Genomic DNA, 58735 nt, shown 5'->3' with positions numbered 1-58735 from the left:
TTTGCCTGGACACAGCCTTCCATTCAAAAGAGCTAGGTATCCATGAACAAGCCTTATCTCTCTGGTTTCAGCTCCTCATCTATAAAATAGGGATGGTCCTCCTTGCTCACTCTATATAAGTTTTTGTGGTATACAGGGTTGTGAAGATTCTTACAAAAGAGTGCACCGTGAGGGGTTGCTAAGCTCATCGTTAGCTGCCGAACCTCCCTGTTTCCGGCTGACTTCTACCTGACTGTCAGCGTCTCAGGGGGCACCAAGTCTGATTCTGTGTCTAGGACCTAACATAGAGAATTAACTGGCTCAGTGACTGGCTCTCCGACTAAAGTGTCGCTCTGGTGTTTCTATGCTTAATTATATAATTCTTTGTAAATCAATGATCAACGCCAGGGTTACCGAGAGAGCTAAAGGGATCTATCGCATTTTGAAGTTACTACTCTACAGTTCGTGGTGCTAGCCCCACATTTTAACATATTCTTACTTTCCTACTTACATTATGCATTTGTGGGAAGTTCTTTCTTTTCTTTCTTTTTAGTTCATTGATTTAAAATTTTTCTTACCTATCTCTCTATCCCTTTCGTTTGGTGCCTTCACTTTCCTTTGTTGATTGGCTGCAAATTGTCTTAACGTGATTGGCTAGAGCAGCTGCCCGTTATCTTTCCCATGATCCGATGGGGAAAATGGGGGGAAAAAAGTGTCTTAAACTCAGCTGTTTTATTGGCTCCGGTGGGGACTTACGGCGAGGCCGTGAGCAACTCAAATTTGTGATTGGCCCTAGTGTCCGTCAGTCACGGTGCCGGAAACCAGTTCTATTGCCCATTCTATGCCCGATTGGCTGTAGGGGGATAGGCTCGAAGGGTTTTCATTGGTCCGGGACGGCCCAGCTAGCAGCCTGAGCCCGCCCCCTGCTCGGTTGCTGTGGTTGCAGGCCCTGCCCGCCTGCGCGCCCGCTGACAGGGAGGCTTAGGGCGGAGGGAAGCTGGTCCGTTGGTCTGTCGGGAACGAGGCTCCGGCGGCCAAACCAGCGCGGAGCCGTTGCCATGGCAGCCGCAGCCGGGGGCGCGGATGAAGAGCCGCGTTCGGGCCGCTCTAGCTCGGATGGCGAGTGCGCGGTGGCGCCGGAGCCGCTGACGGGCCCCGAGGGCCTCTTCTCCTTTGCTGATTTCGGGTCCGCTCTGGGCGGGGGCGCAGGCCTCCCAGGCCGGGTGTCCGGCGGGGCCCAGTCCCCGTTGCGCTACCTCCACGTCCTGTGGCAGCAGGACGCGGCGCCCCGCGATGAGCTGCGTTGTAAGATTCCCGCCGGCCGGCTGAGGCGCGCCGCCAGGCCCCACCGCCGGCTCGGGCCCACGGGCAAGGAGGTGCACGGTGAGGAGCGCGGCGGGAGGCGGGGCTGGCCCTCAGCAGAGAACCGGGCCCTGACCTCACCCGCCCGCTCAGGATGGTGTCCTTCGACGTCTGAGCCACGGGCCCCGAGTGACCCCTGAGTCTCCTTTCAGGACTAATAGTAGTAGTATACCTGCTAAGGACTGTGAGTTTAAAAAATGTCTTCCTGCTCAAAACCAGTCCTGGAGGCTTTTTACGTTTGGTAATTTCTGAATAGAAACTTTTCCTGACTCCACGTGTTTATTTGTAGAAAATAAATGGGGTACTGGAGAATACTTTCATATCAGAGACTGGAGGCCAGAACCTTTAGCTAAGTCCTACCAACTTCTTTAAATGCACAGACCTGGACTGGACTTTTCTATCTCATTGAAGCCTTGGGCAAACTATAGAACCTTTCACTTTAGTTTTCTCATCTGTAGAACGGGTACAGTATGCTTTACAGGGTTGCTGCCAGAGTTAAGTAAGGTGAAGAATGTATAGGTATTAGTCTGCCTTTGTTGTGTGCCAAACACTGCTGGGTGACATGTGATCACTTCTAATCCTCATAATAATTCATTGAGATCCAGATACTGTTCCCATTTTACTGCAGAGGAAACTGAGGCTAAAGAAATTGTCTTGCTCCAAACCACATAGCTAAAAACTGGTTGTGCTGGTATTAGAACCCAGGTCTGCCAGACTCAAACCCTTACTTTGGTACTTCTGCCATATTGTCTCCTACATTTTATGGATGCCATGGAAACCAACACCCTGAAAGATTGAAGAATGGGGACTTTTAGGGTCCTTCTAGAACCTACTAATATCTTAGTGGTGTTATGAAGATTAAATGAGAACTTGAAAGTGCTGTATAAACCATAAAGTGCTGTACAAATGTAAGGAATTATTATGTATATGAATTGCAATTTTTGACCATTTCTCTGATGATGAAGGCATTGCTTTATATTAGCCACTAATATAGAGGCAGTGCCATTGTGGAGAAGAGAGTTTCTGCATAGGAACTACCAAATTTAAGTTAGTCATTTGGGAATGGCCTGTTTTGAAGGAGAATATAAGATTATCTGTGTAACACAGCTCACAAAGAGCATTCCATGTAAATCATCTCATTTTGTCTTTGCCACAACTCAGGGCTGTCAGGACGGAGCTCAGCCTTGTTTTGCAGATTATAGACCTGAGGCCCAGGGGGCTTAACTAACTTGTTCAAGGTCACCCCGCCACAAGTGGCAGAGCCAAGATCTGGCTCCAAAGGCCTTGGAGGATTTGCTACAAAATGTGGCTTTTGCACTAGCTGCGTCACATTTCAAGTTTGTCCTCGTTCCCAGGGTAGTGGCTCCTGTATCCTGACACCTTTCTCTCTTTAGATGCTACTGTTGCTGAATGGTGGGTAACTAGGAAGCCATCGCTTTCTGCTTCATCATGGCTGTTGCTGTTTTTTGTTGTTGTTTTTTTTTTTTTAATTGGCACTCTTCTTCTTTTCACAGCTCTGAAGAGGCTAAGGGACTCAGCCAATGCCAACGATGTGGAAACAGGTGAGTGTGCAGAGCGAGTCCAGCTCCATGGTCTGGTCTGGGAAGGAAAAATCCAGGTAACCAATACCTGGGAAGACAGTGCTTCAATTCTGCCAGCTCACCCTTTGGACCAGGCTTACTCTATTTCTTGTATCACTGCAGTCACCTTGCAGACGACAAGTCTGGCTTAGATGCTCACTCTTCCCTGCTTCCCCTGTCACCTTGTACTTCCTGATGTCATAGTGTTTATCACCCCATGGGCTCCCTGATGGCAGGGACCACGTCTGCTTTTGTATCCCTGGCATCCAGTAGCAGAGTAGGAGGTTTTTGGAATTTCTGGTCAGTGGGAATGAATAGTCACCTTGAAACCACCAGGAGAGCCACCATCTGCCCCAAGCCACCACCTTCAACTGCTCACTGAGGCTTTGTGGTAGTTGGGTGACTGGTTCTCAAACTTCAGTTGCCAGAACATCTCAAAGGCATGGGAGGGCTCCTAGCACGACACCACTTTGGTTTTTTTGTTACTGCTCTTCACTGCTCACTAGCTGACAGGGCGGTAAGAGCATCAAAGATCCAAGATAAAGTATAGGAAAATATTTTTAATTTTATCCTCTGAATTCTTTCTGTGAATCAGGAAAAAGTGGTGTATTGGTTTTCTATGGCTGCTGTAATAAATAACCATGAACATAGTGGTGTGAAACAACACTAGTTTATCATCATACAATTCAGTAGGTTGGAAGTCCAACACAGGTCTCATCAGACTGAAATCAAAGTGTCCGCAGGGCCGTATTTCTTTCTGGAGACTCGGAGGAGACTCTGTTTCTCTGCCTTTTCTGGCTGGAAGCCACTGGCCATCCTGGCTCACAGTTGTCTCCCTCCATCTTCCAAGTCAGCAATAGCAGACTGAGTCCTTATGCTGTCATCTCTGGTTTCTCAAGACAGGGAAAGGTTCTCTGATTTTAAAGACTCCTGGGATTAGGTTTGGCCTGCATAATCCAGGATAATCTTCTAGCTCAAGATCCCTAACCTTAATCACATTTGCAAAGTCCCTTTTGCCACGTAAACTAGCATATCCATAAATCCTGTGGACGAGGGTGTGGACATCTTTGGGGGCTGTTATTCTGCCTACCTCACTGTTTTGGTGGTGGGATGCTATGGTCCACAGATAAAAGGTGAGCATGGATTGAAGGCTGTGGAATAGGAGAGCCCATTTACAACAGGTGTGGAGAGATGGTCACTTACCTGAGGGGGCTGGGTGTTCTACCGTGAGCCTTGAAGTGGGTCCCTTATCCCTGGTGGAGCATAGTGAGCAGGCCTGGAAACTGGAGGGCTTTTCAATTCTCTCTACTTTCATTCATGGAGCAGGACAAGTAATATCTTAGTCCAAGTTATCAAGATAAAACAAAAAAAAAAACTCTAACATATTCGGAAAAGAAGAATATAAAGCGACATCATTTCCAAAATAAAACCCCCTGAACAACCAGAGTCATGTGTTAAGTTCTCGAATCAGAGAAACCTGGGTTTCTCTCCCAGCTTGGCCTCCTGTTAGCTTAGGCTGGAGTCTGTCTCCTAGCCTGTAGCATGGACGTGGTACCATGCTGGGTGGTCGAGGGGCTTGGCAGACGTGTACCTGACGCCTGGCTGGTCCTTGGTGTACAGTCCCAGTTACTCTAAAAGAGCGGAGCACGTTAATATGAGCAGGATGAACAGGGCACCATGGGGATACAGGAGAGGGAGTGGCTAACTAACTTGAGGGAGGAGACAGAGATTCATGGAGCAGGACGTATCTGGGCTTCGTCTTAGAAGGACTCGAGTCCTGGAGAGGGATCTAATCCTTTTGAATTTTGCACAGCCCTCAATATAACCCCTTTTGATAAAAAGACCTTTGCTCCTGATTACAGGAGCACTGTGGAACATCTGTAAATATGTTTTTATAATTCCGTGGTGTGCACTCAAACAAAACCAGTCCACTGCAGCTGCTGCTCCATGTATAGGGCCATGGTGGAGTTCAGAAGGAACCTGGGAAGTGGAGTTAGAACAAGCGTCTGTCCCTGCAGGCCAGTCTGGTGGTTCGACCTTTAAACTCATTGTAAATTGCCACTGCCAACACAAGACCAAAGCATGTATCTTGTCAGCGTGCAGCATGACAGCATTAAGGACTGATGCTAAACCTCAAAAAAAAAAAAAAAAAAAGAGAGAGAGAGAGACTAAAATGTTGCTTGCTCTAGGATGATGTTTGGCAGCAATTTCTGCCTTTCAGTTGGACACGTACTGTAATGTAATGCATAATGCCTCACATTTTATAATGGCTCTGAACTTTTCAAGGAAGGAATTTTATATCCATTACTGTTACCAGAGCAGCTCTGGAGATTGGCCAGGCGGAGATTACTCCCATTTTGCTGGTGAACTGGGGCCCCAGTCTAGGCCTTCCTACAGCCAGTCCAGCTCTTCCCATTGCCCCATGTTGTTGGCAGTGAACTCCTTTCTTTTTTGCTTGGCTTAGCCTGGGGCTTTGTGTGGCAGAACCTGTGCTCTGTCCACTCTAGAGGGCTGCCTTCTATGAGCAAATTAAGCACCAGCCAACAGCCTAGCCAGCTGTGTCCAGCCGGAATGGATGTGTATCCACACTCAGGTGGAGAGGTGGGGCCAAAGTCTATGCTGGGGATTTCCATGACTCCAAAATTCCTGACCCTGAGGGCCAAGAGCCTTCTGTGATGTTCTACCTCTAGATGCATAGTTTGAGCACCCAGGATCTGTGACGCTCAGAATCAGTTGTGTCCTCAGGAGAACAAGTCCCTTGGCACAGCAGTCCCTGGGGGGCCAGCATCCAGAAGGGACTAGCTCTCCCAAACATTATCGATGCCTTGCCTGAAAGGGCACTCCTCTCCATCCCCTGGGGGCTGCAGCTTGGCTAACACTGCCTCTCTCTCTACTTGCTCCCTCCGTCTTGGTGGTGTCAGTGCAGCAGCTGCTGGAAGATGGCGCGGATCCCTGCGCAGCCGATGACAAGGGCCGCACTGCTCTGCATTTTGCCTCCTGCAACGGCAACGACCAGATTGGTGAGTCCTGGGGAGTGGGGCAGAGTGGGGCTGGGCAAGTAGCATCACCCCAGAGGCACCGGCGTCGGGAAGATCTGCTGTCTGCCAAACGAGGGGTGCAGATATAAGGAAGGCCAGGCCTGTCTCACTCCCTTAGCCTGTGGAAGTGGCGCTGCCAGACGCCCTTCCAGACATTCCGGCAGCGTTTACTCAGTGCTAAGGGCAGCAGTGGGACAGCAGTCCCCTCCGCCTTTCTACAGAAGTCTTTTTTGGATGTGGTATAACTTATAAACAGTGAACTTTCTGGATATAACCACCGTCCCCAGCAGCCTTCCTCATGCACCTTCCGGTCCTTACCCCAATGTGGACTTTGTTCACCATAAATTAATCTATCCTGTTTTTGAATTTCACATAAATGGAAGCACAGAGTATGCATTCTTCTGTGTCTTGACTTCCTTCACTCAAAATCACATCCTTGAGATTCATCCCTGAAGGTTGTGTAACAGTATTTCGTGTGTTCTTATTGTTGGATGGTGGTGTTTCATTGTGTGACAGATCACAGTTCACCCATTCTACTACTGATGGGTGTCTGTTGTTTCCTGGTTTGGGCTGTTAGGAGCAAAGCTGCTAGGAACATTCTTGTACGTATGACTCGGTGGATAGAAGCACTTACCTGTGTTAGGTACAAACACAGGAGTGGAATTGTTGGGTCACTGGGGCACATGTTCAGCGTTAGTGGTACTACCAGACTTTTCCCCACTTCCATGCCCACCAGCAGCGTAAGAAGTTCCACATCTTCCCACCAATCCTTGCCATTGCTTGCTATTGTCTCTTAAATTTTAGCCCTTCTGGTATAGTGGTATCTCTTTGTGGTCTAACTTGCATTTCTCTGATGACCAATAACATTGAGCACATCTTCATGTATTTTTTGGCCATTTTCATATCCTCTTTTGTGAAGTATCTGCCCAAGTCTTTTGTCCATTTTTTTTAAAAACAGTTACTTATCTTTCTTCTTATTGATTTGTAGAAATTCTTATTATATTCTGGATACAAATCATTGATTAAATGTAGACGACTTTTTCTGAGCTTACCTGTTTGTTCTCCAAATGTCTTTTGATGGATGCAAGTTCTTAATTTTTTATAGATTTATTTTACTGCATTTTTTATTATTTGGGGGGGTAATTAGGTTTGTTTATTTATGTATTTAAAAAATTTTTTAACAGAGGTACTGAGGATTGAACCCAGGACCTCGTGCATGCTAAGTATGTGCTCTGCCACTGAACTATTCCCCCCCAACAGAAGTTCTTAATATTAATGAATCCAATTTATCAATCTTTTCTGTTTTATGGCTAGTACTTTTGTGACCTATTTAAGAAATCTTTGCCTATCCCAAGGTTGTGAAGATATTCTCCTGTTTTCTTTTATAGGCCTAACTGTTTTAGCTTTCACACTTAGATCCCTGGTCCCTCTTGAATTCGTTTCTGTATATGTTGTGAGGCTCAGGCTGGCCTCCTCCGATGAGTTAGTCTGCCTGCAGATCCATCTGGGTGATCGGTGAGCCACGGTGATAGCACAGCCCACCCCTGAGGTGGCCTACAGACCCTGAAGGAGCGGGTGCACAGCATCTTCTGTTGACCTAATTCCCACCGTGGTGCTTGGTTGTGGAGGGAAGAGGAAATGCCCTTAAGAGCCTTTACTAGCAGCCACTGCTGTTAGGAGAACTTTCTTTAACTCTTAAAATTTCTGTTGCCTAATACCTGCACGGGTTAGGGGCCCTCCCAGAACCCTCAGTTCCTGGCCCTCAGGGTCCTGCACATGAGCCTCATGGGCAAGCAAGTGAGTGAACAAGACAACGTAGGGAACTGTGTTGGCTTTCAGGGTTCCACACTTGGAGTGAGTCTCTTCAGCTAGGTTAGGGGTGGGGGTTAGGGTGCTGCCCATAGAAGCCCCCAACCCCCTCTTGGGTTGTCCTGTTTCCAGTGCAGCTGCTTCTGGACCATGGAGCTGACCCTAACCAGCGAGATGGGCTGGGGAACACGCCACTGCACCTGGGTAAGTGCCAGGCAAGCTGCCATGACACCCTTCTCTGCAGCACAGACAGGTGCCTTTGATGGAAAGCCTGGGGTCCTGTGGGCTCCCAGCAGACTCTCCTATTACCGGGAGGGAGCCTAAGCCTCCAGGGCTGCACTCCCCCTAGGCTGTGTCCCATGGCCTTCCCCGTCAGTCACTGGTTGGCTGTGCCCTGAGCAGAGCTGATTTTACAACCTAAACTGGCTTAGCAGCAGCTCTGCTGGGGGAGGTGAGACCTGCAGCCAGTTCCTGCCCCATGGCTGACTCATGCCGTGGCTCATGGGGAGGCAGGTCCCATCTCCAAGCCTCAGTTTCCCCAACTGGACAGGGAGGGAGTTTGATTGCTGAGTCCTGCCCAGTTGCTGCCTCGGTGATGCCTTCTTCGGGGGCATGACCTGGCACCGGGACACTCAGAGCCAGGACACAGCACCAAGCCTGGTGGTCCTGGACTCTCAATCCCTGCCCTTCTTCCTCAGCTGCCTGCACCAACCATGTCCCTGTCATCACCACACTGCTGCGAGGAGGTATGTGGTCCCTTCCCTTTCTCCCTCCTCTCTCACCCACACCCCCAGCATGCTTACCTCTGCCTGCTCCCACAGGCGCCCGTGTAGATGCCCTGGACCGAGCTGGCCGCACACCCCTCCACCTGGCTAAGTCGAAGCTCAACATCCTGCAGGAAGGCCACTCCCAGTGCCTGGAGGCTGTGCGGCTGGAGGTGAAGCAGGTGAGTGCCCACCTTGGGCTGAGCATGCAGCACCAAGCGAGCACTGGACACGTGCTACCCAAACCACAGACACACCAGCCCCGGGTGCCAGGGCTCCTGAGTCACTTCACGCGGGCCCCAGCTGGCACCTGTTCCACTGTGCCTCTTGGCAGCAGCGTTGGGCCTCTCTGTGCCTCCTAGTTAGAAGCCAGCACTCAGCCCACCCTCTTATTTCAGATCATCCAGATGTTGAGGGAGTACCTGGAGCGCCTGGGGCGGCATGAGCAGCGGGAGCGGCTGGACGACCTCTGCACCCGCCTCCAGATGACAAGCACCAAAGAGCAGGTGAGCCACAGCTGCCGGGCCAGAGCCAGGGCCTAGCAGGAGCCTCCGGGCCAGCCCATCCCTGCTCTGCCGCAGCCAGAGCTCGCAGGAGAAAGAGGCATGGCTAGGGGGTGGCAGTCGACTGTGGACCTCAAAGCTTTCCGCTGCCTTTGAAGCAGCCGTGGCCTTTCTCTCTTGGGCAGTCTGAGAATACCCGGCATCAAGGATTAACCCTGGGACAGCTGTTCCGTAGTCATAGTGAAGCCACCACGTGCCCTGGGAGGAGAGTTAGCTCCTGCCTCCATGCCTGCAGTCTTGCCTGCGGTGTTGTGGGGGAGACCTGGGGCACCCCATCACAGAGCCTCGGTTTCACCCCGCAGGTGGATGAAGTGACCGACCTCCTGGCCAGCTTCACCTCCCTCAGCTTGCAGATGCAGAACCTGGAGAAGAGGTAGCAAGAGAGGCCCCCGCCTTCCCACTGCGCCGCTCCCCTACCTGCCCCGCTTTACAAAAAAAAAAAAAAAAGCCCGATGCCTGGGACTTTGTCTGCTGCGGCCCTCACCCCCGCTGCTGTGAGGCAGAGATGCTCACTCACCAAACTCAGAGCCGCTCCCAGCCACGGTCTCTAGCATCTCTGTGGGCCGGGATCACAGCCCCCAGCTTCTTCAGCTCCCGCAGCACCGCAGCCACACCTCGGCTCTGGCCAACATGCACTGTCCTCGCAGGCCTCACTTGTCCCACGGCCGCCCTGGCGCCCTCAGCAGGCCCCAGAGCCTTCTGCGGGTCCCTTCCCAGCCATGGGCTTGTTGCAGCCAGGAGGGTGGGGCTCAGAGCAGGCACCCTCTGACCTCGGGGGCTTCTTGGCTGGCCCTGCACTCCTCACCAGCACTTAGGTCTAGACTTGTCACCTGACTTTCGAGGCAGCATGGCAGTGAGTTTCTCCGATTGGAAGGGGAGAGTTGGTAAAGCCTAGACCTTAGAAATACAAGGTTAGGAAGGACCCGGCTGAACTCAAAGCAGAAAATCCCCAGCCCTTTCTCTCCCGATCACTGAAACAGCAGGAGGGCGTAGCCATTCCGTGGCCTAGTTGTAGTAGGCTGAGGAGTGGCCCCCAAGATGGCCATGTTCTAATCCCAGGAACCTGTGAACAGTACCTTATATGACAAGGGATTTTGCAGGTGTCATGAAGGGTCTTTAGACAAGGCGATCATCCTGGATTATGTAGGTGGGCCTAGTGTAATCACAAGACCTTTATTAGAGGGAAGCAGGAGATAAAGAGGAAGCAGGAGATACAGTGACAGAAGCAAGAAGTTGGAGTAGTGCGGGGAAGGGTCACAAGCCAAGGAATGCAGGCGGCCTCCGGAAGCTAGAAAGGGCAAGGAAATGGATTCTCAGAACTTCCAGAAGGAACCAGCCTGCTGACACCTTGACTTTAGCCCAGTGAGACAGATTTTAGATTCTGACTGCCAGAACTGTAAGAGAATAAATATGCGTTGTTTTAAGCCTCTACGTTTGTGGTAATTTGTTGCAGTAGCAACAGGAAACTAATACGTTAGTGAAGGTTTGAAGACTCACTGCAGAGGAGACCCCCACTCTTCCCCCTCCCAAGTGCAGACATTCCCCATGGGGCTTGGACACACAAAAGGCAGCGCCCCTCCTGGCAGGGCCTGCCACAACGGGAAGCCTGAAAGGAAGGCCTGTGGTCCTCGCCTCTCCAACGAGGCATTTGACTACAGACTGAAGACAGACTTTCTAGATTATCAGTCTGTCCGTTCTGGCTCTGCCCCACTTTCCTTCTCACCAGATTGGAATCCTGGCTACTTTTCAGAGGAGGAGGCCTTGTCCTCCAGATCCCAGCTTGATCAGATCTGAATTGAACTCGTGAGACCTAGGTGTTTCCCGACCCTAAAGAAAAAAGGGTCTCTCTGTGGGTGTGAGATACAGGCCCAGGGCTGCCTCCAGGCCCCTGTGAGAGGGGAAGCTGAAAGCCCCTCCAGGCCCCCAGGATTAAGGAAGATCAGCGCCCCAAGACTGGGGAAAGAAGAGGGCAGAGGAAGCGGTAAAGCATTTCCATGGAACTCAAGCAGTTGCTGCGGTGGCTGCTGGCTGGCTGTGGGCCGGAGTGGAGTGAGGAGCCCGTGGCACAAGTGGGTGGGTTGGGCAGCTTTTCTCCCTTCCTGTCCATGCGATTAGCTCCCTCAGGTGAGCCTGCCCCCTCAGGCCTGGGGCACGTTAGAGCTTGGGGGCTCTGCCCCTGTGCCCGGACACAGCCCCCCTCGGCCCATGGCCCCAGCAGTGGGGCTGAGCAGAGAAGAGTCGGGGGCAGCGGAGAAACGGGGGTGTGGGGGACTGGACCTCAAACTCGCTGAGCCCCTTCCCTTGGGACTTGCTTCTCTGGGCCTCCCCCATCACACCCCTGGGGCTGATCACCTGAGAGAGGGCTGAAGCAAGGTTTCTCAGTCTCAGGTCTACGGGGTTCAATTATTGGGCCCTTAGAGAGAGAGGTATGAACCCTCTGAAATGATGCAAGGTTTTGTGTGGGGAGTGTGCATGTGTGTTTCTGATAAAAGGGTTTATAGCTTTTATTCTCAGCAGAGTTCATACTCAGAAGAGGTTAGGATCTCTGCTGCAGAATTTTAGGAGCAGATAGGTGAGGGGCCTGCCCAGGGCATCCTGGGGACCTTCTGGGCATTTCTGGGACCTGTTATCAGCTACAGCAGGCTGCTTTCTATTGGGAGAGCTGAAGGGGTGGGGCATGCTGGGACTCTGAAATCACCCTGAGATTACTGCATGTGTCTGCAAGACAGCCTACTACAGAGACTCACTGGCTAACTCCTAACAAGTCCTTGGCCTGGACAAAACCACCCCCACCTGGAAAGTGGGGCACATCCCTGCAGCATCCTCCGTCCCTGTAGAGGATCCCTTATTCCTGGCCCTATAGCCATGTAACCAGGAGAAGGGCCATTGGGGCAAGCGAAGGAGCTAAGGTCAGCCTCCTCCCTGGCCGTATAGACAGTGAACAAAGGGCTTGACAAATGAAGGTAGCTTAGGGGCTAGTCATCAGACACTTGGCTGGACAGCCAGGCCGCCAGCCAATCACCCTTGCCCCATTTCCAGCCAAGATTTTTCTTGCAACCCGAAATCTGTCTGAAGAGCTAGCCAGTTAAAAGTCAGCCTCAGACATTAGGGTGAGTCAGAAAATACACAGGTGGGCACTGAGCAGGCTGGGCTGGGCCAGGGGCAGGATGGAGGACTCCACAGAGGTTGCCCACACAGACCGGTTTGCTGGGGGAAGCAGGGAGGGGGGCGTGGGTGGCAGGAAGAAGAGATCCACGTTGATTGAGTTCACCTTCTAGGCAGGGTCCTTTGCTTTATTCATTCATGTTTGAAATACCTATCGGGCACTTGCTCTGAGCTCGGCAGTGTTCCAGGTGGGAATATAGCAGGGAGTGAAAAAAAACAAAATCTCTGCCATTGCCCATGGCAGACGGTGGTAATGCCTGGAGAAGAATATTCACAAGTTACTAAACCATCCTGTGAGATAACTGGCCTTGCTGCTGCCTTGGGTAGGTGAGAAAATGCAGTTTTCCCAGCGTGATCTAACCAGGCGGCTGGGCTGAAGCCTGGACCCAGCCCCACAGCTCATGCTGTTTCTATCACACCTGAAATGAGAACTTTCTCAGAAGCAGAGTTTCCTAAAACTGAGGCAGTGACCTTTGTTGAGCTCCTACTATGTGCCAGCAGGCCCTTTATCCAAGCCCTTTGATTTAGTGTTTGCAGTCAAAGGGGAGCCAGCACTGTTGCTCCCACTATTTTATAAATGCAGAAGATTGAGGCTCAGAGAGAGTAACTTGCTTGAGGTCAGATAGCAATACAGGGCCCAGCCCACCCCAGTATTCTCTGCCAAGGTTCCCAAAGCACCAAGTCCCCAGTGCTCCTTACTTAGTAAACGTCTCCGTCCCCGTGAGCAGTCTTGGGTGTGGGGAGGGGCGAGCCCTTTCCTTGCCAGCACGTGGTACAGTGTGCTTGGTGGACAGGCACGCACTTGGTCACCTGGGGGAGAGAAAGGACAGTACGAGGTGATGCGGCTGAGCTGGGTCTGCAGTGGTTCTTGCTCATCCTCGGCGGCTGCCCAGACTATTATAGGCCTTCCAAGCAGCTGGAGAGCTGGGTGGGTGGGAGGAGCAGGTGTGAACCAGGCCTGGCGGGTGGAGGACAGGCACAGGCTGGCTGTGGGACCAGGAGACAGCTTGGAAAATGTTGGGCCCAGAGCGAGAGGGGCTGGCCAGAGAGGGAGGTGAGGCTAGACTGCAGAGATCCTGAGGTCTGAAGATTTGTCTTAGCAACAGAAAGCAGGTGAGGCAGGCTGTCACCTCCCCCCTGGAGATCAGATGCACCCTTACCCAGAGCAGCTCTGGGGAGAAGCCCCACCAGCTCCCCACACTGTTTCAGGTGCTGAGCCCAAGCCAAGGTTAGGAGGTCAGGAAGCTGGACTGATGCCTGGATAATCCCAAAAAAGTCCCTGGCTCCCTGCAGCTACAGGGCCCAAAGTGAATTACAGCCCAAACCCCCTGATGCTGGCTCTCAAGCTAACAGCAAGGCCTCAGTGCCCGCAGGGAGACAGATAGGATCAGTTCACTTCACCGTTGAGGAAATAGTCTCAGGGAAGCAAAGAAGTCTTGCCCAAAGATCCATACCAGGAGCCAGAGTAGTCTCTGACTGGTCCATGCCAACCTGGTGACTTCCTCCTGCTTTGGAAGCCAAGGAGGATGGCACATGTTATCAAAGCACTTGGCGGTCAGCCCGCCCAGTGGGCAGAGGTGGGTGAGTCGGGCCTCCCCAGCTGGACTGTAAGGGTTTTGATGGAGGCAGGGATCTGCCTGGGAGAGTCCTTGAATCCTTGCCTAGAGCTGGCAGCAGCCAGTGAACAGCCCGAGGCAGTGTGCCAGGGAGGGAACGCGGCTCAGAAGGCTCATTTCTACAGGTTCTGGGGAACAGAGGTTGGAGCCACGAAGTGCAGGAGCCAGAATTCAAACCCGATGGGGTGGCTCACAGTCCATGCCTTGACCCCTGCACTATGCCACCTCTCTGAGTTGACCCTACAGGTCCACTGGATGCCCAGCCCAGCCCTCTCCCCAGTGCCACAGCTGTCCAGAGCATCCCTACGTACTCCAGGCTGGCACCTTTGCCCCTCAACCCTCCTGACCATCCTTCCTCCTGCTTCAGTCTCACCCCTCACAGCCCAGGCCTCTGAAACAAGGTGGCACCAAGCAGAGGCCTCGATAAATCAGTCTTGTTCTCTTAAGCCGGAAACAATTCCACCCCTGCACAGCCTGTCCCTCTGGCCTCATGCCACCTTGGATCCAGCCGGAGATTTGCAAATGAGCCCTGGATCAGAGCTGAGGAGCTGATGTTCATGAATAGGAAACCTCGGGGTGGTTAATTGGTATTTTTGTCCCCAGGTACACACCGTGAAGTTGATAATGATGCTGTTCCTGTCAGCCTTAGGCCAGGAGAGGGGTTGCTTGTGCAGGTGGCTGGGGTTGGGGTCATCTTTGCACGTTCGAGTTCCTCCCTCCCCTTCCAAAAACTCCTACCTGCCTCTCTCCTCCATGAAACTGAAATCAGACCAACATGATTTAGACTCCAGCTCTGTTTGGGCTACCCCTGTGATCTTGGGCCAGTTACTCACTCCCTCTGAGCCTCAGTTTCTCCATCTTCAAGCACTACAGCAGATGAGACATATGTTCCAGGGCCAAGCACAAGGCCTCAAACATAGCAGGTGCCCAGTACACCACTGCTCCATGGACACACCCCCCACCATGTCCCCAGGCTGCTGGTCTCAACATGTTCCAACTGAGCTCAACGTCTCCCTCCCCCAGGGGCCAACCCCAAACCTCTCTCCCCATCATCCCCACTGCCACCCCCAATAGCCCAAGCCAGAAGTCTGAGGTGTCATCTAGGACAGCTCTCTCCACCTCCACGATCCCTCCCTACGTCGTTGTGCTGTTATGTCCACGTCTCCCCACGTGCTGCCAACGCCTTTGATCTCTTCACTTCTCTGGATTCTCACACCAGCCTCCTGTCTCCCTGCCCCCAGTCTCATTCTGTTCTCCCTCCCCAGGAAAAGCCTGCCTTGCAATCAGAAAGAGTTCCCTAAAGAGTAAATACGATCAGGTCACTCTTTTGTTTAAACCCTTTCAGTGGCTCCCCATTGCCGTCAGGTCAAGGTACAGTCTCAGTTTCAGACAAGATTTACCGAATCCTTTGCTGCTGCCCTGCCCCCACCTCTCCCACCTCCCTTCCTGCTGGGGCTCTCCTGTACCTGGTTCCAGGCCCTGGGTGCCTCACGCTGTGCCTGCCTGCAGCGGAAGGACTCCGGGTGGCCTGTGCACGTGTTTCCCATCGCTCCCTTCCCCATCTGCCCTGAGTAACTCCCACTTCAGGACTTGGCTTGAGCATCAGCTCTTCCAGGAAGTCTTCTCTGCTTCCCCAAGCTGGCTTAGGGCCCTCCTCTGAGCTCCCACAATCCCCCGTGCTCTGTCTTTCCTGCAGGAGAACCCTATACTTGATAAGTGCTCAAACATGAATGCCACAGGCCTATCCCTGAGAGGTTTGAACAAACAGAAGGGTGAGGGGGCTGCTGAATTCAAATCTCCCCTCAACTAAGAGGGGCTTCTCCCTGGGAACCCCAGGCTGCCCCAACCCTGGCTGGAGACCTTGCAGGAGGCTCAGGTCAGGTGAATTCTCCTGGGCCTTGGAGGCAGCGGCCAGGGCTCATTCAGTCCTGGCCCCTGTTGCCTCCTCTGGCCCTACAGGACTCACAGCTCTCTCCTAACCAAAGTATTACAACCATCTGCTCTTCTAAGCATTTTCGTTAGCCCCCTGAAGCAGACCAAAAGCCTCAGGGGCCAAGACCAAGCCCAGCAGCAGGCCATCAATCTCCCTGCCAAATCCACAGCAAAAATAATTCCCCAGCCCTAGGCCAGGCTCTTGGTGGTGGCTTTCCTAGCCGAGGGCTCACAGAGCAGCCTCTGGATTGGGCACCTCCAACCCCACCTCAACACAGCAACCCTGGGGGCTAATGGGACCCCTCCCCTCCTGAAAACCTTCAGTGACGTCAATGCCTGCTTGAAGGATGAAGTTCCTGCCCTCCAGCTGGCCTAGGAGGCACACGTGATCTCACTGCACCCTCCCTCCCGGCCTCCCCAGGCCCCACCCGGCCCTGCTTCAGCGGCAGAAGCCCACTTACTGCTCATACCTGTACCTTCCTTGGCACAGGCTGTTGCTCCGTCTAGCAGGTCCTTCCACCTTTTTCCAGGAAAATGCATATTAAATATCACTTTTTCTGGGACTCCTGCTTGGATGGCTCAGGAAGGCAGGAGTTTCCTTCTCAGGGCCCTTTCAAATGCCATCCTTTCTTCTGTTGGTATTTGACGCTATAGCTAGACTGAGAGCTCCTGGAAGGCAGGGATCAGGTCTAACTCAAGCCATCTCTGATTTCCTCTCAAGGACTCGCTTAGGGCCGGCACTCGAATGTTTGAGGGATAAAGGAAAGAAGGAAGGAGTCAAGTCTTTCCTTCCTTGGCATCTCCGTCCTCATGTATCTGCTGTGTGCCTGCTCTGGGCCAGGCTGCATTGCCCTCCATTAGTTGGAGTGTCTGGGCTGCTTTATCTGGTTCCAATGGGCCAGAGAGACGGCTTCAGAAGCAGGAGGCCTCAGGGTCCAGCCAAGGGCCTGGGCTGTACAACTGTCCCTCGGTTCAGGCCCCTGTGGAGGGCTTCTACCGACCAACCCCTCCCCTGGGCCTGGGGTTTCATGCAGGTTCAGACTCTGGCTCTGCCACTCCCTGGCTGGGTGACTGTCTCCCGCCCATCCTAGATGGAGGCTGTTCCCAGTCAGTCACCTGTCCGTGCCCACAGAGGTGACTGTGGAGGGGAGCAGCCCCACTGGGTGGCTGAACTAACCACAGCATAAGTCAACCCTGGGAGGTTTTGTTCCCTATTTCTAGTTCGCAAGCACTCACCATTGTTTGGTAGCAAACTGTCAGATACTCTGAGATGTTTTCCCGATGCCTCCTGGGCTGCCGTGAGAGCCATCCCTCTGGCCCAGTTAGGATCCAAGCTCTGACTCGAATTTGCCACTTGGCTCTGATCAAGCTGCCTCACCGCCTTGAGCCTCAGTTTTCGCTTCTGAAAATGGAGGTAATATCCCTTGCCTGCCAGGGTTAGTGGCAGGCATGGGTGCGCCAGGGGAGGTGTGAGTGGTGGCCACAGGGAGACAAGAGGTCATGTTGGGTGCTGCAGAAGCCGGCGGCATCACACCCCCTGGAAACACTCCCACTGCTGCAGCCTGAGTCAACCAGGGGCACTTGGCAGAGATGTGGGAGAAAGAGCACCGGACATGTGTCCGGCCCCAGTGCTGGGCCCTTGTAGCAGTTGCTCCCACAGCTGGATCTCAGCCTCCCCCGTGAAGGCTGCCTGCCATTCTGACTCCTGGGTCTGTGGCAGGTGGCAGGCATTGATGAGGCCTCAGCAGCTGCCTACTGTCAGGGAGGGCCTTCCCAGGGTGCCTGGCAGCCAGGAGGTGTGCTGGGGAGACACGGAAGCGGAAAGGTCTCAGGCCTCAGCCAGAAGCTATTAAACATTATCGACATACGGGGAGGGAGGGAGGGTGGGAAGTGGGCGGCCCTACAACCAACGAGACTCATTTATTGGTTAATTAGGAGGTTTCACAGCCACAGCCTACCCCAGCTGTGTGCAGGGACAGGTAAGGAGGGGGCCACAGGGTAGTTAGGGCTGCTGAAGGGCCAGCTGCAGCCCGAGTGTGGCTCAGTGTCTCCCCTAAGCCAGAGACTTGATGGCCTCTTGAAGCCCATCAGGACCCACTGTCCTGAGTACCTGAACAAAACTCTCCTAAGGAAGGGGGCTGGGAGCCCTCTGAGGCTACCAGGGCCTCCAGTCAGGCATGGGGGAGCTCCAGGTTTGGGGAAGAGGGCTGATGCAGAATCAGGAAGAACCAAGAAAACGGTGGAAACTATGGGAACTGAGAGCAGAGGCCCCAGAGAAGTAGGTTCTACTGAGAAGAAAAACTTAAACTCCAGTGGGTTTGAATCCAACCTCTGCCATAGGCTAGCTGTGTGACAAATCACTAAACCTCTCTGGTTCCCGAAGTCTACATCTGTAAGGTAGAACTAATTATGCCTACCTTGCAAAGCTGTTTTGATAATTAGATTGAAGAATGTAGCACTGCAAAATACTTAATAAATATTTGCTACATTTATTTTATCTGCTAGTATTATTCAGGATAAGGCTTGAAAGGGAGAAGGGACTTGGTAAAGGGTGATGGACGAAACAGGGCTTACAAGATGCTGACCGAGTTGGAGGGATGGGCAGAGGGACGACCCTCCTTTCTGCTAGATTGGCTATGGTCAGAGACAGAGTCTGGGGGCTGCCCTGCGCTTGGCTGGGTTGAACCATTTTTACCGCCCAGGGGTGTCCCCAGCTCAGCCACTGCACCTCAGAGGGCTCCTGGCTTTAGCCCCATCCCCTAGTAGCGTCCTGCCCTGTGGGAAAGGGGAATGACAGACTGACGGACACCCAGCAGAGTGGAGGTGGGCAAGGTTTATTCCGGTCCTCGGACAAGCAGGGCGCCTCCAGCCTCTCTGCCGCAGGCAGGCTCCTGACCCGGCTCTCCGCCCCAGTCGCCGGCCGCCGACAACCTCCCGCGAGGCCGGGCGTCCCCGGGGCAGCCGGCGGGGTCGCAGGAAGCCGGGCGGACTCGACGGCGGGTGCGGCGGGTGCCTGGGGGGCAGCAGGGGCGGGGGCGGCGGCGGCCGCAGGGCCACAGGCCGCGGAGGCGCGCGCGGAAGTGGCGCGAGGCGAGCGCGTAGACGAGCGGGTTGAGGCAGGAGTTGGCGTAGGCGAGGCAGTGCGAGGCCAGGCGGCAGGCGTAGGTGGCCGGGCTGAAGGCGAAGCGGCCGTACCAGAAGCAGAGGATGAGCGCGTGGTGCGGGCCCCAGCAGAGGGCGTAGAGAGCGGCCACCGCCAGCATGGCGCGCCCCGCGCGGCCCGTGGCTCTGCGCCGGGCCTCGGCCGCCGCCGCGCTCGCGGGGCCCACGGCCGCCCACAGGAAGCGCAGCGTGCGCCCGTAGGCCAGGCTCACCACGGCCACGGGCAGCAGGTAGCCGGCGGCGAAGGTGGCCACGTCGAGGGCGCGGCGGCGCGCGTCCTCCCAGGCGGGCACGCAGAGCTCCAGCGCGCCGTAGCGCACGGTGCCGTAGTAGCTGAGGTAGGGAGCCGAGAAGAGCGCCGCCAGCAGCCAGACCAGGCCCACGGCGGCGCGTGCGTTGCGCGGCGTGCGCAGGGCGCGCGAGCGCAGCGGGTGTCGCACGGCCAGGTACCTGCGGGCGGGCGCGGGGTCAGCGCGACGGGCTGGTGGGCGGCCCGCACCCGCGCCCCGACGTTGACGCGGCTCCGGGACTGGTGGACCGCCGCCTGGACAGCTGCGTCTGAACGGCCGGGGTGATCCCGGCCTTGCAGGCTGGTTGTGTGGATGGAGTTAGCGCGCAAAGCCCTGAGGCGCGCCTGGCACCCAGCGGGGCTGGGCCCGAGGCTCAGGAGAAGTGACCAGTCTGAGGTCATCAGCTAGAGGATGAGCCTGGGTTTGACCCCAAGTTTCAAGCCATGAAAGCAGGTTTGACTACAACCCGGGCCAAGTTGTGGGCAGTAATAAAATATCTGATGAATTCATTCGTGTATTCCTTTTGCCATTCATTTCACGCTTACAGAGCAGCTACTTTGTGCCAGGCCCTGTGCTGACACTGGGGACACGGAGATGTCCTCGGAAAGCTCCCAATGGAGTTAGGGGGAGGGCAGGAGGATCCCCTCAAGCAGGCCCTGCAGGTGCCCAGAAAATGGTTTGTGGGGGCCAGAGAGCTATTCCTTTTCTCCCTCCCCCATCCCTTTTTGGTCCTCCGTTCTCTCCTTTCTAAGGCCAATGAGAATCTGTTCCTGTCTTCCCTCCCAGTCCCAGCCAGGTCCCCAGCACAGCGCACCTGTCCACTGAGACAGCCGCCAGCGTGAAGCTGCTGGCATACATGGTGAGGTAGATGAGCAGGTGCACAGCCTTACAAACGAGGGCCCCAAAAAGCCAGGCGTCCAGCGTGTAGATGGCGGCCTGAAAAGGCACGCAGCACAGGATGAAGCAGAGGTCCGCCACTGCCAGGTTGAGGATGAACAGATCTGTAGTGCTGCCAGGCTCCTGCCAGGCACTCGGGCCGGGCTGCAGCAGCACCGCCAGCACCAGCCCATTGCCCACTGTGCCCAGCAGGAAGATGAGGGCAAAGACCACAGGCACAGCCACAGCCGCTATACTCCCCGTGCTGTCTAGCGAAATGTTCTGGGCATCAGCCATCTCCCCGTCAGTCGGGCACCTGAGGAAGAGAAACTGGAGTCCTCAGGCAGGAGCCCCCATGCTCTGGTCACTTGACTCAGGTGTCTAGTCCCCTACTCTGGTCCTGGACAGGTCTCCTGGGCTGGAAGTTTGTGGGGGATGGGGATAGGAGTGGGGGGACAGTTATCACTGAGACCCACTGTGTCAGCTCCTGGCAGAGTCATATTGGTGTCTGAAGTGGGCTTCTCAGTTTCCTAGGGAAAACTTCCATAGCCCAGGGCACGAAAGACTGATGAGGTAGTTGGTAGACACTTCTAACCAGTGATGCAGGTAAAGGCAGGCAAAGTGGGGTGAGGACATGGCGGGTGGGGGGAGGGGCAGCTGTCACCCCAGGAGCTGGTGTATTTTCCTTACTTTTCAATGGGGATCTGAAACACAAGGAAGACTCTTGGACAGGGGTCAGATTTAGCCAAACCTGGGTGACATCCCTGAGTCACTGGATAGTCCAGTCCAGTGAGAGCACAGCTGGCAGTGGCACAGCTGGGAAAACCATATAGGTCACTGGTCCCTATTGGCACATGAGGAAGTTGAGGCTCAGAGAGGGACACAGGAGTCTAATATGACGAGTGGCAGATCTGGGGCTGTTGCCACCCTGGACCCTGACTCCCAGGCTGAAGCACGCATCTGGGAGACTGTTTACAGGTGGTGCCCCTGACAACCTGCGTGTGTGCCTGTGTGTGTGTGTGCGTGTGTGTGCGCGCGTGCATCTGTGCTCACCCCTCACCCCTGCCCCACCCCATGTCCCACATAAGAAACCACCCGTGAGTCCCCCTGCACGCCTGGACCTCTGGGGTGGTGGGATGAATTAAGGGCAAGGGGGTCAGACAGGGAGGAGGGAAGAAAGGTGAAATCTGTGCTCCCTCCCCCAGCATGCAGCAGGCCCCCCAAAGCCTAGGATAGGCAACACCCACCTCAACCCTGGGCTTGATCCTGGGTGAACTGGCCAGGCTGAAGCTGCCTCCTGGCTCAGTGGCTTCCTCTTGGTGCCTCCCTGCAGGTACAGGTCTGACTCCCACTGCTCCCTCTTCTCCTTTAAGGCCCCTCCTCTGCCGAGCTGGACTTGGGCACTCCCTCCGAAGTAGCCACCTCCTCCTCAGATCCTGATTTCCCCTGAGTGGCATGCTCTTCTGCCTGGCTCCTCTGCCTCTCTGCTTTGCTCCTGCCTCTTTCTGCAGTGAGTAACCCATTGTTCTCGCTCTCCTAGATTCGCTTTGTAGTTAACCCCTCCGTGCCCAGGCCCCAGTCCTTTCCTATCACTCTCACCTCCTGTGGTCCTGACTGATGACTCCCATCCCTGCTCCAAGGAGGACCCGATTCCAAGCTCAGAAAGGAGTCCTAGTCTTGAGTGGGGTGTCCTATGCTAGGAAACCAGAATACGATTCCCTTTTCTGCAGACTTTAGATAGGACTCCTCCTCCTGGCCCTGAGAAATCTCCAGACCCATCAGCTTCCCTAAGCCTGTTCTCAGGGTTCAGTCTGCCTGAAGACTGGAAAGTTTATGTGCCTGTCCAAAGAGTCTGGCTTTAGCCTGAGGGCAATGGGGAACTAGAGGAGGTTCTAGAGCAGGGACAGGACCTCCCCATTTATTTTGTAATGAGTTTATTATAGCCCGGGGTTAAAGGATGGACAGAGGGGGAGACATTTAATGAGTGATCATTTAGGAGCCTTTTGTCCAGGCAAGAGCCAAAGAAGTTACTAGGTCTTGGTGAACAGCTGTACGACTCAGTCATGGGGTTCTGATCTGGATCTCCTGGAGGAGTAGACCACAAAGCCAAATGCTTCCAGAGGGTTAGAGGCTATGCCCTGGGGGGGGGGAAGGTGCATTGGATGTAGCAACAAGGTGGTTGTTGGTAAACTAGATAAGTGGATTGGGGGCAGAAGGCAGTCTGCAATGAATTAGGGGAGACCAGAGGTGGTAGGCACCCTACAGAAGCTGAGAGGGTGGGTAAATGTCAAGGGGATGTCTGTGAGGGGATGCTGATGAAGCCAGGACCTGTAATCAAGGCCTGAGACGCTGGGAACAGACTCTTCAGAACTGGCTTCCTGTAAGCCCCTGGGATTTTCATGGCTTCTCTAAAGCCTGATGTCACCCATTCCAGATGCAGAGCACCCCCGAATTTTTGGAAACAGAGAGGACTCATTGAATTGAAGATATTAGGAATCATACCTAGATTCTCCAAACCTGAATTCAGAGCTGTCAGAATTAAGGAATTAGAATTGTAGAATTGTATGATCTACAAGGGCAGAACTGTAGGATTCTGGACTTAGCACGGGAGGATTTTGGAGTCATTCAGTTGGAGGTCCACAACCACCCTGTATGAAAGTAATGCACTGTTAGACTCTGAGGAAGTCTGGACTCATGCATGTGGCATGGCTGAACCCTGAAAGCCTGAGATCCCTGACACACTGTCCTCCCTCCCCTTGGGAGCCCCCAGCCTGCCATGCCCCTCCTTGCCTGAGGCTGGGCTCTGGGTGCACTAGGGCAGTACCAGGGCAAAGAGCTCCCAGCAACAAGGCTGAGCTGCTGATATGATAGCAGGGGAGGAAAGGAGGGAGGGAAGACGGTGAGAAACCAGAGAGCCCTCCTGTGGGGCAGGCAGGAAGGGTGCCTCGCCATGGCCCAATCCCAGGGAGCCCAACCACTCCTCCCCTTGCTCCAACTGCTGCTCCTGGCAGCTGTGGCCTTGAACCCTTCACCCAATGTAGAGGACAGATGGTGCACCCTGGGAGTGGTCCCTGGCGACCTGGAACCTGCAGGATATGGAAGTGTGGCTTGTCGGCAGCTGGCCCTCGGCCCTATAGCCTGTCTTGGCCTCTGGCGATGACCAGTACGTGCCCAAACCAAGCATGTGCGCCCAGAGCTGCCGCCGCACCTGCTGGCACTTCCAACGACTCCTTAGGCTGGTCCACGGTGTCATGGCGCTACCGCTGCCCAAGCTGTCCCCCGGGAAGCACAATGCCAGTGGTGGTGCCCGGGAGCTGCAGAAGGTGGTGGCACCCCCTTTGTGCCACTGGCTGGTGGGCTTTGCCTCATGCCGCCTTGTTACCCTGCAGCTGCTTGTGGCTGCCCGCTAGGACCGCCGGCCTGGGCAGACCATGCACGTAAAGCTGCTGGCTTGGCCGGGGGCTGGCACCAGGCTGTGTGCACTTGCTCCTGCAGCAGTGCACCTGGTGCCAGGTGCCCTAGCTTGTGGTGGGGGCAGCATGTAAGTGTTCATGCCCCTGATGTGGCCATAGCAGCCCCCTTTCCTGGGGCTGCATCCCCCATTACCCCAGAATCCTGGACCCAGCCTTAAGCTTCTCAGGATCACAGACTATGATTCTCAGAATCCCAGCATTAGGATCCTGCCAGACTGGGCCAGAGCTCGCCCAGATTGCCCATCCCTAGACATCCAGCTGAGGGGCTGAGGGGAGCGCTAGGGGTGTGGGACGGCAGAGACATGGTCCCAGTTCCCTGCTGTTAATGAAGAAGGGCCTTCCCATCCTCCCTGCCCCATCCCCAGCAAACTACGAGCTTCCCAAGGCCGCACCACACTGAGGCTGGAGCTGCTGTGACTTAAAACACCAGGTGCCCCTAAGGCTGAATGGGGAGGGCAATGGAGAGAGAAGAGCCAGGGCCCACGACTGTGGGAAGGGGATCGTCATCTCCAGCAGGGGAGCAGTGAGCTGTTGCTGGGGAACCAGCGTGGGATGACGCCTTGGCAGCAGCAAATCAGCCCTCCTGGTCTTGCCTGCAGGGCAGCATACAAACCACTCAGCCCAAGGCCAGAAGTCAGGGTGGGGAGGTTGGGGGAAAGGATGCGGGTGCGGGGCGCGTCAGGGCCATAACAGCCAGAGCCTGAGCTCGCTGCGCCCCCTGTTGGCCGATCATCAGGCCAGTAGGTCTGGGGAAGACAGAGATGGAAGGGCCCCAGGTACCAACGTAACATCTACTCTTGGCACAGCGGGGTAAACAGAGGCACATGCAGGGGATGGGGTCTGTCCCAAGGCCACAGAGGCAGGGACAAAGTGGGCAAGAACACATGGTTCCAAGCTGTCAGGGGACTCTCCAGAAGTGACATTCTCTCCTTTAGGGCTCAATCCTTTGCTTCTCTCAAACATGGGTTTGGGTGCCCAGCCCCTTCTCATCTGGGCAGCTGTGGGCCATCCTTTGGATGGGGAGCAGAGGACGAGGTGTTCACCAAGGCTAGACTCTGGAGGCTGCAGAGTTGGGGGGGAGGGTGTGGGAAGGGGCCTGCAGGGCTGCTCCTCGGCTGCCCTCTACAGCAGCACAGAATCCAACTGAGCCCAATGGGGGCCCCTGCCTCTACTGCCCCAGCTCCTGACTGATTCTTCCACCAGCCACAGGACAGGGTCTGCTCCGAGAGAATAAAGCAGACCAACACGTCATAGCCCGTTTCCACACTGTTGCTTCACACTCATGGCCACAAGTACAGGCTCACCCCAGCCTGGCCCCAGGACTTTGTCAGAGCCTCTTTGTCACAAAGAGGCCCCCTTTGTCACTGCGGAGCCCTTGGCTCCACTTGTCACTGCCCAGGACTCAAGGCAGTGCCCCGTGCAGCCGCCCCACCTCCACGAAGGCCTCCACGCAGCGGTCGATGTCCTCCTCGCTGTGCACCGCAGAGATCTGTACCCGGATCCGGGCCTTACCCTTGGGGACCACGGGGTAGCTGAACCCGATGACAAAGATGCCTGGGTGGGGAGAGAGGGCCAATCCGGGGCTCACCAGAGCCCGACAGGCTTTGGGGCATGACTAACATCTCCTACTTTTTTTCTGAGGGCCACAGAGGGAAAGGGAGCTGCCCAAGGTCTCTCAGACATGCCTCATGGCCTGCGGTTTTCGGCTCGGACAGACAGCTGGTCTAACAGGGGTAGGAGGGTGGGGGGAAGGAGGGTAGTCACAGTCTAGGGGTTCTGTCTTTTTTTTTGGCCCCTCACATCCCGGCCCTCTCACCTCTCTTTAGCATGTCATCCGCCATGCAAGAGGCCAGCCGAGCGTCACCCAGCATCACAGGGCAGATGGGGTGATTGGCTCCCGAGATGGTGAAGCCAGCAGCCTCCATCTTACTGCGGAATCTGTGGGCACAAGCTGGGTGTCACAGGGAGCTAGGGGGCTGTGGAGCAGTCATACCAGCTCTGATGGGCATGTGACCCAAGGTTTGTGGCCAAGTCTGCAGGAGGGACCAACAAAAACAGAGATGCAGACCCTGAGAGGCAGATGGGGAGCCAGGCAGAGGAACGGGCAGACCAAAAAGGGAGGCAAAAGACAGGATTGCAGAGGGGGAGACACAGGGTCATTGGCAGAGAAATGCACCAGGAAATGGAAAGAAGAGGCAGAGACAGATAGAGGGAAGAGGGAGGTGGCAAGTAGGCAGCCCTCGGCTAAGAGAGCTGAGTCCCCATGCAACCCACTGGGGACATGCTGTGGACAGAGACAGAACCCATACACAGGCAGCCACTGGCCAGCGCAGGCAAAGAGGCAGACCCTCACCAGCTCCTCCGCCCCAGCCTGCCCCACCCCGCCAGGGACCGCACCGCTGGGTCTTGGCCGCCATAGACTGGACAATGGCATTGCTCTCCATGAGCAGGTCCAGGGCCTTGGAGGCAGAGCCGACAACAGCAGGTGGCAGGCTGTTGGAGAAGAGGTAGGGCCGGGCACGCTGCCGTAGCAGGGACACCAGGGCCCTGGGCCCTGTCGTGTAGCCCCCTGAGAACAAGGGCAAAGGTGGGGACAGGGGTGGTTGGTGGCAGTCAGGCCAGGAGCCAGAGCCTCCCCCCAGGCCCCTCCTGACAGCATAGTCCATGCTGTCTTCTTCCCTGCAGCCCCTGGTCTCCCCGCCACCTTCCCTGGGACCCCTCCAGGGCCCTGCATGGGGGTAAGGGGAGCCCAGGGGCCCAAGAGCCTGCAGGCACCTGATGCTCCGCCCAGAGCCTTCCCCAGTGTGGAGTTGATAATGGTGACCTGGTCCATCACGCCCAGTAGCTCATCCGTGCCCCTGCAAGGGAAGCTGCCACTTCCACCACTGGCCACCTGAGCGCCCAAAATCATGGGTTGGGCTTGGGGGCTGGCCTCCGGGTTTCCCACCCACCCTTAGAAGTCCAACCCAAGGTCTCAGGTGCCGTGTGTTCCCACCGTCCTGTGGCCCCCAAGAAGCCAGTGGCGTGGCATTCATCCACAAAGACCAAGGCACCATATTGAGAGGCAAGGTGGCAGATCTCCTGTAGGGGCGCGATGTCACCGTCCATGGAAAAGGCCCCATCAGTGGCCACCAGACGCAGCCGATGCTTCTGCAGGGAAGACACAGACAGGTGGTGGCTGGAATCACAAACTGGGCCAAACCATCCACTCTCTGTGCTGCTCGGGGCTATAAGGGCTCGGGCTGCCCAGTGCCCAGCACAGAGGTGAGCACATAGCCACCACCGTGCTGGGGCTGGTACATCCTCTCCCCATTCTGGGCCTCTCAGAGCCTTATCCTTCTCTTCCAGGGCAGTCTGGAGCCACACTGCACTGGGCGGTGAGAATGCTCTCAGTCTCCCCTCCCAGAGGACAGGGTGGAGTGGGGCCAGTTCTGTCCATAAGCTCATCCCACCCTTACGCCTAGCAGGGGCCTGCCACATATAAGGTGCTTACTAAAACTCATGGCAGCATTGTGTAATGGAATAAAGCTTTGGGTCTGAGGATCTGGGTTCAAATCATGACTGTTTCGAACTTTCAGGCTGTTTGCCTGTGAGGAGTCGGCCTCTGCAAGCCTTGCTTCCTTCACTGAGGGGAGGCTGGGGATAAGCCCAGTCCTTGTCCCTAGAACCACTAGGCCTTGCCCCACCTGGGCCTCCTGCAGCTTGGCCTCCAGATCAGCCATATCCAGGTGGCGGTAGCGGTACTTGTGGGCCTTGCACAGACGGATGCCATCAATGATGGAGGCATGGTTCAGCTCATCCGACAGGACTGCATCCTGTGGGGTCAGCAGGGCCTGGAGGAAGGCATTAAGAGTAGAGCCATCACCCAACCACCTTGGGCTTCTCCCTTATTCCTCAGGACTGCCCCGAATCAATATTTCACTGCCTCCCAGGGCATTCTTCTGGGCAGGGAGGCAAGGAGCCCTCTGCCTCTGTCTGGGTCCCCAGAGCCACAGGACTGGGCTGAACCAGGGGCCTTGCTCTAGTGAAAGCAGGTGAGAACATGTCTGGTGAATGCCTGGCCCCTAATAGTGTCTCAGCCTTTCAGCTGATATAGGTTACCCTGCAAATGCCCTGGAAGCTGACCTCTTTGTAAGTCCCAGGATTCCTCCTGGAGACCTGCTGGCCCTAACTTAACCTCCAGAAGAAGTGGGCATTGGGGCCTCTAGGCATGGCACTGACATCCTGCCCAGTTCTCCTGACTGCTCACTCCCAAGCCTTCCACAGCCGGGCAGTCCTCACCAGCTCCCACCCGTGGCCTCACATACCTCAAAGAGGCCAGCATTGGCATCAAAACAGCTGGGATACAGGATGGCATCCTCCCGCTGGTGGAAGCGGGCTATCTTTGCTTCTAGATCCTTGTGGATACTCTGAAGTAAGCAAGTGAAACAGGTGTTAATGCCTATGGGGCCACTTGGGACAAGTCATGGGGACAGGCTTAGGGCCACAAATAGATCCTCTTCCTTGTTTTTTGCACCACCAGAGCAAGGGTTCACCAGAGCCAACAAGAATCTGGCAGATGGTTCCTACTGAGGAATTAGGGGCCTACTAGGTGCCCCTTCTGGGTTGGGTCTTCATTTCACAATGGGAGTCTGATGGTAGAATTATGGGTGCTAATGTCTTCCTGATAGCACACTGAGTTCCTTTTTCGGTTGCTTAACGGCAAAGAAGATTACAAAAGTAACTCTAGGTTCACTTGGGTCTCACATGTTTTTTAGGGGGCGGGGAGGAGGCTCAAATTCTTAGATTTGAAAGCTGTCCGGTCTAAAGTACCCTGGCTGGGAGTCAGGAGTTCTGCCTCTGACATTCACTTTCACCTTCACTTTTCTAAGAGGACAGATAAAAATAATTACAGGGAATCAAAAGCACCCACTCTTGAATCAGACCATCTGGGTTCAAATTCTACCACAATAGGCTGTGTGCCCTTGGGCCAGTCATTTAACTTCTCTGAGCCTCAGTGCCTTCATCTCTATAACAAGGATAAGAATAGCATTTATCACTTGGGATTATTAGCATTAATGAATTAATATTCATAATGTTCTTAAAACAGCACCTGATACACAGTAAGCTATAGTTTCATGTTTATAAAAGTTCATTTTTATGAAATTTACAAAATAAAATTAATAACCAACATTCATTGAGCACTACTATGTGCTAGGCACTGCTCGAAACCATCTTTCCATGTATTCACTCTTTAATTTAACTCTCTCATTTGGGATAATCTGATCAAGTACTATTATCCCCACTTTACCAATGAAGGCATTAAGGCACAGAGAAGTTAAGACACTTGCCCACAGTAACAGAGCCAATAAATGGTGGTGTTGGGAACCAAGCTCAGGCTGAATATCTCCAGAACCCTCCATCTCAATCCCTGCCTTCTATTCTTCCTTTCCCGAAGAGTAACAGGAGAAGGAGCTCTGTTCTGCAAGGGGGGAAATGGATGTTCAGAGAGGTAAAGTTTCCTGCCCAAGGCTCCAGAGCAAAATAGAAGCCTGAACCCACCCTTTCTGGTGGACCACTCTGGGGTTAAGAGTGGGGCCAGAGTTCTGGGATGGCTGATCTGGCTAAGCTAGCCCTGGTGACTGTGGAAGCGACATCTGGGGTCAGTGCCCAAAGCTGGGAGACCATCCCCCTTCTCACACTGCCCCCACTCCCACTGGCCTGGACACACCCACGTGTACCTGGGTCCCACAGATGAAGCGGACAGAGCTAAGGCCGGCTCCAAACTCCTTCAGGGCCTGCAGACCTGCCTGGATCACCTCCGGGTGACTGCTCAGGCCCAGGTAGTTGTTGGCACAGAAGTTAAGGATTCCTGAGGTGGAGGACAGGGGACAGACACAGCAGCTCAAGGCAAAGAAGGGCTTGGAAAGGTGTCAGTGCCAGGCCCTGGGGACTCAGAGAGGAAATGAATTTGGATTCATCCTTGGAAAGGCAACAACCACACAATATGATCCATTCTGGGGCAGAAGCCACGATGGGGAGCCGAGAGCCCCTAGGAAGCACCGAATCCAACAGCTACAGGAGGGGGAGGGTCAGGGAAGGATTCAGAGCAGAGCCTTGAAGATAAGTTTAAACTCTGACTTTGCATCACACTTCACCCAAAGAGGAACCCAGCCCTGCCACACTGACTTCTCATGTCACTGAAGACCACCAGCAACTCCTCATTTGTGCCCTGGTTTCCTCGTGGGTAAAAGAACAGGGCTAGGCCAGAGACCCACCCTGGTCCCCAGACTCCACACAGTTGACTTTGCTGCTTGGTACAGAACTGCATGCCCAGCCTCTGAGACCTTAACCCGAGTTCTAAAGCCCAAAGTTAACACAGCTAACCTGAAGAGGAAACTAAGGATCTAGAAGTTTACTCAGCTTGGAAGAGGCAAAAACAGGATGAGAATCTGGGTTTCTTCTCAATTTCCCATCTTCTGATCTGCTCCAAGCTCCCTGGGGGAAGGTAGGGACTTCCTGGCACCTCTGTTTTACAAATGAGCACAGCTGCACTGAGGCCTCTATGCTTATGTCCTGGGTAGAAGGCAGGTTTGGGGGCCGTTTGTAACCAGCACCCACCTGGGGCCTGGCACAGACAACATGGGCAGTGAGACAGAAACAGGGAGGCCTGGTAGGCCAGTTCATAACGTGACTTCTGCAGCAGCCCTCAAGTGCCTTGCTCACTGTGATTTTGGCCAGAGAGTTGGCATCTACAGACAGTTGGCTGACCTTCCAGCTCCAATACGCCGGAAGAACTAGACCAAAGTCTGGCTCTGCCTCCAGCTAGGTGGAGACTCTCGGGCAAGCCACTTCACATCTCTGAGCCTCGGCTTCTCTGCAAATGGGATTAGTCACTCCTACGTTCCGGGGTTTGTAGGACTCCACATGCAGCAATTAGTAGAAGCCTGAACAAAGCAGCAACTCCAGAAATGCAGGATTTCTTGCTGCTGCCTTCCCACCACCCTTCCTTGAAGCCATATGGTGGGAGCCAGCTGCGTGTCTCTCTATTTTTCTCTCACGTTCTCAGAGTTGGGTTTCGATCCAGCCCTGTTCGTTGAGCCAAAAAAGTCTTCAAGGGCAAATTACCTCCCTCCGTGGAAACGAGTCTAACCAGGTTAGAGTTAACTGTGGGAAGTCGGCAAGTCTGCCTGATAGATGGGAAAGGGTCCAGTGGCTACGTGTGCAGCTGCTCCCGCCAGCCCACTGCCTCCAGGACCTCAATTCCAGCGCATGCCTCAGAATGACCCTTGAACACCCGGTCAGGTCTGACGATTCCCAGGATGGGGAGTTACCTCCGGAGACGCCGTCCACGTGGATGCGCGGCCCCTGACGGGACGTGATGACTCGCTCGCTTTTCCAGGTACCAGCCCCGCGGATGCCTTCCAGCTCCTCCTCCAGAATGCCACGCAGCTGAGCCAGCGCGGACTGCGCGCGGCGGCCGCGGGGGGCCTGGGAGAGCGCAGCGCGGAGGACGCGGCCAGCCCACGTAGGCCCCATCTCTCCCGAACCCGCTCTGGACCGTGCGCAGTGCGGCCGGGACCTGATCACGTGGCGGGGGCCGGGCTCTGACAGCCAATCGGAGGGAGAGGGGTCCCAGCTAAAGGAGCAGGGTAGGCGGACCCAGGGATGGGCGGGCGGGGCCTGGCGGGATCCGCAGAGGACGAAAGTGGATTGATCTGTAAATTGAGACTGGAACTCTCCGTGTGGGGGAAGGGGAGGCGACCCGACATAGGAAGGCTCGTCAAGGCCCAGCCCATCAGACTCCCCCACCTCCCATTCCCAGGCCATGCCTACAAACACCTCTCCGAAGGGAAGGGTATGCCCTCTGGGCTCCTGGACTCCTTTCTAGGCAGCCGCCTAGTAGGAGGCTGAGGTACGTTCCGTACGCTCCAACCCTAGGGTTTCCGGGGTTCTGGCGAGCTCTTGGCATCCTCCCGTTCTCAGGTGCAAACGCCCCCAGATTTCCCCCACTGCGCGCCCATTCACTTGCTCCACATTTTCCTTCAATCTTATAAGTGAGGAAAAACTCACCGCTCAGGTTTTTTTTTTCCTTTTCCAATTTTATTTTAAAGTTTTAAAATTACAAAGACAGCAAATTCTTCCCGGCACAAATAACACTTGTTTAAAAATAAAGGGGAGGGGGGGCGCAAATGAGCGTTTTCCTATTTTATTAAAAAAAAAAAAAAAAAAGGGAAAAGACTGTACAGGTTTTTTTCTCCCAGCTCCCGGGTGTGAAAAGTAAGTACTAGCCCTAGATATGTATATATACATATGCACAAACATACACACAGACCTAGCTAGCTCTGTAAAACTACTTAGCAATTCAAAGTCGACTGAAGTATGTCTTACTGTCCACTCCCCGCCCCCACCCTCCTTCCCCATCTACAACTACTTACAAAAGACTCAGGAGTATAGAGGTCGGGAGGTTTTTAAGTGGCGGGTGGCAGGGCTGGAGCCCCACCAGACCACCAAGCAGAGCCACCTCTGTACAGGAGGCACCAAAAATAAGGGGGGGAAGGAAAGAAAGTCCTCCTAGGATACAATCCAATTGTGTGGAAAAACCCAAGTTTCAAGAGGGCACACTGAGGCACTTGGCTGACTGACTCCCCACCCTCCCCCCAAAGTTTCCACTGCCCTTTAACAGGAGACTTTTCAAAGCCCGAGATTCCCCAATGGCTAGTTTCCAACTGACAGAGAAGCCACAGCTTCTTGGGCCAGCTGTAACTTGGACCCCCTCCCCTTCCCTAGGACAAAAGGGAGGCCACAGGGGCAGACTGACTGAAGTGAGAAGGAAACTGGATTTGGATGCCCCACTGCTCACCACTGGGAGGTGGAAGTCAGTCCAAAGAAGGTTTTTTCCCACCTCCCTCCTTTGCCATCCAGCTGCTGCTACCCCTCTTCTCTACGCCAAGGTTCTGAAACTCTCACAAGGGGTGTTCAACTTAAAGCTCACTTGCCTCATAGGTACCCCTACAAACCTCACAATTCCTGGGCTCCCTTGCACCTAGCCACAACAAGCTGCCTTGCCCATTCTTCCCCGACTTTTACCTTCAGAGTGAACCAACCATCCAATTAAACAAAACACACAAACCCACCCAAATCCTCAAACTCATAAGTAGATTAATAACAAATTAACAAAACAAAATAGGTACATTCTCATCTTTACAGAGATAAGATCTCTTGTTGCTGTCCTTGCATGATTGGTTAAAGAAAAAAGAACTATTTCCTAATTTCTGAGGAATCCAAATTGTCTCTTCATAAAGTCAGAATAGAAAGGGGCAACAGGCTGCAGATGAGGATCAAGAGAAAAGAAAGGAGAAAAGTATTTACAGAAAATAGGAGACAGGCAGGAGTGTCCACAAGAAAAGCCTCATTGTCACTTCTTCTTGCCGGCCCTCTTGGCACTGGACTTAGCTTTGGGCTTCACTGGTTTCGCCTTCTTAGGCTTGGAAGCCTTGACTGGCTTGGCTTTGACAGTCTTGGGTTTTTTGGTTTTCTTGGGCGTGGCAGCTGGCTTCTTCTTGGCCTTCTTGACTGGAGTAGCTTTGGGCTTCTTGCTTGGGGCTTTGGAGGCGGCCTTCTTGGGCTTGGCTGCCTTCTTTGGCGTGGCCACCTTCTTGACTTCCTTCTTCGTCTTCTTGAAGGCCACTGACCTCTTGGGCTCATCGCTCTTGGCCAGACGGAAAGACCCTGAGGCACCCACCCCTTTGGTCTGCTTGAGGACTCCAGTGGTGACCAAGCGCTTGATGGACAACTTGATTTGGGAGTCAGCGTTCTCACCCACCTTGTAGTGGCTCTTGATGTACTTCTGGATGGACTGGCGCGAGGAGCCAGCGCGGTTCTTCTCCGCCTGGATGGCAGCCACGATCATGTCTGAATACTTGGGGTGGTCTGTGGACTTCTTGGAGGCCTTGGCCCGCTTGGGCTTGGCCGCAGGAGTGGACGTGGAGTTCTCGGTCATGGTGGCCTGACTGGTCCTGCCGTTGAAGAAGGCGCCTTCCAAAGGGCCAGCCCTCGTCGGAAGCCGAGGAAAGCCTGATTCGGGATCTGCTCTGGCGCCCTTGACTCCCAGGCCAGTCCGGAGGCTGGCTTTCGGGGACCTGGCTCGGGTCGCAGGGAAACTCGCTGGGCCGGGTCTGCGTGGCCCAGCCCCGCTGGTCTGTCGGTCGTCCTCGGCGCCCGGCTCTGCCTCCGCCTCCGCCTCCTCTGCCTCCCTTTTCCCAGCTCCGCGTCTGGCGCTCGGGCGGCGCATCCGGGTATTTAGCGGCGGCGGGCGGACCGCGGTGAGGACAGGGCTGCTGGCTGCCTGCTCCCGGCCCGGAATGGCGCCGCGCCGCCGCCATCTGTGTTTCTTCCGCCGAGCAAATCCGACCTTTCCCCCGAGCCCCGGCCTTCCCGCCCCCCGCCGCCGCCCGGGGCCGCTGCCTGGCTCCCTGGGCTCTCCCGCCGGGCGCCCCGCCGACCCGGCCGCCGCTCCCCGCGCCCGCCACGCGCCCCAAACGGAGCCGAGGACCGCTGGCGCGCCGGCACATTTCCCCTTTGCGGGGGGCTGGCTCCGCGGGGCCGTGGAGCCCGGGTGCGGGAAACCCCTCGTAGCAAAGCTCCCCCCTGGGGCTACCGGGGACCCCGCTCCTGGCCCGCGGCGGGTCCCCCCAGCCCGGCGGAGAGGCCGGAAAGCGGCCCCAACTAACACACGCGGCCCCGAGCCGGGCGACTCCCAGCCGGGCCGAGCCGGGACAGGGGGGAGGGGTCGCTCCCCCGGGGTCCGATCACCTCTTGGGGGTCATCCCACCACCGGGCCCCCCGTACCTCTACCCTCTCTCTGTCCATGAGGCCCCTGAGCAAACTTTCCCTGGAAGAGTTGGAAGGGCACGTTGAAACTTTGTCCCTTCCCCCTCTTCTGTCTTCTCTCCCCCATCGCGCCCCCTGACCTCTTTGTTGAGGTTCTCGCCTGAGGCCGAACCCCGAATGCTGCCTGGGTCCCCTGAGGGAATGAGGAGAGGTCTCGCGAGTCGCCTCCTCTCTTAAAAGACCCCCCACATCCCCCATATATCGTAACCGGGAATTCATTTATAGTCCTCCCTCAGCCTAGGAGTTTTAGGGTATCAGAGGCAGAGCTCGCTGCCCCTACCTCTAGGGCCCAGCCTGGGGGGTCCAGTCCCTCTCCCAGGGCTCCTTGAAGGCAATGAGGGGGGCCGTCCTCAATGAAGGAGCTGCCCCGCAGGCTCTAACTACTGTCTTGGGGGCCCCTGGGATGAGGAGAAGCCCTGAGAGCTTTGGGAGCTTGGGGAAAAGGGGCTCTAAGGAAGGGGATCTAGGATGGGGTCGCGTTCCTTGAGTCGTGACTAATCCTCCGAAAGTGTGAGTTGTTCAGGGAGCCGAGGCCAGGACCACGGCCATTTTGCTGGGAAGATGCAAGGTCTTTGTTAAAATGTATACATCTTTTTCAGTGTTGCTTGGCAGGTATAGATGAGGAAAACAAGGGGCCCGACCGTCTGTAGGGAGTCTTGGGGGCTCAGAGAGGCTTTAGGGTCCAGAGGCTAGCAGATGGGACCCCAGAGTTCCTGGGACCCCTTGTCTGTGACAGAGCTACTCACGTGCAGGGTACCACTTGGCAGGGGCCCTGGGTTAAGATTCTGGGATGCTGGCGCTCTGAGCTCCCTCTCACAACAAACCCGCTTTTATTCCCTAATCAAAGAGGCCCGTCACTCTTCATTTAAACAATACCCTGGTAGTAGGGGTTTATAGCTGGTCAGAATGATGAAGGCATCTCTCTATTAGGGTAGGGTCCCGGAGCTGTTTGCAGACACCCGCTGTTGAGGAGGGGAAGGGGGAATGGTTGGAGGGTTTAGATGGGGGGACTGGTCGTGACTGGGACGTCTCGGGGAAAGAGCTCCTACTGGACTTTGGAGTCTTTGAGGCCAAGGAAATTAACGGGTTCCCCCTACACCAAGGGATGGATTAATCCAAATGATAGGGAAGGGGGAGGGGAAGTCCTTAGCCTCGGTGTCGGTATAGGATGACTTCTCCCGGGCTTATCTTGGTGGCACAGGCAGGGAAGAGAAGCCAGGGAGGGCCAGGTTAGTTCAAAAGGTCAACCTTCTTATTTGGATGATGTCAGTTACCCCGAAGCTTCCTGATTTGAAAACACAACATTCTGGTGGGTTTGTTTTGGTTATTTTCAAAGAAAATTCTTCTGGTTTCCACTAAGGTCTGAATGGGAAAATAAGCATCCATATGGACAGCCTGAGGTCCCAGATGTTGTACCACACTGCACTCCCAGAGACATGTCGTTCCCCCGACCCCAGGTCCCTGCGTGTCTAAAAATAAGGACTGGATGAATCCAAAGGCACGATGATGAAATAATTTTATTTGCACAGCGCTCTCCACCCATTCCTTGATCCTTTGCTCCTCTTGCCTGGGGAGGCAATCAACACGATCACTACCCCCAAGACCCTCATTTCACGGTGGAGGCCGCGGGACTAGGAAGGATAGATGTGGGGGCGCACTCTGAGGCTCAGCTTCTGGCCATCCCAGACCTTCGCTACATTTTGTAGCTCTCACATCTCTAATCCCCACCCATCGCAGCAACCTGTGAATTCTTTACAGGAACTGAAGGCAGAAATGGAGGAAGGGTTCGCTTCGGGGTCTCGTGGGCTTTACCGCGATCAGACAGCCCTTCTCCCCGCAAGGCGGCGAGATTCACCGCCCCTCCCCGGCATTCAGAAGAACTGGAGGGGAAAGGGGGCCAAGAGGGGCTGACCCGGAATTGGGTGCAAGGTCTGAGGCGGAGGTGGGCACGAAGAGGACAGGCTGCCTGCAGATTGGCTTGGCCTCACCTCGCCTCGCTGACACTGCAGGGCTTGAGGGGGCTTCTTGATTGCGGCTCGACCCCGCTGCACACCTTGGCAGGGCGCTTTCGGGTCCCCACCAAGCTCAGAGATGTTTACTGGCGGGCAGAATGCAGAACTCCCTCCGCCCCATTTAACGCGAGCCCTTTAAAAGCCCCGGAGCCGCAGAGCTGCGGGCAATTCCTCCTGGGAAATGTAGTTCCTCAATGGCGAGCCCCGCACTGCGACCCGCGCGGGACCCTCGCGAGCCTCGGAACCGCCCGGCCGCCCCCGGCATGGGGAGGGGATCAGACATGCCTGTCCATGCACGTGGGGAGGGATCCAGGCCTCCCCGATGCTTTTTTTACCTTTCAAAAAAAGCCTCAGCGTTTTTACCTGTCAAAAAGATACCTCTACCTACCTCTGGGGTTGGTGTGAGAGTGAAATGAAATCCTGTATGAAAAAGCGTAAATCGCACTAGAATGCCAGGGGCCCTGTCTTTATTAATACGCGTGTGTCAGTGTGCCAGCATTTACTGAGCCCTTAATACATACCATTTCCATTTTTCAGAGAGGAGGTCTACGATGGCTAAATGACTTGTCTAAGATGGGTCAGCCTGGAGGAGGGTGACAGGTGACGGACTCCTAAGCCAATGAACTTTCCCACTCACCATCTTGGTCTCTTGAGACCTTGCAAGACAAGAACTCATTCTGGTCTTTGGAACTCTGAGGTATTCACCTGATAAGTGTCAGGCACTGGGATCAGCACTGGGATGGGGCTCTGAACAAGGGACACGAGATCCCTGCCCTTGTGGAGCTGACATTCTAGTGGAGAAGGCAGAAAAGTGATAGACTAAATAAAGAAATTAATTATGTAGTATGTTGGAAAGCCATAACTGCAAAGACAAAATTAGAATAGGGTGAGGGGGTAGTTAATAGATAGTGCTGAGAGGAGGATGTTTGCAATTTTAAATAGAGGTCAGAGAAGGACTCATTAAGAAGCTGACACATGAGCAAAGAATCAAAAGAGATGAGAGAGAGAGCTATTCTTATTCTTGGAGGAAGAATCTTCCAAGCAGAGGGAACAGGCAGTGCAAAGTCCCTGTGGCAGGAGTGTACAGGGTGGTTGAATTAAGAAGGACAGGAGGAGGAGACAGATTTTTTTTTTTTAAGGTAAGGGCCAGGAAGTAAAGGAGGCACAAGTCATGTAGGGTTTTGTGGGCCATTGTAGGGACTTTGGCTTTTACTCTGAGTGAGATGGAAGCCATTGGAGAGTTTTGAGCAGAAGAGGGACATGGTGGGACCCAGGCAATAGTCAACCACAGTCAACTCTGGCTGTTGTGTGAAGAGGCTGCAGAGGGCAAGGACAGAAGTAAGGTTGGGAGGTTGGGAGACTCTTTCAATAGTCCAGGTAAGAGATCTGGTAGTTTGGCCCATGTGGCAGCAGTGGAGGGGGTGGGAAGTGGTCAGGTCCCAGGAGGATCCCAAGGATTTGGGCTTGAAAAATCAAAGATGGAGCTGTCGTTAACTGAGGTAGAGAAGACCTAGGGTTTGAGGGTTCTGGCTGGGTTAGATTTGAGACGCCTCCCAGATGTGTGAGTGGAGATGTTGAGAAGGCAGGTAAATAGAAGAATCTTGAGTTTGGAGTCCAGGGAGTTTGGGGCCTTAGATGCACACCTGGGAGCTCAGGCAGATGGCTGGTATTGAAAGCCCTGCATGGCTTGACCAGAGTGAGTGGAGGCAGACAGGGAGAAGACAAAATGGTGAGCCTGGGAACACTGACATGAGAAGGGAGGAGCGAAGAGGAGACACCACCAAGGAAGACCAAGTATGAGCAGCCAGGAGGATGGGAGGAAAACCAGAGGAGGGGGTGTCCTTAAGACCAGTGAAGAAGGGAGTGTACCCAGGTGGGAAGGGAGAGGCCAATCTGTCAAATGCCACTGGTCAGGGCAGCAACGGCCATCATCTGTGCTTGTGGCATGGGAGTTGCCCTAACTGGAAAGTGAAGATACTTGACAAGAGGGTCTCCGGGAGCCCTTCCAACCCTCTGGAACTCAAGAGCAGGGCTCTGGGGGCACAGGTTGAGCCCCCAGCTTTTACACACCTAAAATAAATCAGTGTGGAAGTGGCAAAGCGAGCTGTGGGGACAGAGAGGAAGGCCTGGATTTCAGGGACATTCAGGAAGTCAGTCTGACAAGCCTTGAAGAGCAAGATAAGGGAAAAGAAAGCTGAAGGTGTCAGTTGGGGTGTCAGGATGTGGACTGTGGTGAGGAGGGGTGAGGGCCACACTCGATCTGCAGAGCCAAGAGAAGGTGTCTGGAGGCAGCCAGACAAAGAGTCAGGGGCTCAGGAGAGAGGTCTGGGCTAGAGACGGGGAATTGGCAGGGTTTGTAGCAAAGTGTCAGCCCTTCTCAAAGAAAGTGCGGAGAGAGAGTGGGGAAGGGGCCTTGGACATGGGCCCTGGACATGGCCCCTGGGATCCCAGCATTTCAGAATCAGGCAGAGGAAGAGGAGCCAGCCAAAAATGATGGGGAGGTGGGACAAGAGCCCCCTCCTCTGGAACTCCTAACCCACTCAAAGCCCAGCCCCAGGACTGCCTTCTCCATGAGGCCTTGCTGACTTCCACGCCTCCCCTGCTCTGGTGCTTCTCAAGAATTTCTACCTGGCAGTGTAGTTCAGTGGCTCTCAAATGGAGGCAATTTTGTGCCCCCAAGGACACTTGGCAATGCCTGGAAACATTTTTGATGGTCACGACTGGGACAATGCTACTGGCATCTCATGGATAGAGTCCAGGGATGCTGCTGTAACAGCCTACAATGCACAGCGCAGCAAACCACTCCCCTGCCCCCCGCCGCAGCAAAGGGTTATCCAGCCCCAAAGGTCTGTTGCACGATGTAGAGAAACTGTGGCGTAAAGAAAATCTGTGAGGCCAGGAGTTCCCTGGAGGTGGGGGGTCCTGCCTCACCTGCTCTGTGATTCACGCTGAGCACAGTGTTCTCATCACAGATGTGTTACCAAGCCAAACTTGGGTCCGCTTGCCCGCATACTGTAAAGCCAGTCAATCTCCTGACACCGGGTTGTGGTGAAGGAAGGGACAGTATTGCAGGCGCCAAGCAAGGAGTCCAGGCAGCTAGTGCTTCAAAGACCTGAACTCCCTGACTGCTGACTCCTGAACTCCTCGACTTTGTTTAATGGCTGAACTAGTATTATTTTGTCTTGTTTGACTGTTTTCCTTTCTTTCTGCATTTTCTCACTTATCTGATGAAATGTACTCTTTGGAACTCCGGGAGGCCTAGGAGACTAAAGTTTTTCTACAGATGAGAGGAAGACATGGGGGTAGGCGTGGGTCTTTTCCAGAAAGGCCCCGTAGGGTCCTGTTCAGTTACAGATGCTCAGAGGATGTTAACTGATACGTGAACCTGAATGAATCCTACTCCTGGGACGGCCAGCACATGTCAGTGTGTGCCAGGCACTGGCCTGACTTAAGACATTCAATCTTCCTTGTAATGCTGAGGCATGGACACTGTTATTATTCCCAATTTACAGATGGGGAAACAGAAGCAGAGGTGAAGTAACTTTCCCAAAGTCACAGCCAGTAAATGGCAGAGCTGGATTTCAGACTAAGGAATGTCTGACAACAATGTGCTTACCACTTTCTCTGCTGCTCCTTTCTAAAGAACAAATGCAGAAGGAAAGGAGCAATGGATGAAGTCCTAAGGCTCAGAGGACAAAGGCCCTTTAATGTCACTCTTGGAAATTTATCAAATTATAGATTATCACCATTGTCATTAAGTAAGGGACCCTTTACTTATTTTCTTGAACAAACGAATGAATTTGTGTGTCCCTTCCCTTCAAACAGATTGTCCGTATTACAACAAAGGGAGGAAAAAGCCTGCAGATTTTTCTTCCTGGTGAGAGATCCTTCTTCATTAAGGGGGTGCTCACTGCTTTCTAAGCTTCTTTTGCTCTTATTTTTTCAATTGTGATAAAATACACGTAACATGAAATTTAGCATCTTAACCATTTTTAAGTATATAGTTTAGTAGTATGAAGTATGTTCACATTGTTGTGCACCCAGTCTCCAGAATTTTTTTCATCTTGCACAACTGAAACTCTGCCCTCATTAAATAACTCTCCAACCTCCCCTCTTCCAGCCCTGGCAACAACGGTTTTACTTTCTGTCTCTATGAATCTGTCTACTCCAAGGACCTTGTATAAGTGGGATCATACAGTATTTGTTCTTTTGTGACTGGCTTGTTTCACTTAGCATAATATCCTCAAGTTTCATTCACATTGTAGCATGTGTCAAAATTTTTCTTCCTTTTTAATGCTGAGTGATATTCTGTGGCATGTATATACTCCACTTTGTTTATCCATTTATTCACTAATGAACACTTGGGTCGCTTCTACCTTTTGACTACCGTGAGTAATACTGCTATGAATATGGGTGTATTCAAGCTTCCTTTAACAGTAGAGAAAATTTTGCCCCGCAGCCTCCTGGATGAGGTCAGAGAGTTATGCCTGGCTGTCCTGAGGGCTTTCCCTTCTACCCTGAAGAGAGATAGGAAAAGAATGTTACTCAGTGTATAGTGTCCGCTGCTGCTGGACCAAATTACCCCAAACTTGGTGGCTTAGAACAATACGTGCTTATTATCTTACAGTTACTGAGTTCAGAGTCCACAATGGGTCTCACTGGGCTAAAATCAAGGTGTCAACAGGTGTGCACTCCTGGAGGCTCTAGGGAAGAATCTGTTTTCTTGGCTTTTCCAAGTTCCAGAGGCACCCTGCATTCCTTGGCTTGTGGGCACTTTCCATCTTAAAAGCCAGCAATAATTGGGTGAGTCTTTTTTATGATGCCATCTCTCTGGGTCTGACTCTTCTACCTCCCTCTTCCCCCATTTAAGGACCCTCTGCTCTGGCCGAGTGCTGGGTGTGAACAGAACAGACTCAGCTTGGTCTCACAGGGCTCAGAGTCCACTGGGGAGACAGCATTGATATCATTGCAGATTGTGATTGTGTAAAGTGCCGATAAGGACAAGAACCAGGGCCTGGGGTTGGGGGAGAGTCACAGGAGGACTTATGTGGATCAAGTGCCAGGGGAGGCCGTGTGGCTGGATGGGGACAGGACGGGGAGTGTGGTGGGAGATGCCATCAGACTGGAGAGCCCGCTGGAGCACGTGGGGCTTTAAGCCATGGCAAGGGGCATAGATTTTGTTCTGAGTACAGCGAGAAGCCACTGCAGAATTTTAAGCTTAAAATTTTGTTTCTTAAAATAATTAATCCAGTTTTTTTAATAAAAAATTTAAATTATGACAGACACCATCCGTGCAAGAGCATATGCAACCTAAATGCAGTTCTTAAACTAATATGGAAACAAGTGTTTCCCTTGCTCAAGTTAACATAAGAAACGTCATCAGTCCCTCGGAAGCCCACTTTGTCCCCGTCCCTTGACCACATCTCCGTGACCTCTATCCTGAAAATCTGTAAGCAATTCTCTCTTTTTTCTTTATAGAGTTCCCATATATATACTTAACCCCTTACACTACTGTGTAGCTTAGTTTTGCCTGATTTTGGACCAGGTACAGATGGAATCAGATCATGGGTATCTTTTTCTGTGCCTTGCTCCTTTCACTCAGTATATTTTTGAGAGTCATTGGTGCAAGCAGCTGTGGCTCACTGGTCAGCACACGTACTGGTTCTGCAGCGCCTGACGCTTCTACAATTTTTTGAATCCTTTTTAAAAAAATACAAAATCAGAGTATTGGGTAAAAAGTAAATTTATATTTAGATGAAGGAACTCACAACAAATCACAGATTTTTTTAAAGCTGATAAATATCACAAGCATCATGAAATCCAGAAATATATTTTTACCGATGAACTGTCTGACCCACGTTGCCAGGATCCCCCTCAGAGCTTTGTAAGGGACTTGGACAAGGGAGGGAAACCAAGGCTTCAGCAAGGTCAGCTTCCCCGTGAATCCATCCCAGAATGTGGTGTGTTCCACTGTCGGGTGGGGCTGCAGTTTTTCTCCGTTTTTGTGGTAGTTGGCGCCCAAATCTGTCCACGTCCTCATCCCTGGAACCCTTGTGTATATTGTCACACGGCAAGGAAGGATTAAGGTCACAGATGGAATTAAGATCGTTGACCTTGAGATGAGAGAGTACCCTGGATTATCCAGATGGGACAATGTAATCACAAAAGTGGGAGAAGAGGGAGGCGGAAGAGTCAGAACCAGAGAGATGAGACTTAGCCAACCACTACTGGCTTTTAAGATGGAAAGAGCCCACAAACCAAGGAATGCGGGCTGCTCTGGAAGGTGGAAAAGACAAAACCAGATCCTCCCCTGGAGGCTCCAGAACAAACACAACCTGCCATGTGATTTTTTTTTTTTTTAAAGAGAACTTGATGCTATGTGATTTTTGATTTTAGCCCAGTGAGATCTTTTTTGGACTTCTGACCTCCAGAACTGTAAGGTAATAGATTGTTTTTTTCTTTTTTCAGGGGAGGAGGTAATGAGGTTTATTTATTTATTTAATGGCAGTACCAAGGATTGAAGCCAGGACCACGTGCCTGTTAGGCATGTGCTTTACCACTTGAGCTATACCCTCACCCCCAAATTGTGTTGTTTTAAGCCACCACATTTGGGACAGTTTGTTTCAGCAGCCTTAGGAAAACTAATATACTACTGTTTGGGTTGGATATTTGGGTTGTTTCTAGTTTCTTGCTTTTCAGACAGTGTTGCTGTGACTTTCCTACTGCAAGTTTCCTGGAGTAATAACGTGCAGCCTCAGCTTCACCAGGACGAGCCAACTGCTTCTCCCAGGCTGCAGTTGCGATGATGGATTCAGACAAGGCAGGTGGTGAGACCACTGGGGCCATCTCAGCCAGGCAGGTCCTGAGCTAAAGAGGGGGCAGTGGAGGTGGGAAGAATGGGCAGATGTGAGAAATATTTAGGAGGATAAGTCCACAGGACTTGCTAAAGGGTCCCTTGTTGGGGGTGAAGAAGCCACCAGAAGGACTCTCATGTCTCTGGCGCAGAAGCAAGGATGGCGGTGGGTCCAGAGATGGAGATGGCGGGGAGTCTGACACCAGGACCCTGCCTCGCAGACCTTCTTCTTTTCTGCCCTAACTGGTGGCTCTCCTGGTCCCTCCTCATCCTTCACAGCCTCATGCCTTGGAAGCTGACCTCTTACCTGCTTCTCCCAAGTTAGAAAAATAATCAAAATCCCACATGGATTGAGAGCCAAATGCTGGACAGAGAGACAAACACACACTCCCAGGACAAAGGAACAAAAATGCCAGTGACAGCTTCACAGTTAAACTTTAACTGATCTAACTGAACTAAACTTTAGTTTCCTAAGAATGAAAGAAACAAAGACATCACCAAGGCACAGACTGAGGGGTTTGATTCTTAGAGGCAGTTTAACCTCCTGCATGAATGCCATCATGGCGGCTGCATGTGCAGACTTGGGAGGTGTCTATGGTATACCAACTCAGAAAAGCAAGCTGCGAAAAACATGTTGCGGGATCGCATTTTCATAACATAGGGAATTTAGGGACTTCCATACAAGGTATAATGATAGTTCCCATTTACGGAGCAGTTACTGTGTGCCCGGCACTGTGCTTAGTGCTCTCATGATGGGGACTGATGCTTTTGGATCTTTTCCTACTACTGACACTTCCTTTGACAAATGGGGAAGGAATTGTCTAAAGGGGTCTGACTCCATGCTCTTAACCGACTCTTAAAGCTGTCCCTCCCGTAATCTGGGGACTAGGTGGGCAAATGTGGGGCTGTCCTGGGGAGCCCTGGGAGGAACCAGCTCTGGGTTCCCACCTGTCCCTTCTACAGGTCAGTGAGATCAGCTGTCATCTGACCCACTGGCATAGTCCTGACCAAGGTCAGCTGGCAAAGAAGACACCTGTGCCTCAAATGAGGGAACTCACTCTGTGGGAAGAGGGGTGTGGACAGCTGACCCAAGCCCAGGGCTGGAGGCTGGCATTGTGAGGCTGGCAGACACCATGTGCGGCTTGGGCTGGAAGCTATCCTGGACCCACCCATTCTAGCGTCATTCCCACTGCAGGGAGCAAGGACTGAGCTCCTGGTGTGAATGAGAGGGCTGTAACTTGGGGCCCCTGGGCAGGCAGGTTGAGCCTTGGAGAGTGGGCCTGGCCTCCTTTGGATGGAGTGAGCTCCTGGGAACCTCAGGCTATTCTAGAAGAGACCTCTAGAGGGAGACGCTGGGCTTCCTAATAAATGCAGGAGGGTGCATGAGAGATGGTTAAAAAACTACCATGCAGCGATGTGACCAGGAAGTGGTTCTCCAGGCAGGGCAAGTGGGCCAGGGATGCAAGCATGCCCAGGCAGTGTTACTACCGCCGGCTTTCTCTGAGAAGTGGAATTGCGTCCTGGTGGGCTTTTATTTGGTTACTTTTACACTTCTGTATTGTTTCAATTTTTTAAACAATAGGCATGTGTTACCTTTGTAATAAAGAATCTTTGTCAAAAATGTCAAAAACATACATATGAGGAAAAGTCAAAAAATAATATTTAAAAAATCCTTCAGAGTAAATATGATGAACAGTAAATATCCACAGTGTACAGAATACTGTTACAAATCCTTAGGAGGAAAATGGTAAGGCCACAACGGGAGATAGTACCTAAACAGGTCAGTTATAGACAAGTAAATACCAGTAGCTAATTTGGTCTCATATATAAGCAAAGATGTGCAGCTTCAAACAACAGCAATGTCATATTTTTCACCTTTCACGTTAACCTAAGATTTTTAGAAATGGTTACAGTGCTGGGAGTGAGACGGGCATTCCCTTCCCTGGCTCGCAAGAGTGGGCATTATTAGATCAACATATTTGGATAACAATTTGCCACTAGGACTCAAGGGCCTCAAATTGTTCCAACTCAACCTGGATCTAACCATGAAAAAAGAACTGGACAAACCCAAACCGAGAGACGTTTTGCAAGATGGCCAGCTTAGACCCTCCAAAAACGTTAAAGTCGTGAAAGACTACAAAGGCAGAGACACGTCCCAGATGAGAGGAGACACGAGGGACCTGCCAACTAGATGCCATATATGCTCCTGGATGGACCTTGGGTCTGAAAAAGAACAAGTTCTAACAGATGTTATTGAAACAGTCGAGGAAGTTTGAATGTGGGTTGTATGTTAGATAATATTGCACCTGTGTTCCATTTCCTGTGCGTGCTCATTGGATTGTGGTCCTGTGAGTGGATGTCCTTTTACTTGAGAGGTGGACACTGAAGGACGGAGAGAGTGTCGTGATGCCTGCAGCTCGGATCCTTGAGCGAAATATATGTCTTTAGACAGAGATACAGGATGATGGGTTTGTATATATGTAGACATAGATGTCAACAGAGAACACGAGGGAAAGCAAGGGTGGCAAAATCGCAACAGTTGGTGAGCCGGGGCGAAGGATGTACGGGGGTTTACTGGACTATTCTTGCACCTCATCTGTAGGTTTGAAAATGTACAGAGTAAGTCGGAGGAAAAGTGTTCAAGGGCGAGTGAGTCCAGCGGCATAGCCCATTCTCAGCCCCGCACCTGAGCGAGAGGCAGGACGCGCCAGCCTGGTGATGTTGACCCTGGCTCTGGTCCCCAGTGCCACCCAGCCTGCTCCTGCTCTCCCCAGTCCTTAGGGGAGCTCAGCAACTCCAGATTGGCGACCCTTTGCAGGCCTATCTGGGGGTTCACACCATGTGCTACCCTGCCCTGGCCCCAGCCCCCAAGCCAGTCCTTTCTACTCAATCCCTCATCCCACATCAGGTTCAGGATGAGGCCAGACCACGATCCTAGTCCCAGAGCTTGGCACTCACCCCTGGGTGGTGTCAAGGAGATCGCGTCCCAGCCCTCGCTCTGCCTGTGATCTTGCCTGAGCCTCCCCCTTAGCCCTGCTCTGGGGCCATGTTCTCATTGGACTTGCCTGTCTGTCTTCCCTAACACTCGCGGCTTGTGTCTCTCCCAGCCATGGGCAAGTGTTGGATGGGCAGCCTCAGCCTGGAAGGTCATGGAAGCCCCCAGAGGTGGGGGTCTCCTGGGAGAAGCCGGGGGACCCCATCCCAAATCCGAGGCTCTACTTCTGTCACTCAGTGCAGGCCCTGCCATTGAAGCCCAGGGCACATGGAGAGTCCGTTTATGTTTCTTTTTTCAAACAGCAGTAACAGCCAATGTCAGCACCAGTTGTTCCCCTAATCTTGGGGCACGTGTTCTGCTATCGAAGTGGTCAGCTGAGCTTGAACTGGGAGCCCTTCACGTGAGCCAGAGCCTGCCTGGATGAGGAGATAAGGAGGGGTCCCTGGGAGAAGGGAGAACTGGGGCATCTTGGGAGCAACACACAACACAAACAAAACCAGAGTTTCCAGGAAAAATATGGTAAAGTACACGGGTCGTGGCCCCTACCCTCTCAGAGACCGAAAGCAGCCGCCTCCCAGCACTTTGCTGTCCTTCAGGCAGCCCGCTCCCCCGCTGCCCAGAGGAAGGAGCGTTGCCTTCTTTGACCCCAGCTTTCAGAAATGAAAGGCAAAGACTTCTGCAGTCAAAGGATTCAGAGAAATTATGGAAGCTAAGAATTCGGTCCTCATCTTAGACAATTCTCACTTACGTTAAAATTCTAAAATATTAGAATCACAATCTCTTATAAAGTGGTTAGACAGATGGGCAAATAGGACTATTTTTCTGCTCTATGCATCACAATCTCAGATACCCTAACTGGTACCCTGACCAGCACCAGCAGCCAAAGGGACCTGGAACCAAGGCCATGATGCCCAGGATGGTGACGAGGCCCACATGCTGGGCCTGGCTGCTGTCTGGTGAGGGCCATGCCCAACTGGGGCCCAAACGCAGCTGCCACCACTCCCTGCAAGTGTTCAACACAAGCTTTGGTGCTGGCTGGGGTGGAGAGCAAAGTACTGCTCCCAGGAAGCGGTGGACATAAACTCTGGGTCACGGCATCTTCTCTGGAAAGTTTGGGGGCCCCTTTCCCCTGGGCACTGAAGGTATTTAAACGCACTTTAGGAGGCAGTGCGGCGGGGAGAAGCACCTGAATCTGCTGTATGACCTGAAATAGTTTGCTAACCCTCTCTGGGCTCATGTTCTCTCTCCTATAAACTCAGGGTTTGACTGGAGCTCATTGACCCACTGGAAGTCCAAAAGTCTAACATGGTGGTGCGGTCCAAGCACCACAGATTCATGCTGTCTGGGTAATCCCAGCTTTACCACTTACAGGTATGAGGCTCTGGGAAAGGCTGACCCTTCTGTGTCTCAATTTCCTCCCCTGTAAACTGGAGATAATAATGGTGTCTACCTGATAGGGTTTTCATGAAGACTAAATGTATATATGTGTGTATAAATATATATGTGAATATGTAATGTGTTTATAATAAACAATACATGTCATATTTAACATCTATAGTATTATATGTATTATAATATGATTACATATATATAGACAGATATATATGCCTGACACGTAATCAGTGCAGTTTAAGTGTTAGCTGTCATAATCACTGTTGGTATTTCAACACCTGGATGGAAATGACGTGTTTACCCACAATTAGGCGGCAGAGACTCACAAAAGTGTTAAGTGTCTTTACTTTCAGCTAAGATTTATGTCAATTCAGTGTGGGAACAGTGGATTTTCTCCTGCTGATCCAAAGCTTTGACTGGCAGTTCCAGATGGCTTTCCTCAATTGAAAAAAAATATATATATATATAGGAATCTCTTATTTCTAAATGTAGTTTGCTTGAGAGATCAAAACTTTTAAAACATGGAAGGGGTCCACTTATAGGAATCTAGCCTAAGGAAATGACTAGAAATTCACACAAATATTTCTGTACGAGAATGTTCACTGCAGCATTATTTTTAACTCTAGAAAAAGTTGAAAAAAATTATGAGACAGTTAGAGATGGGTCAGTGGAATAAATCTTGGTCTTATGGTGGAGCTCTTCAATTTGGTGGCCTGAAGAGATGATATGTCAAGAGGTAAAATGGTTATATTTCAACAGGGTAGTTTTTAGCATTTTGAGGTTTTCAAGTAGCCTGTGTGTAGTGTGATCCCATGAAAAGTATATACATTTTACATTGAAAGAAGTATCTAAGTCGTAGTTGTGTGTATATACATAGGATTATGTGATAGTCTGACAGTATATTCAACAATTTGATAAAGTTTAGTATCTAGTGGTAGGTTTACTGATGATTCTTTTTTCTTTTAGCTCATCTGATTTTTCACACTTTCAAAAATCAATGTGCTTCACTTGTACAATAAATAACAATTTTTTAAACTTAGAGGGGACATAACAAAAGTGGCCCAAAAAGCCAGTTCCTACTGTACTCAAAGAACACCAGGTCTTTTGGTGGCTGAGCTTGAGCCGTAACCCGGTCCTCCACGACTTTTGCCAGATCAGGTGGCCCCATTCCTCTCCTCTCAAAGGTGGTTTTCTGAGGTCCCCTCGGGGCCCAGCCCTGTGCTAAGTGATTTGTGTTCATGAGATTGTTGTATCTTCTTGATCTTCCTTTGAGGCAGAGATGATCATTCCCATTTTATAGATGAGGAAGCAGAGGCTCAGAGAAGTTAAAGGACGTGCCCAAGGTCACAGAGGTGAAAGGCGCTGGAGCTAGAACCAAACATGCTGGACTCTAAAGTTCACGCCTTTGACCATCGCGTGGTCTTGTCTCACTCCTTTTCTGACCTCTGGCCGGAAGACACTAACAACCCCTCCCTGCACAGTCAGTACAGGCTGGGGTACAACTAGAGTCCTTCTTTCTTCTAGTCCAGTTTATGTGTCCCCAGCCTGAGAAAGAATTCCCAAGATGCCTTCTAAATCTTAGGCAACTGAGTTGGCAAATACTGGTGATGGTGGAGCCAATACCCATGTCCCCCTTGGAACACAGTGACATAGCCTTGAATGTTTGGGTCTGGCACATGGCCACTCAAAGTAGAGGCTGTCTTTCTCACCCTCTTTTGCAGTTAGGAGTGGCCATGTGACCAAGTTCTGGCTAAAGGAATATAAGTAGAAGTGTTGTCCTAGAGATTCCTTAAGAGAAAGCTGGCAGAGACCCTTTGCCCCTTCTTCACTTAACTCCTTCTACCCGCTGGCTGGGATGCAGATGTGTTGACTAGAACTAGAGCAGCCATCTTGGACCATGGGGTGTGTTTGTGAATGGAGGCTGTGTATGATGAGGTCTAGGTTCTACATATAAATATATAGTCTGGACCCCAGATACCGTGGCTCAGCTCAGCTTGGGATTCCTCCCTTCAAACTTTTCCAATAAGGCAAATAAACATCCTTCTTGTTTAAGCTACTGTACTGTCACCCACAGCCAAACATAATTCACTCATTTTTTTAAACATTTTTTATTGATTTATAATCATTTTACAATGTTGTGTCAAATTTCAGTGTTCAGCACAATTTTTCAGTTATTCATGGACATATACACACTCATTGTCACATTTTTTTCTCTGTGAGTTATCATAACATTTTGTGTATATTTCCCTGTGCTATACAGTGTAGTCTATTCTACAATTTTGAAATCCCAGTCTATCCCTTCCCACCCTCCACCCCCCTGGTAACCACAAGTCTGTATTCTCTGTCTGTGAGTCTATTTCTGTCCTTTATTTACACTTTGTTTTTGTTTGTTTGTTTGTTTTTGTTTTTGTTTTTTAGATTCCACATATGAGCGATCTCATATGGTATTTTTCTTTCTCTTTCTAGGGCTTACTTCACTTAGAATGACATTCTCCAGGAGCATCCATGTTGCTGCAAATGGCATTATGTTGTCGGTTTTTATGGCTGAGTAGTATTCCATCGTATAAATATACCACATCTTCTTTATCCAGTCACCTGTTGATGGACATTTAGGCTGTTTCCATGTTTTGGCTATTATAAATAGTGCTGCTATGAACATTGGGGTGCAGGTGTCATCCTGAAGTAGATTTCCTTCTGGATACAAGCCCAGGAGTGGGATTCCTGGGTCACATGGTAAGTCTATTCCTAGTCTTTTGAGGAATCTCCACACTGTTTTCCATAGTGGCTGCACCAAACTGCATTCCCACCAGCAGTGTAGGAGGGTTCCCCTTTCTCCACAGCCTCTCCAGCATTTGTCATTTGTGGATTTTTGAATGACGGCCATTCTGACTGGTGTGAGGTGATGCCTCATTGTAGTTTTGATTTGCATTTCTCTGATAATTAGTGATATTGAGCATTTTTTCATGTGCTTTTTGATCATTTGTATGTCTTCCTTGGAGAATTGCTTGTTTAGGTCTTCTGCCCATTTTTGGATTGGGTTGTTTATTTTTTTCTTATTGAGTCGTATGAGCTGCTTATATATTCTGGAGATCAAGCCTTTGTCGGTTTCACTTGCAAAAATTTTCTCCCATTCCGTAGGCTTTTCTTCTTGTTTTATTTCTGGTTTCCTTTGCTGTGCAGAAGCTTGTAAGTTTCATTAGGGTCCCATTTGTTTATTCTTGCTTTTATTTCTTCTAGGAGAAAATTTTTGAGATGTATGTCAGATAATGTTTTGCCTATGTTTTCCTCTAGGAGGTTTATTGTATCTTGTCTTATGTTTAAGTCTTTAATCCGTTTTGAGTTGATTTTTGTATATGGTGTAAGGGAGTGTTCTAGCTTCATTGTTTCACATGCTGCTGTCCAGTTTTCCCAACACCATTTGCTGAAGAGACTGTCTTTATTCCAATGTATATTCTTGCCTCCTTTGTCAAAGATGAGTTGACCAAAAGTTTGTGGGTTCATAATTCACTCATTGATGACCACTCTTTACCAGAATCTGGACTGGGTGTTGGGAACAAAGACAAATCAGACATGAGCCCATGAAACTCACAGTTTAGAGGGGAGATGAAGATGGAAGAGACAATCCCAGGACAACTCAGTTTCATACAATAGGCAGCCGTTTATTCACATAGTCAATTCTTGCCAAGAGATGGCTCTGCTGCTCAACACCAGGCACTGTGCGAGGTGCAGGGACACCGACGTGGCTGGCCCTCAAGGAGCTCTCAGGCTGAGAACACACACCGTGACCCTGGAGCCTTTTCTCCATCCAGAGTAGTGGCCTCTGAATTAGTGGGTCTAGAATGTGGTTCCCGGCCCCACATCAGTCTGGGTCCTCTCTTAGTGGGTCTGAGATGGCAGCTGGGCCTGGCTCAGGTTGGGGCAACCTTTTGGACTGCCTCCCTCACTGCCCTGTGTACATATTTAGCTTGGGAGGAGAAGGCAGAGGTGAATGGGCAGGTGGAGAGGGTGCATGTGTGCAGACACGTTATGTGTGACATATAAACACATTAGGCATGCATTTAGTAAAACAGTCACAGTCTATGAAATATGGACACATAATGTAATGATATTAATATATCATTGAGTATGTTATTCTACAGATTAATATGCATATTAGAAACCCTAACTGTGAACATCTATTGAACAGTGTTCTCAGTCAGTACTCTACAGGCACTGCCTCACTTAATCCTCACCACATCCCTAGGAGGTCAATACTGTTATTTTCCCCAGGTTAGAGGTGAGGGAAATAAGGCCCAGAGAGGTTAAGTGACTTGCCTAGGGTCACACAGATAGTCAGCAGTCTGTCCCCACTCCACACCCCTGACCCCCAAACTGCTCGGCCTCCATGCTCAGCTGGCCTGTGAGCCCCCGGAGCTCTGCGGACACCTGCGCAGGCTGGATATGTGGGTGGGGGTTGTGTGGGAGCGAGCAGGAGGGGGCGCATGTGCACAGGCGTTCGTGACAGCACGCGTCTACAACTGTTTCCGTGGTGTGGCTCCAGGTGTGCCGGGCCTGCTCCCCCAGCCTGCAGCGCCCTTCTTCCCCTTTGTCTCCTGATGACGCCTACATATCCTGGAGACTCAGCGCGGGCGTCACCTCTGCCCCCAGCCTGCCCTGGCTCCTCTGGCTGGGTCAGCCTCCCGGGCGTTGTCCTCGAGCGGGGTGAGGGTGTGCCCTTCATGACCGTGTCACCCAGGTGCCTGGAACAGGCCTGACCAGGACATGAATGGCAACGATGCACAGCTGCTGCTGGGGCTGGGAGCAGCGCCCTCGTGACCTCACTGAATCACATTTATCAATCCTGCTTGCCTCAGGCGAGGAGGAAACAAGGTTTCGCAGGGTGAAATGAGGCAGAAACCAAAATCCAGCCCCAGGCTTGGCTTCAGCTCTGTCGTTCTCCTACCATGCTCCTTTGGGGCTATTTTATTCTTTTTAAGCCTTTATGTATTTTGGAATAGATATCACATGTACCTGGGAAACACTTCAGAATGTATGAAAGCATCTAACTTTGAAAGAAGTGGCCCTCCGCCCCGTCACCCACCCTTCCAGCCCCCTCCCGAAGCAACCGCGGTTCCAGGTTCTTGCACATCCAGGACCCTCTTCCCAATGGGTTTTCTCACTCTGTGTGTGTGTGCGTGTGCATGTATGTGTGTGTGTATGTGCACGTGCACATGTGTGTGAGTCCTTCCAGAGAGATGTGAAGCGTCTATAAGCACACGTGCCAGCCCGTCCCTGCCGTATTTCCCTTCATACATAAACGATGGCGCTTCCCACACCCGGATCTGCACTTTGCTTTGTTTACTTCACAACCCATCTTGGAGCTCTCTCCACATCAGCATGCAAGAACTTCCCCACTGCTTTTTTTATAACTGCTGGGCACACGTGGTGGGGAATTTATTACGCACTTCCTACTTCCAGTGCTGTGATGAGTGCTCTTGCACAGGCACAGAATTTGAATGAATGAGTCAGTGACACAGCCAGTGAAGAGGTAAGAAGATGCATGAGGTTGGGGCCTGGCTTATGAGGGGACCCTGGGAGGGGGGCCGGAGACACCTGCAAACCTGTCTTCCTAAGGAAACGGGAGAACGTGACAATCCATTGGAGTCCCAAGAGTCACAAGCTACTGGTCCCATGTGAAGATCTCTTGGCGAGACCCCCTCAGCTCCTCCTCCAAAGCAGCAGTGTCACACTGCCGTGTCCACCGTTAGTCACCTTTCACACCTGCTTGGCCAGCGCAGCCAGCTGCCCCACTCCTGAAGCTGGAGATGCTTCAGCTGAGGTCACAGGGCCAGCGGGTGACCAAGCCAAATGAGCATCATTGGGATGTAGGCTCATCCCCTGCACTGATGGGGGAGACGGAGACACAGAGATGGTCACTGGCCTGGTTGAGCTATGACCTTGAGAAACTGCAAGGGAGCTTGAAGAGAGTGGTGGGCCAGGTAGCCAGAGGGGGTGGGTGCCTTGTCTGGGAGTCCAGGGAGTGGGGCTGGAGGTCCAGGCAGGGAGTAACACTGCAAGAGCTCAGGAGCTTTGAGAAGAAAGTGTGGTTGGCATCCCCATGACCAGGGGTGAGGCTGGAGCTGCGGAGTGGTGATGGGTGGGAGTCAGCCAACCATGCAGGCACCTTCCTGGCCTTTCTAGGGGCCTCCAGCCTTCCTGGCCCCCTGGGGAGGAAGCTCTTGGTCAACTTTACTAGGGAAACTGAGGCAGGAGTGTGGAGGTGGTTTATCCAAGTCAGCCCATCAGAGACGGCCCTAGACCTCCCTCCATACCTATGCCCCAAGCAGGGGACCCAAGGCACCTGGTCTCCAGGCAGTTTCCAATGAGAAGACCTTGGACAGCTTGGGAAGCTCCCTGTGCTGTGAGATCCACGGATCTGGACTCCAGCTCTGTGATTCCTGTGCTCCTGAGTCCCAGCCCCGTCACCTGTAAAAAGGAGGTAACTGTGCACCTCCCTTATTGGGCAGCTCTGGGGCTTCAAGGAGGTAATGAATGCGAATGCTTATTCCATGGCCTAGCACATAGTAAGTGCTCCACACAAGTAGACATTTTTCTATTAGAGCAGATGCCCTGAGTAAGGAGATTTGGGCTCCGGAGCCAGACATGCTGTGATGTGACTCACTAAATTATTGACCTTGGTGAGTCATGTCCCCTCTCTGAGCCTCAGTTTCCTTCTCTGGAAATGGGGACAACACTTCAAAGGGCTGTTGTGAGCATCCACAGGGGTGCTGTCTAAAAGTCCACTCATGGCAGAAGCTCCATCAATGTGAGCGCCTCCTTCCCCGGGGCCTCACAGCCCACAGGGCCCTCGTAAAGTCCAGAAGGGATGCTGGATGACACGGGTGACTCATGGTTACAGCCTAGGTCCTTTCATGTACTGGAAACTGCCATTAGCGCCCAGCCCCTCAGGCTGCCTGCTGGGCTTCCCAGCTGGTTTATGAGGAGACCTGGCCCTTTGCCATTTGGTGTGGGGGTGAGGTTGAGGCTGAGGCTTTGCCCTGTCTAGAGGGTGCCTGGCTGGGCCAGGAAGTGGTCATTCACTTCCAGTCAGTCAGCTGATCAACAAACATCTGTCTAGCTGAGATTTCACATGTTCTGTGCAGGGCCCTGAGGAAACAGAAGGGAATCAGAGCTGGTCCCTGGCTTCAGAGGGCTCACAGTCTGAGGGAGCTATGAGGAAAGAAGGTCAGGTGGAAAGGCTGTGGAAGCCCGAGTGTCTAGCCCCAGCTGGGGGAACTGGGAGGGCTTCCTGGAGGTGGCAAATGAAGACTGATCTGAGTCCTGACTCTATCAGGTCTACTGGGCAGGGGCAGAAAGGGAGCAGGTGCATGTGGAGGAGAACAGTGAGGACAGACAAGTGCATGGCTGGGCATCCTTGGGAGCTACAGGTGCCTTCATGCAGTGGAAACCCAGAGTCCAGGGATCCTGAAGGGGCAGAGAGAGGGAGCTGGGGCAGACTGAGGGGCTCGTGTGCCAAGACTTGATCCTAAGGGCAACAGGGGATCAGAGTAGGGTTTCATGAAGGGAAAACTGTTTTAGAAAGCCCACACTGGTGGTGTGCGGATTGGATGGGAGGGGGAAAACCAGGGGCTGGGGACCAGGGAAGAAGCTGATCCAGTCACAGTCGTGGGGACCAGGGAAGAGGCCGAATGAGGCATGGGTATGAGGACAAGGATAAGAAGCTCCATCCAGGGGCGGTAAAGGGGTAGCTGGCCAGGGCTTAGCAGCGAGGAGGAGCAGGCAGTACTCAGCAGGCAGACGGGGCTCCTCCCAGGCTGCCAGGTGCCCCCACCTACCAGTGGTTGAGATGGCGCAGGGGCAAGATGATGAGAGCTGCCTATTAGGATATGCTTTTCCGGAGGATTTATCTTGGAACCACTGAAGCGTCTGGATTTGTAGCTGGCAATACATCTTACCCCAAGAGAAGGGAAGTATCAGGATGCCCTAAAAAGTGACAGGTGGGAACCTGCCAAAACAGAAGGAAGAGGCCTGGATTTTCACAGGCCATGGAATTATGGTTTGGATCAAGTTTAACCAGATCTCCTGAGGATGGTGGGGGGCAGGGCCATCCGGCTGACTTCTGACTAATAATAATAAAGTAATAGCTCCTGTCTTTGAATACTTACTGTATTCTGGGCCCCACGCCATGCATTTGACTTCCATCATTTCATTTAATCCTCATAACTGCCCCATAACAATAACAACCATTGCACTAATAACTAGTATTTTTATTGCACTTACTAGATGCTAGGCATCTTCTCAGCGTGTTACACGTATTGGCTCATTTCTGAGCTTCCCAGCACTCCTGCAAGGTATGCAGTACTATTCCCATTTTACAGATGAGGAAACTGAGGCACAGAAAACTTCTATAACTTGCCCAAATTTGCAGAGCTAGAAACTAGGATAAGGATGGAAGTCTGTCTGGGGCCCCCTACACTCCTACCCTACTGACCTGAGCTCTTACTCCTTCCTCGTCCTGCCTCCCAGAGGTGTCCCAGGAGGGGTCTGGGAGGGTCGCATCATTAGTGCTTTCTGAGGTGACATTGCCTCCCTGCCACCTTTTCAGAGGAGCTGCAGGTCTCTGAGCTGAGGGTGGGTGGGTGGTCCCAGGGCCCCTGGAAGGGGTGGGCCTGGGATGACTAAAGCTCTGGGCCTCTCTAAGGGCAAAGAGTCAAGTCTGACAAGATGTAGAGAGTAAAAGTGACAAGGAAGTGACAGAACTTTTCCGTCCTTCCCCACAGAACCCCATCCCCCACATAGCTCCCCGCTCTCTGTGACCTGATGAACTTCAGTGGGCTCTTGGTGGGCTTTTTCTCCCGCCCCGTCAGCCACGCCCTTCTGGAAGCAATCACTCATTCCGGCTGCTGGGAACCTACCTACTACTCTTCCATGAAGCTCTGTCCTCCTCTCCAAACCCCCTCCTACCCCTCCCCGCTACATACCATCCCTGAGGCCAACCAGGAGCCTTCACTAATCCCCGTGTGCTGATGAAGTCCACACCCACATCACTGCCCAGACCTCTGTCTTGAGTTAGGGCATTGCCTGCCTAAAACTTCTGTATGGCTCCCCACTGGATTAAAAATGGAGCTAGAACAAAGAATTACAACAAAAAAGAGAAAAAGAAAAAGAAAAAAGAATGAAGCTAGAGCTTGGACCCATGGTCCCCATCCTCCTTGCAAATTGAATTCTAGCTCAGGCCTGCCCCTCTGGCCTTCAGATCCCTCTACACACTCCAAACTCTAGCCAAACCCAGCTTCTCTGTCCCTGAAGGGGCTTTCCTTTTCCATCTAGTGTCTTTAGCTGTGATGTTCATTTGACCTGGAATACTCTCTCCATCCTCCTAGCCTAGCTAGTTCCTGCTAAGCTCCAGAGCCCCTCCTCCAAGAAGCCTCCCCTGACTTCCCAGGCTGGTTTTGCTGTTTCGTCTGTGCTAACTGAGGCTTCTTGTAATTAACTGGAGAGGAGCAGGCTGGAGGGAAGACAGGGCCTTGATGGTGGCCTTGAGACTGAGGCTGCCCAGATCTGGAATTCCTGAGAAAGGTCTGGGCTGGAGACAGACAAAAGCCAAGGATGAGAGATCAAAGAAAGAGCTCAAGGTTGTCACAGGATAACATGTAGAAGGAGAAGACAGGAGGGCTGAGGACAGACCCAGGGGAACCCTACCATTAGCAGGCTGGGCAGAAGAAGAAATTCCCCAAAGGAGGCTGAGGAGGAGAAGCTGGAGAGTTAAGTGGAGAAGCAGGAGCAGAGAGAAGAAAGATGGCTCCCAGTGAACCACCCCCAGCATTCATGCCCCTCTCCTTGAATCTGGGCTGGCCCTGTGACTTGTCCTTGACTAATGTTGGAAGGAATGCCACAGCACTTCCAAGCCAAAGTCATAAGAGGCTTGTAGATTCCACCAGCATCGCTTGAAACTCTCTTAGGGAAGTCAACCACCATGTAAGAAGTTAGACTGCAGACTGACCCGAGACTGCCCTGCTGTGAGGAAGCCCAGGCTAGCCACATGAAGTGGCTATGCAGAGAGAGGGAGAGAGATGTCCAATAGCCCCCAGCTGTCGCCTCCCTCCCAGCTGAGGCACCAGACATATGAATGAAGACGTCATCTTGGACGTCAAACCCAGCTGAACCTTCAGATGACTCCAGCCCTGCCACCACTGAGAGCAACCACAAAACAGACCCCAAGAGAACTGCCCAGTTGAGCCCAGTTCATCTACAGGATCCTAGGTGGTAATCAAAAACTGCTTTTCTAAGCCATTAAGTTTGTGGTAGTTGGTTATACACCAAATGATCATTGAAACAGTTGGTAATTTAATACCTGAATAACCCTCTGTGGTAGACATCATCATCCCCATTTAAAAGATGGGGAAATGAAGCTCAGAGAGGGATGTGACTCCCTGAGGTTCATGTAGCCTGCTAGAAGTAGCAGGTGGGGTTTGAACCCAGGCAGGTTTGTCTGATACCCGGCCCTTTGCCCATTCAATTGCACGTGCTTGGCTGCCTGTGGACACCACACCATGCAGCCAAACCACGTGGTTTTGGCCAAATTTCCTGTGTGACAGGTTACTGGGTTTTTCCCCAGGATCCTCACCTGGGTACCTGCTGGAACGATGGATGTTTGTTGTGGTTTTTTTTTTTTTTTTTTTTTGGCAGTAGTATAGTTTTTTTTAATTGAAGTATAGTCTGTTTACAATGTTATGTTAATTTCTGGTGTACAGCAGTGATTCATTTATATATATAATATATATGTATATATATATATATACACATACATATATATATATATATATACACACACACACACACACATATATATATATTACTTTTCATATTCTTTTTCATTATAGGCCATTACAGGATATGGGATATAGTTCCCTGTGTTATACAGCAGGACCCTGTTGTTTATCTATTTTATATATAATAGTGTGTCTATATATTTTTTTAATTGCCATAGAGTATTCTGAGG

At 52.4% G+C, this 58735-nt stretch overlaps 4 protein-coding genes and 1 long non-coding RNA gene across 7 annotated transcripts; 2 read left to right on the top strand and 3 right to left on the bottom strand.

Moving 5' to 3' along the window:
* The first annotated feature begins 907 nt into the window (after positions 1-907).
* ANKRD54 (ankyrin repeat domain 54) lies at positions 908-10526 on the top strand. Of its 3 annotated transcripts, none has more exons than XM_032492207.1 (8): positions 910-1362; positions 2856-2903; positions 5843-5941; positions 7901-7972; positions 8467-8514; positions 8590-8714; positions 8931-9038; positions 9398-10524. In XM_032492207.1, exons 1-8 carry the CDS (start codon positions 1038-1040, stop codon positions 9470-9472), a joined length of 900 nt encoding a protein of 299 aa, XP_032348098.1. In that variant the 5' UTR covers positions 910-1037; the 3' UTR covers positions 9473-10524. The 3 variants fall into 3 exon arrangements, with proteins under 3 accessions (XP_032348099.1, XP_032348098.1, XP_032348100.1); XM_032492209.1 differs by having other exon boundaries at positions 1224-1362; positions 5848-5941; XM_032492208.1 differs by lacking the exon at positions 8467-8514 and having other exon boundaries at positions 908-1362; positions 9398-10526.
* An 8100-nt stretch (positions 10527-18626) lies between these two features.
* On the bottom strand, positions 18627-24739 carry GALR3 (galanin receptor 3). Its single transcript, XM_032492206.1, has 3 exons — positions 21384-24739; positions 20075-20452; positions 18627-19420 (listed from the first exon to the last, which is right to left on the bottom strand). The coding sequence occupies exons 2-3, from the start codon at positions 20431-20433 to the stop codon at positions 18643-18645; spliced, it is 1137 nt and encodes a 378-aa protein (XP_032348097.1). The 5' UTR covers positions 20434-20452; positions 21384-24739; the 3' UTR covers positions 18627-18642.
* A 123-nt stretch (positions 24740-24862) lies between these two features.
* GCAT (glycine C-acetyltransferase) lies at positions 24863-31175 on the bottom strand. The gene is made up of 9 exons (XM_006174933.3): positions 30923-31175; positions 29330-29460; positions 27917-28018; positions 27296-27442; positions 26605-26759; positions 26385-26467; positions 26007-26178; positions 25426-25547; positions 24863-25163 (listed from the first exon to the last, which is right to left on the bottom strand). Exons 1-9 carry the CDS (start codon positions 31125-31127, stop codon positions 25012-25014), a joined length of 1269 nt encoding a protein of 422 aa, XP_006174995.3. The 5' UTR covers positions 31128-31175; the 3' UTR covers positions 24863-25011.
* Positions 31176-31669: 494 nt separating this feature from the next.
* LOC102516487 (histone H1.0) lies at positions 31670-33873 on the bottom strand. The gene has a single exon (XM_014550801.2). It carries the CDS (start codon positions 33589-33591, stop codon positions 33007-33009), a length of 585 nt encoding a protein of 194 aa, XP_014406287.1. The 5' UTR covers positions 33592-33873; the 3' UTR covers positions 31670-33006.
* Positions 33874-37094: 3221 nt separating this feature from the next.
* LOC116667516 lies at positions 37095-57417 on the top strand. Its single transcript, XR_004324325.1, has 3 exons — positions 37095-39764; positions 47503-47508; positions 57407-57417. It is a non-coding gene; the product is annotated as an uncharacterized LOC116667516 (long non-coding RNA).
* Positions 57418-58735: the final 1318 nt, after the last annotated feature.

This window comes from Camelus ferus, chromosome 12, assembly GCF_009834535.1.
Source record: "Camelus ferus isolate YT-003-E chromosome 12, BCGSAC_Cfer_1.0, whole genome shotgun sequence".
NCBI lineage: Eukaryota > Metazoa > Chordata > Mammalia > Artiodactyla > Camelidae > Camelus > Camelus ferus.
This window is presented reverse-complemented; position numbering and strand designations above follow the sequence as displayed.

What these genes read in the sequence shown, in the direction of transcription:
- ANKRD54 (XM_032492207.1), top strand. Translation starts at nt 1,038, where the DNA reads ATGGCAGCCGCAGCCGGGGGCGCGGATGAAGAGCCGCGTTCGGGCCGC. An exon ending in CAACGGCAACGACCAGATTG is followed by an intron (nt 5,942 to 7,900) that starts GTGAGTCCTGGG and finishes TCCTGTTTCCAG; the next exon opens with TGCAGCTGCTTCTGGACCAT. An exon ending in TGCGGCTGGAGGTGAAGCAG is followed by an intron (nt 8,715 to 8,930) that starts GTGAGTGCCCAC and finishes CTCTTATTTCAG; the next exon opens with ATCATCCAGATGTTGAGGGA.
- GALR3 (XM_032492206.1), bottom strand. Translation starts at nt 20,433, where the DNA reads ATGGCTGATGCCCAGAACATTTCGCTAGACAGCACGGGGAGTATAGCG. An exon ending in GCGGCTGTCTCAGTGGACAG is followed by an intron (nt 19,421 to 20,074) that starts GTGCGCTGTGCT and finishes GCCCGCCCGCAG; the next exon opens with GTACCTGGCCGTGCGACACC.
- GCAT (XM_006174933.3), bottom strand. Translation starts at nt 31,127, where the DNA reads ATGGGGCCTACGTGGGCTGGCCGCGTCCTCCGCGCTGCGCTCTCCCAG. An exon ending in GCTTCATCTGTGGGACCCAG is followed by an intron (nt 28,019 to 29,329) that starts GTACACGTGGGT and finishes TGCTTACTTCAG; the next exon opens with AGTATCCACAAGGATCTAGA. An exon ending in CCAATGCTGGCCTCTTTGAG is followed by an intron (nt 27,443 to 27,916) that starts GTATGTGAGGCC and finishes GCCTTCCTCCAG; the next exon opens with GCCCTGCTGACCCCACAGGA.
- LOC102516487 (XM_014550801.2), bottom strand. Translation starts at nt 33,591, where the DNA reads ATGACCGAGAACTCCACGTCCACTCCTGCGGCCAAGCCCAAGCGGGCC.